At 41.7% G+C, this 72,089-nt stretch overlaps 1 protein-coding gene across 13 annotated transcripts; it reads left to right on the top strand.

Annotated features, from left to right (window-relative positions):
- Positions 1-23,090: 23,090 nt before the first annotated feature.
- Positions 23,091-44,562, top strand: LOC135288971 (heterogeneous nuclear ribonucleoprotein K). 13 transcript variants are annotated; one of them, XM_064402336.1, is made up of 15 exons: positions 23,091-23,248; positions 26,063-26,142; positions 26,990-27,099; positions 28,661-28,717; positions 30,145-30,188; positions 31,119-31,191; positions 31,771-31,884; positions 32,896-33,024; positions 33,523-33,830; positions 34,154-34,208; positions 40,520-40,570; positions 42,417-42,438; positions 42,528-42,595; positions 43,033-43,202; positions 43,969-44,562. In XM_064402336.1, exons 2-15 carry the CDS (start codon positions 26,094-26,096, stop codon positions 44,000-44,002), a joined length of 1,284 nt encoding a protein of 427 aa, XP_064258406.1. In that variant the 5' UTR covers positions 23,091-23,248; positions 26,063-26,093; the 3' UTR covers positions 44,003-44,562. The 13 variants fall into 13 exon arrangements, with proteins under 13 accessions (XP_064258406.1, XP_064258398.1, XP_064258394.1 ...); XM_064402328.1 differs by having other exon boundaries at positions 42,513-42,595; positions 44,030-44,562; XM_064402324.1 differs by having other exon boundaries at positions 42,513-42,595.
- Positions 44,563-72,089: the final 27,527 nt, after the last annotated feature.

Genomic DNA, 72,089 nt, shown 5'->3' with positions numbered 1-72,089 from the left:
CCAAGCACTGCCCGGCTTGGGAAATGGGAAGCGAAGCACGAAGGGGAGATGCGCTCAGACACAAGCTTCTCTCCAGACCCCGGAGCTGATGAAGGTTTGCTCAGACAGCTTGCAGCCAGCACCCGCAGCTCAGCAGGTGTGGATGTCTGCACAGCAGCAACAGTTGTTTTGTGGAAGGGGCTAACAGCGGGCCTGTTAGCTAAAGGAGCAAGAAGAAGCTGAGAAGAAAGAAGAAGCTGATAAGGACCTCTCTCCAAGGCTGTAACCAAGGAGACCAAGAGAATTGAGGGACTGAAGAAAGATAAGAACTTCACAGCTGCATGAAGTATATTTAGAAAGTTAGTTAAGTCACTGTAACTTTTCACCAATGGTGTTATGTTGATTTATTGTATCCAATAGTTAGGGTAGAAGAAGCATAAACAATTAAAAAGTGTATAAAAGGTCAGCCATGTTCGATAATAAACTGTTGCCATCTGAAACTGCTTGTGGTCCCTGCTTTGTGTCGTGACCGCCTCGACAACGACATTTGGTGACCCCGACGTGATACAAGACCCTTAACAAGATACTCGGGATCCTAGCAATTGGCAACCGTGACCCACTGGGACGTAGTGGGGGAGGCGGCGTTGGTGTAGCTGAGAGTGGCCGGTGAAAGCCACAGGGAGGTCCGGACCTGATTTTCTCCTATCAAGACACCTGGAATTAGGTGAGCCACCAACTAGCGATAATGGGAAATAATTTATCTAAAGAAGAAGAAACTGTTTTGGCTACATGGAAAGTTTTGTTAAGAAATAAGGGAATCTTTACTTCAGACTATGCCCTTCAAAGTTTATTGCTGTGGGCTAAATCACAGGGTTTTGGCACTGACCCTGGTACAGCATTTAGTGTTAAGGCATGGAAAAAAGTCGGGGACAGACTGTGGGAAGTTATCCGAGTGGGAGATAAAAGTGTTGTCGATTTAGCTGTTACCTGGGGATCGCTCTTTGAGGCGTTGAAACAATGGAAAACAGAGCAGAAACAAGCAGAGCGGGATGTGGACAAAGAATCGGGGTTGATAATAGAAACTGACGGGGGGGATGAGGCAGACGGGGCCTCTGATGGGGAACTTGCTGAAACCATCCTTGAAGAAGGTGCAGGTGCCATGGAAGTTACCAGGCAGGATGCCAAAGCTTCTGGGAAAGCTGCCAAAGCTTCTGGGAGAACTGCCAAAACTTCTGGGCAAACTGCTGTGGCATCTCCTTATCAGACTCCTAAACCTCTGTATCTCACACCTGCGCAGCAGCTCGCGATGGTGCCTGTATACGATACACCGCTACGCCAGCTAGCTGAACTGTCTTTAGCAGAGAGAGAAACCCAGCCATCTGCCCCCCCGCTTCCCTCTGCTCTAGTCCAGCCATCTGCCCCCCCGCTCCGCTTTCAACTGCATGAACAATCTGCAAGGTCGTATCCTCCATTACCTAGCAGTGACAGCGAATCAAGTGATGAGTCACCCGCAGTAACACCTGAGTTGGGGCAAGGAACTGTTGTCAGTTTACCTTTTAATAGCTCTAGCCCTACTGCCCCATGGACTTTGCCTCCATGTCAAGTAACTGTGCTTCCTCAACATCCTCAGGAGTTTTGGGAATTTGTTAGAAAAAAAGCAGTTGAAGAAAATAATTGGGACATAATAGAAAGATTAGGTACTCCAAAAGTACCTCAGGAGAACAGTGCTGATGCAACTGTTGCCTGTACTAACCCTATGGCTTTTCCAGTTTTTAAAGCAGCTCCTGGAACAAGGCAGGATAATAGTCATCATGTCTTTGCTTAGAGTTGTACAAGATCTCCAGTCGAAGGTAGCTCAATATAGTATTAATTCCTCTGAGGTAATGTAATTAATACGTGTAATCAATAGATACCTCTGTTGGTGTCCAATTGTTTATTTTGAGAGACCATGAAATACCATGTGGAATACTGTGTCAATGGAGTGATAATTGGGAAGATCAACTGCATATTTTGGAATGGATATTTTTGTCTTTCAGATCTCGGAAAACAGCTCCAGGACTTTATGAGCTGTTTGCAGATATTATCATCAAGGGCCACAGGCGTTGTCATGAAATTTTGGGACACGACCCTGTGACCATTGTGATACCTGTGCAACAGTGGTATTTTGAATGGTGTTTTCAAAATAATCATGAATTGCAGTCTGCCTTATCTTCTTTTACAGGCCAAATAAAATACCATTTACCTTCTCATCCAATTTTAAAACTGACCAAGGAGATTCCTTTTGAAGGAAAACAAATTTGTTCTCCTGTTCCAGTGAAAGGTATAATGGTTTTTACAGATGGATCCGGGAAAACCGGAAAAGCAGCTGTAGCTTGGAAAAAGGATGACCACTGGGAATATGAGACAATGATTCAGCAGGGATCTCCTCAATTGGTTGAACTCTGTGCTGTTCTTCTGGCTTTCACTTTATTTCCTGATTCTCTAAATATAGTCACTGATTCTATCTATGTTGCCAATTTGGTTAAGCAGTTAGATCAAGCAGTGTTGTATAATATCCAAGAGAAACCATTGTTTACCATGTTAGTGAAGTTATGGACAGTCATTGGTGCTCGAAAACATCCTTATTTTATCATGCATGTTTGCAGCCACACATCGTTACCAGGATTTTTTGTTGAAGGCAATGCCTATGTAGATTCTCTAGTAGCTGCTGCTACAATCAAAATCATACCTAATGTGTTGCAGCAGGCAATTTTGTCTCATCAATTTTTTCATCAAAGTGCTCGAGCTTTACAGCAGCAATTTAAATTGTCTCCTGGTGAAGCGAGATCAATTCTTTCTTCTTGTCCTGACTGTCACATGACTCATGTCACTCAATATTATGGTACCAACCCTAGGGGTCTTTCCGCTTTAGAGGAATGGCAGACCGATGTTACGAAAATGCCAGAATTTGGTCGCTTTAAATATGTTCATGTTACGGTTGATACCTTTTCTCATGCAATGATTGCTTCAGCATTCACAGGAGAAAAAACTCGTGATGCTATTCGTCATTTTTATCATGCCTTTTCTTTTCTAGGTGTTCCGTGTCACATAAAAACAGATAATGGCCCAGCATATGTTTCGCAAAAAATGCAAGCATTCTTTCGCGCTTGGGGCATTGAACATTCAACAGGTATTCCACATGTCCCCACGGGCCAAGCAATTATAGAAAGAGCTCACGGTCTTCTTAAACGTCAGGTTCAAAAACAAAAAGGGGGAATGCAACAGGAGTCACCTCAAGTGAGATTAGATAAAGCTGTTTATGTGTTAAACTTCTTGCGTCCCCTACCTGACTCACAGTTATCTCCAATTTTTTACCATTTTTCTTCTTTGAATGCTAGGCAACCAGATCTCCGTAGAAATGTTAAGGTATGGGTCAAGGATTTAATTACTGGCATGTGGTCTGGCCCAGTGGAATTAATAACCTGGGGAAGAGGTTATGCTTGTGTTTTGACAGATAATGGTCCTCGATGGGTTCCTGCTCGCTGTGTCAAACCTTATCTGGAGCGAGCAGGCAGGGACAAGACGGATGGCTCCGCAGCTGAAGCAGAACGTGCGGATGACACTGGCTAAGGCTATATCTAGATATATAAATCAAGATATGTATTTCATTGCTCTTCATGTGCTTTCATAGTAATTAAAGGGTGTGGTTTTGGTTTAGGCTGACCGAGACAATGCAGGTTTTTGGAACCTTTGTTCTAGTATTCCTGCAGCTCCTTTTGAGCACTTTGGGGTGGTTATAGTTCACGGCTTTATGGGATAAAGTAGTTAAGAAATTTTAAAGCACCTATAGATGGATGAAAGACAGGAATGATTGTATTAAGAATGGGAATGTTGATTTTGTTGATGGTTGTGATTGTTGTTTTGTGTTTCCCCTCTCTGCTTGGATTTTTGCAAAGGGCCCTGCAAAAATCCATAGCAGCTGTGTTTAAAAACAAAAAGGGGGAATTGTGGAAGGGGCTAACAGCGGGCCTGTTAGCTAAAGGAGCAAGAAGAAGCTGAGAAGAAAGAAGAAGCTGATAAGGACCTCTCTCCAAGGCTGTAACCAAGGAGACCAAGAGAATTGAGGGACTGAAGAAAGATAAGAACTTCACAGCTGCATGAAGTATATTTAGAAAGTTAGTTAAGTCACTGTAACTTTTCACCAATGGTGTTATGTTGATTTATTGTATCCAATAGTTAGGGTAGAAGAAGCATAAACAATTAAAAAGTGTATAAAAGGTCAGCCATGTTCGATAATAAACTGTTGCCATCTGAAACTGCTTGTGGTCCCTGCTTTGTGTCGTGACCGCCTCGACAACGACATTGTTTTAGAATCTTGTCAAGTACACAAGGCTCCCCTGGATGCCTTTGGTCCCTTGGGTGGGGGCATGAGTGCTCTCCTGATGGGGAGGTCTAATGCCACCCTTCAGGGCATCATTGTGCATCTGGGGCTCATTGATGCAGACTTCACAGGGCAGATTTGTGCAATGGTTTCCACACCCACGCCCCCGTCACGATCCCAAAAGCGACGCAACTTGCTCAACTTGTGCCTTTTAAGTCGTCTGTTCGCAGGGCAGCTGACTGGTCGCGTGGAGCTGGCGGCTTTGGATCCACTGGGCCGCATAAAGTTCACTGGACCGCTGTCCTGACCAAGGAACGTCCCGAGATGATGTGTACCCTGTCCATCCCTGGTGCAACGCCGTTGGAGATCCACCTATGCAGGCTTCTTGACAGCGGCGCTGATATCACAGTTCTCTCCCTTGCCACCTGGCCTCCGGACTGGCCCCTAAATCCAGTGGAGACACCTGTCATGGGACTGGGGGGAACAGCGCGGTGTTACGTGAGCCAGCAGTCTGTGCTGGTCACGAACCCAGAGGGACAGACGGCCTGGATTAGGCCTCATGTTACTTCTACTCCTGCTAACCTCTGGGGGAGGGATGTTCTGTCAGCGTGGGAGGTGCGCATCAGGACGGGTTTTTGACGGGGGCCACTGCGATGAAGGGCGCGGAGTGTCCTATGCCTCCTATATGGTGGTTGGTGGACAAACCTGTTTGGGAAAACCAGTGGCCCCTCCCTCAAGATAAATTGGTCGCCCTTCGAAATCTGGTGCAGGAGCAGTTGGACCAGGGTCATCTGGAGCCTTCTACCAGTCCCTGGAACACTCCTGTCTTCTGCATCAAGAAAAAATCTGGGAAATGGAGGTTGTTGCAAGACCTCCAAAAGGTAAATGCCATAATAGAAGGCATGGGAACATTGCAGGTGGGCATGCCATCACCTACCATGCTTCCTGCAGACTGGCTGGTCCTCATTGTAGATCTGAAGGATTGTTTCTTCACAATTCCTTTGCATCCCAATGACAGACCAAAATTTGCCTTCTCAGTGCCAGCAATTAACAACGCTGAGCCCGCACAGAGCTATCAAAGGAGGACCCTTCCCCAGGGCATGCGCAATTCTCCAGCCATATGCCAATGGTATGTGGCCTATGCCTTGTCTGGAGTTCGCAAGCAGTTTCCTGGTGCACATCTATATCATTATATGGACGACATTTTGGTGGCTGCGTCCACCCAGGATGAGCTACTGAGGATTCAGCCTCGGTTGCTCAATGCTTTGAATGCGCATGGACTGCAGGTGGCTGCAGAAAAGGTTCAGCAACAACCGCCTTGGAAGTATTTGGGGGTCAAAATTCTGGAACAATCTGTCACCAGGAGGTGCAATTTGTGCATTCCATGAAGACACTGAATGATGCTCAAAAATTGGTAGGTGTCATTGGTTGGTTATGTCCGTACCTGGGACTAACCAACGCACAACTGTCTCCTCTGTATGATTTGCTGAAAGGAGACTCTGATCTAAAGTCGCCTCGCACGTTGACCCCTGAGGCACTCAGGTGCTGGAGGTGGTTCAGCAGGCTGTTTCGGCTTGCCAAGTTTATCGCATTGATCCCTCCGTTGATGTCACTGTGTTCATCACCACTCCAGATTTGCATCCCACAGGCATCATTGGCCAATGGAGTGACAAATGGTCCGATTCCTTGCACATCTTGGAATGGGTTTTCCTGCCCCATCAGCTGCAAAAGATGGTAACCCCATTGTCTGAGCTCCTTGCTTGCTTGATAATCAAATGCCGGCAATGGTGTTTGCAATTGATGGGTGCGGATCCCACAAAGATCATACTCCCGGTACAGCGGGAGGACTTTGACTGGAGCTTTGCAAACAGCGTGTCCCTGCAGAGTGCTATGAAAAACTTTTAAGGGCAGATCACTTACCATCTGTCCAGCCATAGGCTACTGCATATGGCAAAATCCACACAAATCTGTTTGTGGCCCAAAAATAGTCAGGAATCCGTGCAAGGACCCACCGTCTTCACTGACGGTTCAGGGAGGACAGGAAAGTCCATTGTTACCTGGAGGGACAGGTCTGAGTGGCAGGTTCTGGAAGTTCATGAGGATGGGTCAGCCCAATTGGTTGAATTGAAGGCTGCTGTCATGGCATTTGAGAAATTTTCCCTGGAACCTTTCAGTTTGGTCACGGATTATGCCTATGTGGCCAACATTGCACAGCGGTTGGGTCATTCGGTTTTGAAGGACGTCAGTAACCCTTCCTTGTTTCATTTACTGAAGACCTTGTGGTGTGCCATTCAGGCTCGGGTTCATCCTTTCTATGTTCTGCATGTGACGAGTTACACCAATTTGCCAGGCTTTATAGTGGAAGGTAACGCGAGGGCTGACAAGTTGGCTAACCCACTGTGGGTAGCACCTCAGCCTGATACACTTGCGCAGGCCAAGGCATCGCATGGGTTTTTCCACCAGAACGCACATACTTTGCAGAAGCAGTTTCAGCTGATGCCAACTGAGGCTCATGACATTGTCAAGTCATGCGACGACTGCCTTGCACTGGCTCCGCCTTTACCGGCAGGGGTAAACCCCAGAGGCCTTAGGGCCTTGGAGCTTTGGCAGACCGATGTCACTCAGATTGCCGAGTTTGGCTGGCTCAAGTATGTGCATGTCATGGTAGACATGTTCTCCTCTGCAATGTGGGCTTCCGCTCACACTGGAGAAAAGGCCCATGATGTCCTTGCCCACTGGAGGCAGGCCTTTGCTGTTCTGGGCATACCTTCTGTTGTGAAAACCGACAATGGTCCTGCTTATGCATCGCAAAAGGTGCGGCAGTTCCTGCAGTTGTGGGGTGTGTCACACAAGTTTGGTATCCCTCATTCTCCGACTGGTCAAGCTATTGTAGAACGCGCTCATGGTACTCTGAAGCGGGTTCTTCAAAAACAAAAATGGGGAATGCAGGGTGAAACCCCACATGGTTGGCAAAAGCATTGTACACCATCAACCATCTTATGGTGCCGCAGAACTCAAATAACCCTGTCATTTTGAATCACCATCTCTTGTTGCAGGCTGCACACAAGGCACATCAGCCTCGAGCAAAGGTTCGTGTGTGGAATTTAGTCACCAAACAGTGGGAAGGTCCCTATGACCTTATCGCTTTGGGGCATGGGTATGCTTGTGTATCCACAGATACTGGGGTACGCTGGGTACCTTCAAAATGTGTTCGCCCTGACCTGCGACCGCAGAGACAGAATCTGGACAACGGGCAAAATGGAAACCGTGACCAACCTGAAAGGCATCAAGTGGGTGAATCATTGAGTGATGATTCGGATGCAGATGACGCGAGTGATCACTCCAATGATTCCTCCACAAATGGACACTGAATCTTATTCATGGTTCTTTTTTCAAATTGTTCATTTTTCTTTCCTTTTTTCTTTTTTTAAACTGAGAAGGGTGAGATGTTGTCCTGATTTTTTAAGATTTTCTAAGCCTTCTGATGTTTGCATTCTTGTAGCAAACTTTCTCACACACTTTCTGTAAATAACTTATTGTTTTGCATTCTTTTATGGAGGAGGAGAAATTTGTTTGTCCAGTGTGATTGGAGAGGTGGCACTTTCACCCTCCAATCCACTGTCACCTTTGGAAATCTATAAATGTTGGAGTCAGAAAATAAACTTCCCTTTTTTCCTGCCTTGCGAGCAGCAGTGTGTCTGCCTTGTGTTGTCTCGTGTCCTATAGTGACAAAGCTCCACCATACAACCAACTTCTAACAAAAGAAACACATTGCACTCTTTTTACTGATGGTTCTTTTTGCATTGTAGGGATGAAATGAAAGTGGAAGGCAGCCGTATGGAGCCCAACATGACAGATCACAGAAGCTACTGAAGGAGAAGGTGGATCAAGCCAACTCACTGAACTCAAAGCCGTTCAGTTGGCCCTGGACATTGCTGAGAGAGAGAAGTGGCCAAAGCTCTACCTCTACACTGATTCATGGATGGTAGCCGATGCTCTGTGGGGATGGCTAGAGAAGTGGAAATAGGCTAATTGGCAGCGTAGAGGAAAACCAATTTGGGCTGCTGAAGAGTGGAAAGACATCGCTGCCAGAGTAGAGAAACTACCTGTGAAGGTCCGCCATGTAGATGCCCATGTCCCCAAGAGTAGAGCCAATGAGGAGCACTGAAATAACAAGCAGGTAGATCAGGCTGCAAAGATAGAGGTGTCAAAAATAGACTTAGATTAGCAACATAAGAGGGAGTTGTTCCTAGCTAGATGGGCCCATGATGCCTCAAGTCATCAGGGTAGAGATGCCACCTATAAGTGGGCATGAGACCGAGGGGTGGATCTAAACATGGACACTATTTCTCAGGTTATCCATGACTGTGAGACATGTGCTGCCATCAAGCAAGCCAAGCGAGTGAAGCCCCTATGGTATGGTGGGCAATGATCCAAATAGAAGTATGGGGAGGCCTGGCAGATTGACTACATCACACTGCCTCAAACCTGCCAAGGCAAGCACTATGTGGTCACAATGGTAGAAGCCACCACTGGATGGTTGGAAACCTACCCTGTGCCTCATGCTACGGCCTGTAACACCATCCTAGGCCTCGAAAAGTAAGTCCTTTGGAGGCATGGTACCCCTGAGAGGATTGAGTCAGACAATGGGACTCATTTCAAAAACAGCCTTGTCAACACCTGGGCTAGGGAACATGGCATTGAGTGGGTGTACCATATCCCCTACAGTGCACCAGCTGCAGGCAAAATGGAGAGGTACAATGGACTGTTAAAAAACACCTTGAAAGCATTGAGTGGGGGATCTTTCAAAAACTGGGAGCAGCATCTAGCAAAGGCCACCTGGTTAGTTAACATCCGAGGCTCCACCAACCAAGCGGGTCCTGCCCAATCTGAGCCCCTGCATATAGTAGATGGAGGCAAAGTCACAGTGGTGCATGTCAGAGGTTTTTTAGGAATAACTGTTTGGATCAATTCTGCCTTGAGTACAGACAAACCCATTTGTAGGGTTGGCCTTGCTCAGGGACCAGGTTGCACATGATGGATAATGCAGAAAGATGGAACAACACGATAGAAAGATGGAACAACATGATGTGTACCTCAGGGAGATCTGATTGTTAGGTGAGAACCATGTGTAAATATCACTGTTTGCTGAATGTCACTGACATTGTATATAGCTGTATAATGTCTATATGTATGTATAATGTATGTGTTTGCAAAGTGAGAATATACATTAGTTTTGGTAGTAAGCTGACAATATGGGGATAAGGGATGCCCTGTCCTGGGGTGATTTTATGATGCATGTATCCCCATTTGTCTGTTTAGCCCAGAAATAAGTTTTGCACCTTTAAGACTGCTTCTGAGAGTGAAGGGGGGGGGGGGCGGGGGGAGAGAAGAAGTGTGGAGTTTGTTATCAGAAACTGCACTTGCTCCCCTGCTTTTTATTACGGCAGGGGGTTCTCAGGGTCTATCCGACCCCTGTGGCCACATTTCTCTTCACAGAGAAAAGCAAGGCACAACTTCCCAAGGATATTTCCTGGGAATCACAGCGAGGAACCTCAGAGAAAGAAAAAACAATTCTTATCTCATTTGCTGCTCCTCTTGTGCTCATGTAGAATGTGTTCTGGAGATTGTTACCTGAGGTGATTGCTTGATTGGATTCTGGTGATGGTGTTTTGATTCATTGACCAATTGGATCCACGTGTGGGTGTTGGGACTGTTGGCAGACAGTCATGAGTTTTGAGTTAGTTAGAAGTAGGTATGATAGTATAGTATAGTATCTCTTTTTAATATAGTATAATGTAATATAATATAGTTTTAATAAAGCGAGTGTTCAGCATTCCAAAGCCATGGAGTCAGATGCCAATCATTCCCAGAGCATGGGGTGGCCTGATTTTACAATAGACCCCGGCTGCCGTAGGTGTCCGGATAGCGAAGTCTAGCTAAGCACCACCTGTACAGGTCCCTCAGGCGGGCTCCCAGCCACAGGCAACCTTAGCAAGAAGCTCAGCTCTTAAGGGAGGTCAACTCTTAGTGATTATCAGTCCATTAGTGATTTCAACTCATTGCTTGCTAAGTGCCTCGGCAGAGGAAGGGAGAGAGAGAAGTGCTGTATGAGGTTCCACAGAGGTGTACTTATTGGCAGCTTCTGCGAAGGGTCACAGTGACAGCTCTTCTGCAGAACTGGGCAGAAGTGGGTGTCTATATAGGGTATAGGGGTTTTGGGAAACAGTCCAATAGTAAGGGTCAAGGTGAATATGACCTATCGTCTTACAGAGAGATAATGAGGGTCCGAAGGCAGAAGTGGGGCTTCTTTGGTCAGTCATCATGACTAGGCATTCCTTATCTTAGGCAACTGACCACCAGGGAGGCCTTGCAGGCCCTGTGGCTGGTACACCCCGCATCCTTCTGGACTGTGTTGTCTGCAGCATGGACAGCGAAAGAGAGCTTTCCTTTGCTTTTTAGTTAGTTTTTAGCTAGTTGAAGCAGAGACGTTCCCTGGACTGTGGTTTTTCTTTTTCTTGGAACTGTTTAAACCTGCTCTGGACTGAAAACCCAGAAGAGCACTGAGAGCTCACACCTGTGGCCCACCAGGCCAGGCCTGGGCCACGGCGTTTCCAGTGCCAGAGGGACTGATAACAGACTGGGTGAGCTGAGCTGCAACCCACAAGAAGGACTTTCTGAGTTTGTCATCTCTTCAGATTGGCAAGAGGTTTTATTGTTTAATAGTGTTCCTTTTGGTTTGTTTTTTGGTTTATTTTTTGTGCTGGTGAATGCTTTGCCTGTTAAATAGGTTTTTTTCACTTTTCTCCAAGGAAATATTTTCCCAAACCAGTTGGGGAAGGGGCCGCTTGAATCTGCTTTCTAGAGGAACGCCTTCAGAGGTTTTCTCCTAAATTTGCCCTAAACCAGGACACTGCCCTTAATCTTCAGTTTGCTGACATTATTTCTAGCACTGTTCCTTCTAGGATGATATTGAATAGAATTGGGTTAGAAATAAGAAGTAGTATTTACTTATTAAAGTCCTTTTTGCCCTTTCCTCACAAGTAAACACATTTAAGTTTGCTTGACATCCGTTAACTCAAACCCATTGTACTGTAAATCACTCTACCTACAAAGAAAAGCTTAAAGTCACTTCCCTTGTTACTGTGATTGACAGGCGTCTTGCCCAATCAAATATCTCCCAAGGCTGCAGGCATCTCACTGGTCACAACCTGAAGGGGCGTGGAGTTCAAACCAATGAGAGCATCCAGACCGGGTCTTTCAAATACACTATATAAGGGAGGGCTTGGGAAGTAAAATCTCTCGCCACATGAACACTGGGGCGAGTGGTCATTGTCTGCTGCACCGCTCCCCTACCCACCGTGACTTAACACGTGGTGACCCACGAAGTGATCAGGATTTAGCCGTAGCCTGGCACAGAGCAAAGGAGACAAATGGCATAAAAGCCGGAATGGTGTAAAAGCTGGAAATCAGTCCAGAACCCCAATAAAGACAGCATAAATACTGCGAAGCGGCGTGATAGCCAGAATGGCGGGAGAGCCAGCACGCTGTACAACTGGGACTTTGTTGGGTAGATAGCGGAATTGGGGTGAATCTACAGCAGGCAGTGGAAATCTGTGGCAAAAAATCCTCTCAGAAGACAGAGGAAAGTGCTATGTGGCTTCAAACTCTGTTTTGGTGGACTAGAATCATTATCTAGACCATGGGACCCTGGACTACAACACTAGAAAACTCCACCTTAAAGGTATGGATTTTCTTAATTTTAAAAAGAGAGATTAATTACAGTAAACGGGCTCTGCTTCTTTGTGCAACCCCGCGTCGGAGCCGGCACTACCCAGAGAGCCGGAGGGACCCGGTGGCTGCGAAAAGGGGCCCTGCACCAGTAGGACTCTGGCTGACTGCTGCGGAGCGACCGTGGGGAGTGGCACAGCTCCGGGGAGTGGGGGAATCCCAGAAAAAGGAGACAATCCGAGGGCTGCCCGTGCCGCGAATGCCAGCACTGTCCCTAGGAGGCGAAGGGGCCGATTGCGCAATCCAGTCACGTGGAGAGATGGAGGCCGCCGTAGCCCCGACAGCTCCGAGATGCCCCGTGTCCACTCCGGACTGCTGTAATCACAATACAGCCACCTTGGGCCACTAATATTGCCAATCCAGGCGCGCACACCATGTCGCCCTGTTCTGGGGGACCAGACCACATGGCGGCCGTTCGTACCCCCCCCCGCCCCGAAACACCGTGCCATGCGGCCGCTGAGACCGCCCCGCCCCCCCCCCCCCCCATTTGCTACGGGGCCGCCCGCACTTCCCATCACCATGGAAACGCCAAGACTGCCCCCTCCGGAGACCAAGTGGGCTGGGTCCAAAGCCACGCCTCCGTGGAACCTGGCCACGCCTACATTGGGGGATGTGCCTACTCCCCCGATCCTGCCTGCATCAGGGGGCAGGGCCCCGCACCCAAGCCAACCTCCATGGAACACAGCCGCGCCTCCAGTGGGAGTGGCCCCATTTCCGACCTTGCCCCCAAGGGTGGGTCTGGGAATGTCACCACCAGGAGCTCCTGCACACGTCAAACCCAGAAGCAGAGCGAGGGAAAAGCCCTTGCAAGGAGCCTGTCCGTCTAAAGGCAGAGGAAAAAAGCATGCAAAGGTTTGGTGCCGTGAGAGCAGAAACAATCAAGTCTGCCCGAAGAGATGGGGCCGGATACATGGGATGACTGCATCACAACAGCTGAAATCAAACCACCCTCTCACCCAGTCCAGCGAGAAGCCAGCTTTTCCCTGCAAATGGATGGTGAGGAGAAAAACAAACACTGCGTTTCCACCTCTCAGGAGCCTCACGACCACTTTGCCTCCTGATATATCAAGGTTATCATATTCCAAAGACTCTAATAAACTAATAACATATGCCAAGAGTAAAAATATCAAAGGGTTATCACAGAAAAGTTACAAAAACATACAACTGTTTGTAAAATCTGCCTTAGAGTTCATAGTACAATATTTATTATTGTTGTTTGCATTTGCTAAAACCAAAATTGATAAGCCTGAGATTGCTAGTTCTGCTAAAGTTATTGGGAAAATATTACATTTCTGTCTCAGGCAGGTACTACTGTGTCTTAAAGAAACCCTAGTATGTGTATTAACATGTCTTTTCTTAGTACTCCTAGTAAGTATTCTTGCATTGCTTCAAGACAAATGGGTAAGATTCAAAGAATATCCACTGAGGTACATATAGAACATCAATTTACCATAAGCAAATTTCAGTTGCAAAGTTTTTTAAGTGAAATTCTGCCACTTGTCATAATTTTAAAAGTTAAAAGTCATCTGTTAAAGTCAATAACAAAATTTCTAATTTCTAACAATGGGAAAAAAGTATATTGCTTGCACTCTTATTCATGTTAAAAATTCTTCTTGCACTAGGTATTAATAAAAGCTTGTTTTTAAACTATAAATACAGAAAACCTCTCCCAACCAAGTTCATGGCCCTAATCAAACCATGAACCTGGCTGGTACAGAAAAATATATTAGTAAACCTAGATTAAACTTTGCATAAGTTAAACCCTTTTTCCATTTGGATAAATGAGAAAACCTCATCCGGGAGAGGTTTTTTTCAAGTCTTCATAGTGAAAAAGAGACCCCCTCAGTAACCACCTAAGTAATAGTATTCAAATTCCATGTTTTGTTCCTATTTTTATTTATTATACAAAGAAAAAAGGGGAAAAAAGTTTGGAGTGAAGGTACATGCCCCTCTTTTGAGTCTTAAGTAGTATGATGTTCTCACATTTTACAATAAATCATATAACAGTACAATAACCCTACGATATCACAAATGATCACCTACCTCATGGACAGTTCATATAAGGACTTGATATGTTTACAAATTATTTCTCATGTTTACAAACTCTTTTCCTGTTTACAGATCGTTTTCTGAGAGTTGGGTTTTTCTGCAAGGGATAAATGGGTTACAGGTTGTTTTTTAATATTTGGGTTTTTCTGTAAGGGTGAAATGAGTTAAGGATTAAATAGATTTCTGCTTTTAGAGATAAATTGTAATTTGTAATCAATAAGCATAATGCCTGTGGCCTGAGTTCTCCCCTAATAGGTCCTGGAAGTGAATGATGCAGCTCCAGTGCTGTCCTCTGTCACCCTGTTTGCAAAGGGCCCTTGCAGATGGGTGACAGAGAGCAATTCACAAAATTTTATAGACCAGAAGTGTGAGATGTTACCGTGATTGACAGGGGTCTTGTCCAATCAAATATCTCCCAAGGCTGCAGGCATCTCACTGGCCACAACCTGAAGGGGCGTGGAGTTCAAACCAATGAGAGCATCCAGACCGGGTCTTTCAAATGCACTATATAAGGGAGGGCTTGGGAAGTAAAATCTCTCTTGTCACATAAACACTGGGATGAGTGGTCATTGTCTCCTGTGGTGTTCCCCCCCCCCCCCCCCCCCCCGTGACTTAACAGTTACTAAGATTTTATTCCAAACAGAAATGTTTGAAATTATTATAGCAAGTGAAGGGGAAAGTGAAATTGTAACTGCTTGGCAGTGATAATCTGTGACCAAGAAAAGATCTGCCACGTAGGGCAAGAAGGCCCTAATGCAGAAGGGGTTGAACTGTCTGGAAGCAGGAATGCCAGAGACAGGACTCCCTGTAAGGGAGTGTTCCCCTGGTGATGAGATAAACAGCTACAGCATTGTCTTGTAGCCATCCTGGAATGCAAGTCCTCAGAGGCCACCTTTTGGGCAGCAGAACTGGGCAGAGGGGTGGTTCCAAGGCAGGGCTGAGACACATACAACCGCTCATGGGATTGGTGCTGGTGCAGGGTATATAACGAATCAGCTTGTGATGCATCCCACACAAAAGATATTAAGAAATGGGGTTATATTTCTTTATAAATGTTATATTTAATGTTCTATTTGAAAGTGCTCCATACTCAACTTCTGTGAAGATTCTCCTTCTGATATGACCTAAACAAATATATTTTTTGAAGTGTGAAATCACAGTATTGGTCCTAGACTAGAAATCCTTTATCCTTTAATATTCCGAACTGGTACTTTAAGATGATATTATTACAACTAACTGTTGCTTTCTTAGGATGTTATCTTCATTCAACAAGAAACAAGTTACTGGGTTATAAACACATGTATCACTGTGGCCAAATTGGTATCTGGAAGGATTAGGCTAATCCTCAACCTGGTTGGGCCAGCCTAGTTTATTTGGAATCTTACCATATCTTTGGTCTAGTCACTGCCTTCTTTTACAATTTGAGAGTGAATATATTTAATAAGTCTTTAATAATATTCATAGATCCTGGGCTGTCCAGTTCTCTGAGTTGGAGGACCACAACTGCGGGAACAGTGATTTTCCATTTGTGCACACTGAAAATGTAAGGTACCAGCTGTATCAGTTGAGTGTTCATAAGTCCATAGGGCCAGATAGGATTCATCCCAGAGTACTGAAAGAGCTAGTGGATGTTTCTTGTCTTGGTTGACTCCCCAAGTGTGAGGACACGATGCTTGACTCCATTTTGTTCAGAAGGCTGATTTATTATGTTATATAATATATTAAAATACTACATTAAAACTATACTAAAAGTACAGAGTGAGAAGAAAGATCAGAAAGCTACAAAGACCAAGAATAGAATAGAATGCATAACAAAATCCTGTGACTGCTCACAGCCTTGGTACAAGTGGCTGTGATTGGTCACTAATTGAAAACAATCTACATAGACTAATAAAAAATGCACCTGTTGCATTCCACAGCAGCAGATAGTTATTGTTTACATTTCTTTCCTGAGGCTCTCAGCTCCTCAGGACGGGAAAAATCCTAGGAAAGGATTTTTCATAAAATATAACTACAGATGTTACAGCAGGACCCCTCTTGATCAGCAGGACACTGACCAAAGGTCTTTGGAGTCTGGGGAGGTCTCTGCTGACTAAAAGCTAGCCAGCATTATTCCAATATACAAAAAAGGCTTGAGGGAAGACCCAGGAAACTACAGACCTATTAAGCTAACCCCAGTACCTGGGAAAACTATGGAAAATATTATACTGGGTGCTATTGAAAGACATGTAAAGGACAATGCAGTCATCAGGAACAGTTAACATGGGTTCACAAAAGGAAAGGCCTGTCGATCTAATCTAATATCCTTCTACAATAAGGTCACCCGCCTAGTAGAATGAAGGGAAGGTGGTAGATGCAGTTTTTCTGATTTTTGGAAGGATTTGGATACTGACCCTTGCAGCATCTTTCTGGAGAAGTTGTCCAGCTGTGGTATGAGCAGGTACACACAGCAGTGAGTAAAGAACTGACTGAAGGGCAGGGCTCAAATGGCTGTAGTATTGGAGTTTACCAATATTACAGATGGGACTGCCCTGGTCTGTCTGGCCCCGGCTGCTGACCAAATAGCGGCACCTGTGGTCCTTCCTCCCCAGAGACGCTATTCAGTACCTGTGGTCACAGCTGGGCACGTGGAGACAAGCCTGGGCATGCCCCAAGCTTCAGAGTTTGCGGGCTGGAGCTTGCTGTTGAGGGGGTCACTCCTCAGGCCTTCTTGAGCTGGAGAAATCTTTAAGGCGATGTGAAGAAAGGAGTGGGTCCTGATGGAGAGTTTTTATTTTTGTGGCATGGACTCTGAATCTTGCAACAATTCCACTGAACTCTCCCAACAGAACTCTCCACCAGAACCGCGACCACGTGCTCTGCTTGCTCTTTTACCTGGGCAGAGGGGGAGGGAACACAAGGAGCACCAACCAGGTACAGGGGGAGGGGGGCCTCAGGTGAGAGGGACACCTGGATAGGCCAATGGCCCCCCAGGGGGTGGAGAGCATCCTTTGAACCTGCCAATTGCTCGATGCTCTCCTTGGAATTTCTGGTTTGATAGACAGTGCCCAGCAGGGGTCAAGGGTGGGGAAAAGGAGAGGTGATTGATGTTATGAATAGAAAGTTGTATTTTTTTTAGTTGCAGAGTTAAAAACAAGTCAGACCAGTCACACCTCTTTAGTTTCACTACTAAAGAGGAGCTCTTCAATTACCTGTTAATGGCCGGTGATTAACCATTGTTCCCCTGATGCTGGCCGCTTGCCAAGAAGACACCAGGACAAACCCTCCAAGTACAAAGAGAATAGCAGTGACATCAGAGCCAGTATGCAGATGAGAAATGCATTGCGCCCCGAATTTTTATAGTTTTACAGTTTTTACAGGAAAAACCCCTAAAATTACGAGCCAACAAGTGACCTAAGTGACGTCTAAGGATGGGAGCGTAGTCCTGTACCTGCTTGGATCCTTTTTTGCTTCTCACCCTAACCTGAAAAGATGCTGATTAAAGAGACACCCCGGGGTGTTAGACAAAAAGGCAGGAATCTGCTACTCTCCCGTGAGGACAGAATCCTGAGCTCTGCCTGCAGACCAGCGGACAAAGCTGCATCATCCTCCTTCCCTGTGCCACACCTGGGAGCAGCGGCGGTGTGGGCGCAACCAGTCGATTTCTCCGCACCTGAGCTGATTCTTCTTAATAAAGGCATTAAATCTTGCTTCAGCAAGAACCCCTTGTGTGAGGACACGAGGCTTGACTCCATTTTGCTCAGAAGGCTGATTTATTATGTTATGTATTATACTAAAATACTACATTACAACTATACTAAAAAGAACAGAGAGAAGATCAGAAGGCTACAAAGACAAGAATAGAATAGGAATGAATAACAAAAATCCTGTGACTGCTCACAGCCTTGGCACAGGTGGCTGTGATTGGTCACTGATTGAAAACAATCCACATGGACCAATGGAAGATGCACCTGTGGCATTCCACAGCAGCAGATAGTTATTGTTTACATTTCTTTCCTGAGGCTCTCAACTCCTCAGGACAGGAAAAATCCCAGCAGAGGCTTTTTCCCTAAAATATCATGGCAACAATTAAAAAGGAGAAAGATCTCCTGCCCATTTATTTCAATTGACACCCACCTGGGGAAGGAAATTTCAGGGAGAAACCAGGGGAAACTGAGGCAAGTCATGACATCATACCGCAACACTGTAGCAAATGGGGCTACATATGGCTACTGGCCACCAGCAGCGTTCCTCAGAGCTCAATTCTGTTCAATATATTTATCAATTATCTGGATGCAGGAGTTGAATGCACCATTAGCAAGTGTGCTGGTGACTCTTACCAGGAACCAGAGGTCTTGCAGGGGGATCTAGATGACTGGAGCATTGAGCAATCATCAGTGGCATGAAATTTAACAGGGACACATGCCAGCTTCTGCACCTAGGACAGAGAAACACCAGGCACAAGTATAGACTGGGAGACAAATGGCTGGAGAGCAGCCCTGCAAAAAGGGATCTGAGGGTGCTGATTGACAGCAGGCCCAATTGGAGTCAGCAGTGAGCCCTGGCAGCCAAGTGGGCAAACCATGTTCTGTGGTGCATTAAATGCAGTATAACCAGCTGGTCAAAAGAGGTGATTATTGTCTCTGTATCTAGCAGTGCTTTGGCTTCCCCTTGAGTACTGTGTGCAGTTCTGGGCTGTATAATTTAAAAAGGATGTAAAGGTACTTGAATGCATCCAGAGGAGGGCAACAAAGCTGGTGAAAGGGCTGAAAGGAATGTTTTATGAGGAGCTGCTGAGGGCTCTGGGTTTGTCTAGTTTGGAGAAAAGGAGGCTGAGGGGTGACCTCATGGCTCTCTACAGCTTCCTGAAGAGGAGAAGCAGAGAGGAAGCAGAGACAGGTGCTGAGCTCTTCTGTCTGGTATCCAGTGACAAGATGTGTGGGAATGGTTCAAACTGCACCTGGTTCAGACTTGACATTACAAAGCATTTATTTGCCAAGAGGGTCGTCAAGCACCAGAACAAGCTTCCCAGAGAGGTGGTCAATGCTCCATGTCTGTCAGTGTTTAAGAGGCATTTGGACAAAGCCCTTAAGAACATGCTTTAACTTTTTGACAGTCCTGAAGTGGTCAGGCAGTTGGACTAGAGGACTGTTGTAGGTTCCTTCCAACTGAACTATTCTACTCTATAGCTAATAACTGAAGAACAGTAAACCTTGCTGGATGTCAAGCCAAATGGAAGCAAAGTCTAAAGAAATCAAACCTCTCACTGGTCAAAAGCTTTTTCTGTTACAGTTCTAAATTATGCACAGACTCCAACAGCCTCTGTGGTGGGTTGGCCTTCACTGACAGCCAGGTGCCCACCAAGCCACTCTCTCACTTCCCTTCCTCTGCTGGATGGGAAGAAAATAAGATGGTGAAACTTCTGGGTTGAGATAAAGGCAGTTTAATGAAGAAAAGCAAAAGCTGCATGTCAAAATAAAGGAAACAAAAGGATTTATTCTCTACTTCCCATGAGCAGGTGATGTCCAGCCACTTCCTTGGAAATAGGGTTTTACTATGCATAGCAGTTACTTCAGAAGACAAACAACTTAAAATGCCCCTCTCTCTTCCTTTTTACTTTTAATGCTGGTCATTATATCATCTGGTATGGAAGATGCCTTTGATCTTTTTGGGTCAGTTGGCCTGGCTCTGTCCCATCCCAATCCCTTCCCCAGCCTATCAGCCTTTGGGGGCAGGGCAAGGTTGGAGAGACAGCCTTGATGGTGTGTGAGCACAGCTTAGCAGTAGCCAAAACATGCCTGAATAATGGATATCATTCCAGCTACAAACAGAAAGCACAGCACCGTGAGGAAAGTTAACTCCATCCCAGTCAGACCCAATATAGCCTCTCAGAAAATAACCCAAAGATGCCTTGCACAGTCATGGCTTGCTCAGGTTTTCTTTTGAGAAAGAAAAGGGAGGACAAGGTAAAAAACCAAGGAATTAATAATTTATTACCTGTATGAAATAAAGCCTTTAAAGGCTTATGCTTTACAAAGTTTTCTCCTCTTCTACTTCCCTCCATTTTTCCCATGGTCTAACATATATTGTTTGGATGATGAAAAGGCTTCCAAAGAAGATACAGTCCAATAAAAAAAAAAAAAAAACCAAACCCAAACCAACTCCTCTTCTAACTACCAATTTTACATTCTTTGAAAAAAAATAAAGGAAAGGAAAAAAGGAAAGAACAAAACCCAAGCAAACCATTTATGATACTCTATACACAGTAAGGTGTAGATTATCCTTTGAAAGTGACTAAAGAGCTTCCACCAAAATGTTTTCATTTATACTTTGTTAAGCTTGTTTTTTTTTAAATACAATCTAAAAGCAGAAATTTTAAAAATTCAAAATTAAGGCAAATGTAATTATACATGTACATCATCCTTGGAACACAACAACTATTTGACTACATTGTGAAAAGGTTAGACTAGTAAACATGAAGAGCTAATGAATAAGGATGGCTGTGGGTTCAAAATTATTAGTAATACTTAACATGCCAAAAAATAGGTCCCCTGTATGATACAATAATTCTTTTCTGATAGTAAGTGATGTTAGAAACAGTTGGACGGGTTAGGTTTGTTGCTTTTTTTGGTTTTTTTTAATAAGTACATAGCTTTTAATTCCATTTATATATACACTTTTTTCCTCACATGAATATTTAGGAAATTTTAATTTCTCTACACTTTAGGTTCCTGGCATTATTGTAAGTGACTGCATCTAAACAGTTATTGTTTAAATGTACTCAACCACTTTAAGACAAGGCTGGTCATGTCCTACAGCTACCTCTTAAAAATCAGGTAAATAATCATCCTTGAAAAAAGTGTAAGAATTACCTGATTTGTTTTTTATTGTTTCCTGACAGTCTCTTAACCCAGATCACCAGTCAAGAAGATAGAGAATTTTGCAGAATAAGAGTGATACATGAATATTTTAAATCAAGCCAAAAAAGTTCAAAAATTTATTTAAATATTCTCATAATAAGAAATTAATTCCTTCCTGCTAAGACATCTCCTCTCACTTTTCCACTAACATTTGAGAGAAAAAAGGCATACCACTTAACTTTAAAATTTAATTTTCAATAGTCTTTCAGGGAAAATTTTGCCTTAAATATTTCCCAATGCATAATCTACAAGTTTGCACATATTATTTATTCAAACAATTCTTCAATTGTTCTAGATGACTTGCATTTGTATCCTGTAGAATTAATACAGTGGCTTTAGACTGAAAAAGGATTCAACTCTATAGTCAGAGACCTATCAGTCATCCTTGACATTTCTCTAAACTATGCTTAAGCGTTGGATGTGAAATGGTATATTTTTCAACATATTCATTTCAGGCAGTGAAAATCCAATTAAACTTGTTAGAACATCATCAGCAAAATCTACTTTGAGATAAACTGAACCATCAGAAATTTTTGTGTTTATACCCCTGGACTCATTGCTGCTTGTGAGGTTTCTATTAAGACTTAAAATAAAACATCTAACTTTCAGAATTAGAAATTATTCTCTGTAGCTATATTTTATGAAAAATCCTTTCCTAGAATTTTTCCCCTCCTGAGGAGCTGAGTGCCTCAGGAAAGAAATGTAAACAATAACTATCTGCTGTTGTAGAATACAACAGGTGCATCTGTGATTGGTGCATGTTAGTTGTTTCTAATTAAGAGCCAATTGCAGATGCAGCTGCATCAGATTCTGAGAGTCACAAGATTTTGTTATGCTATTCTATTCTTGTACTTTCAAACCTTCTGATCCTTCTTTTCTCTCTGTTCTTTTAGTATAGTTTTTATGTAGTATTTTAATATAATATCTATCATAAGATAATAAATCAGCCTTCTGAAAAAATAGTCAAGCCTCGTGTCTCCACACATGGAGTGTTCACCTCAACAATTCTTTCATCTCATTAGCACTGTGAAGAGCACAAGTGAGAAGTCTCACTTACAATATAAACAAGTTGGGGTCTGCATTTGTATCATAGAGGTGATTTTTACACTTTAATCATGTTAAAACTTTGGAACTGACAACAGAATGCTAGCCTGATCTATCAATGTTATCTAGAGACCCAGTCCAGGATTTGGCTATAATAGCACCAAATTTTGGTGGTCATTGTGTCAAGAACATCAGTGGTTAATAAGCTCTAACTTCTTGATAGTTTTGGAAGTATCTATGCACATTTAAATTGTATAACTGCACTTGGAACCTATTTATCCCCTAAAGGGGGATGACCAAGGAACTCAACCTCCCTACAGAATTACACCAAAGAAAAATTACTATAAGAAGAGTAAAAAACCACAAAGTTTTTGTCTTCTGATATTATAACCTGCAGCTAATAAAAAAATACCCTGCCTTTAAGTTTGCCCCAAAACTCTACTACTTGGAAAAAACAGTACAGTTACTTACAGGAAATAAACCATTTGTTTACTCATTTCCATAAGTTTTTCATGTCGTCCGTGCAGTCCTTAGACAGCCTGTCACCAGCTTGGCGCTGCTACCCTGTGCCAAGCCCCCCGGAGGCGGTAAGGCCAGCTGTCACCCCACATCCCTGCGGACACCGACTAGCTGCAGTGGACAGCGAAGGATGCTAAGACGAGGTGGCCTACCCCACCAGTCACATTAAGGACGGCGCATGCCTCCCTACTCCTCAAACAGGCTGACCAGAACCCTTTCCCCACACCCTTCCCTCAGCCGAACCACCCTATAAACTTATCTGAGGCAGGGGTGGTGCCGAACGAGCGGGCGGGCAGAACCAGCAGGGCAGCCTGCTTCCCCTCACCTGAGTTGTAGGTGGGAAGAAAGACGAGAATACACTTGCTCTCTGTACACAACCCCAAAATACCGCGCGAATCAACAGCCAATAGGAGGCGTGGCGCCACGCGCGGCTTTAAAGCATCGCAAGAACACTGCCCCGCCTCCTCCAGTGCTACGGAACAAGCACAAGACGGAGTTTTCACGGACGCCATTTTTTTCAAAAAAAACCCTCTGAGGTCGCTCTCCTTTGCTGCCTTCTGTTGTCTCCACTGTTCTTGCCGCACTTCTCGTGGCCCCCGTCAAGCAGGTAAAACAAACAAACAACCTAGGCACACTGCAGCGGTGTAGGGTAGATAACACTCTTCTCGTGATCACTTAGGCCTGTCTCGCTGTAGTCTACACGGAGGGCGGGGCAAACTAGAGGCTATCCCTGCCCTGATGGGCAGCTGCCTTACCCAATGGGGCCGCAGTGGGTCCCCCACGGGGGGAGGAGAGGAGGTAGTTGGGCCAGTCATTTGGCGGTGTTGGTGGATATGTGTTGGTAGTAGGAGTTACTTTTCTTTCTCGTACGTGGTGGGTGCAGGTAAGCGCGGTTCGGAGGGGGTGTTGCTTGCGCTGGGGGTGGTAGGGGGGATGGGTTAAGCCGGGTTGAAAGAAACTTAATCTGTTGATCGCACCCCTCCCGACCCTGTTGTGTGACACAAAAATACGGGAGGCCTGTCGCCGCCGGGCTCCAGGATTTTCTTGGACTCTCGCAGGGACTGCGCGGGGTGGCGGAATTGAGTAGGTCTGAGGACTGCTGCGTGGAGAAGGAGGGGGCCGGGAGTGATGACTCCTTAGCTACTGTGGAGTGGTTTTGTGCAACCCAACGGGCTCTATCTGCCTTAAGGGAAAGGCGAAAAGGATGATTTGTGTCTCAGCCGTCGCACTTTGGTGGCCTTAGTGCGAGAACGGCGGCCCAACTGGTGTCGTTCCCGGAGTAGTGATGTAGTCGCACTAGCGGGTGCGTGCTAAGGTCGGGGGGGGCAGTCGCCGCCCCTTTTTGGCGCCTACCTAGGGTAGCTGTGGATGGGGTGAGTTTTTGGTAATTATGGTGGGCAGAGAAGACGAGGGCACTCTGCTGCGGCCTGTGCGGAAGCAGCCGTGTCAAAACGATTGGGGAGCGTTCTGCAGCAGAGCCTGCTTTCCTGCTTTTAGGGGCCATGCCAGAGTTCTCGTGGTAGGGCTGTTGCGCTCTGTCGGCCCTGCTTGAGCTGGGGTGAGGGCCTCTGAGTGCTTCCTTTGTGTCTCTCTGGTCGGAGTGGGGGAAATCTTGTGACCGCGTGGTGGTGGTTTTTCGGCTCACGGCTCCGCCTAGCAGTGGGTAGGCGCTATCACAGCGGCCGCCATTTCTGCTGGTCCCCGCCACCGCGGAGCTGGGTCTCGAGCTGTGGGGGTTATGTAACGGCGCCTTTCCCCCTCTCACCTAGGGCGTGAGTTGGGATTTCAAGCGCTCGGCGGCTGCCTGGTTTTAGAAGCTGTGCGAGCGGTAAAGGTGAACTTCAGCCTGAGCAGACTGGCGCGTGGGCTGTGGAAGGGGAGGCGTCCGGGCGAGAAGGGCCCTTAGTCCCGGAGGGAGCGGGGTAGAGACACACCGGCATCTCCCAGCCCTCTACTCATGTCCGTGACTGCTTTATTCTTTAGATGTTTTTAAAAATGTTGCGTTAGCCAATTTAATCCTGTAAACTCGATTTGCACAAAAGAGCACAGCAACTAGTCGAGAGCATCTTGTCCTGAACAGTATATTACACTTCTCCCCCCGGCAGCTCTAGAATTTTTGGGAGGGTCGTAAATAGCATAGGGTCTGGAAGGGTTAGCCATTTGAACCTGGTGAAATTTCTCTTCCTGCCCCCATCCCTGCGTTCTAGCAGCGTCTGTTTTGACACTCGGCTATTCTTTAGGCGGTGCTTTTTCTATTAGCTCAAATTAAGGGCCTGGAAATACTAGCATGTGCTGGGGAGGTAGTGTCTCAGCAGCGACTGTAAAAGATTGCATACCTACCGGCAGTGCTTGCTGTTAGCCTGCAAAAATAGGGTAACTTAGAAATTAATGGATGATAAAAAGGATGCTTTAAAAAATTAAACATACCTCACTTTTTCTTCGTAGATATGTGTATCAACCGTTTGTTCAGGCTGTGAAAGTTGAGCAATGAAATCCAAAGGAAGGAAAATAACGTTCTTTGTTTGGCTGTTATCTGTACAAATTAATTTTTTAATAAGGTGCAGAATTATTCTGCCTGGACTTTTAATTTGTTTTACAAGTATCCTTACATCATACATTTAGCAAAAACAGATCTTGTAAGAAGTACCTGTTTTACAAGGTCAAAAAAGTTTGTCTGCTTTTGAGATTCTTCATACATGTATGCAGAGGTTATATATTATAGTGTGCTATTTTTAACGTAATTTAAGTGTGGATTGTGTGTAATGTTTTGTTCATCTGTTATATTGAATGGAAGGCATGCTAGTAAGTTGATAGAAAACTTCTAATCACCAACATTAATTTTATAACTTTTGGTCTAAATTTAGAACTAAACAATTAGCATATTGAAACATAGCATCTCCTAAAAAGGAAATTCAAGATATGGTATATAACATCCTAAAAGTAGGACCCAGATAATTATTCACTTTAAATATTTGAAAGTCATTGTCAATAAATGTGATTGCTTAAAACTAGCAAATGCTTGAAAATGAGCAAGGTTGAAATAATTCAGAGTGTAATTGTGTATCTCTAAGCCTTTGTACTTGATTATTATTCCTCCTCTTAGTGATGTGTTTTGTCTTGTTGTTTTTCCATTTATAAAGAAAAGCTTTGCAGCAAAATCTCAGGTCAAAGCCCCATTTTCAGTTGTAGCAAGAATCAGACCTGTAAGTGAACAGAGCCTGATCTATGCTGTTTTCATAGGCTTCTGAAGCAGTAGGGTTTTGATCCTGCCCAGAACACTTGAGTTTTGCTCTGCAAGTATATATAAACCTGGTAAGCTCTGAAAGCAGGCATTTCTTCTTGCTTTTCCCATTAGTGTGATGTACAATTAACCTTTTCCCCCCACAAAATAATGTACTAGCTCTTTTTTATTTTGCAACAGGTTTTACCTTCACTCCTAAGAATAAAAGGTAATGGAGACTGAACAACAGGAGGAAACCTTTACCAACACAGAGACAAATGGTAAATTTTTTCAAGGGCTATTTCATTTTGGGGGAAAGGAAACTTTTTGAGTCTTGGTGTTTCTAACTGTTTTGGAATGCTTTAACTGTATGAAATGCTTCATTTAATCTTTTAATTTTTAAATGTCCCATGTGGTTTTATGTGATTTTTGTATCATGAATATGTAATTTTTCTTTGGAAGTATTTTAGTCATGGTATAATTAACTAAAAGTTATAAGGAAATATTTGAAAATATTTGATAGCTAAATGCTCAGTATTTGTATGGACAATGTGATCACGTAAAGATACTGTTAGGCATATCTACTGTAATTTATAGCAGTTGTTAGTTTGAAGGAATGTGTATATATATATGTGAAATATCTCTAAATATTAGCTAAATGAAAAACCTTTTGGACATAATTAGTGAAGGAGAGTTAGAGCATTAGTATTGATTCAGGCCAGTTTTTTAAAGCTATTTTAAATACTGCTTTCCTACTGTTTCACCAGTATTTAAGTATTGGACAAGCTAATTTTAATCTTTCATGCTTTAAAGTTTTCCCAGTTGTAAAAGAAATACTAAGTAGGTAATGCAGCACTGTTGTAAACAGTGCTATTTTTTCACAAAGTTTGAAAAATTCTCACTTCAGCTGTAGTTTATAGATTTGAATGAGTCTTCACTTATTAATTGATATGTAGACTGATGAAGTAAAAACCTGTTTCTGTCCTACAGGTGCTCAGGGTAGATGTCAGAAGTAAGCACTGTGCTAATGGGAGGGAATGCTTTACTAGGAATACAGTGCATAACTTGATTTACAGTTTTATCATGACTTAGAAAGTTAAATATATATTTTTGTTTTCCCCCCTATGGACCTGTCTACAGGCAAACGTCCTGCAGAAGATATGGAAGAAGAACAGGCCTTCAAAAGGTCTCGGAATACAGATGAAATGGTTGAATTGCGCATTTTGCTTCAAAGCAAAGTATGCTCTTAGTATTGCTATGTTCCTGCTTATACCATTGCTTAAGACAGTGGTGACAGTGTATATTTAGAAAGAACTTGTGCTTTATTTTAAATTTATTTAGGAATATTTGTGTGCATGAATGATAATAGAAGTGTATTGCAATCTTCAATAATTTTTTCACGGATGAGTAACAATCTATGGGACTTTTTTGATTTTAAAAAATGTACTAATTGAAAAAATAAAGACAGAAATTATAAGCTAGTTCTCATGTTTGAATAGAACATAATTGTTTCCAGGGGAATTACTAGTATTAGTCTTTAGAAAGCAAGCAGTTTAGAAAATGATCAGCTTATAATTGTAAATTAAATATGAGACAAAATGAGAATTTCCTCAAGATTTTAGTAGTTTCTCCAGATTTAATAAATCTATGGGCATCAGCAGTAGGAAATAAGAGAGTAATGTCTCATGGATTGCAATTGCTTCATTGACTAGTATAAATTGTCACAGTAAAACTGCTATTTATGAATCTCCTTTAGTATTTCCAGTTGATGCAAATGTTTGTGCTGTCTGAAGTAACTCAGTCTTTTGTCTTAGGGTAGGGGAATGTTACCTTAAGTCTACATGGCATTTCTAATGAATGGTCAAGTTATGTGGAGTGCTACAAAATATTTTTGGTGCTGTTAGCATCATGTATGAACTGCATAGTAAAAGCAATAATTTTGCATGTAGTTCTTGAAATAGCCTGGTAAAAATTAGTTTTACAATTACCCCTCTTGAATATCTTGAGTTTATTCCTGTTGATTTTAGCAACTGGAGATTAGCAATTGTTTATATTGGTTTTACATTCTTCAGACTGTACCTGCCTGAGTGATCAGTCGTCTTACATAGGCTTCAATCAAAAGTAGCATTTGCTCAAATGTTTGGAGTGGGAAAGTGAAATTTGCAAACATTAAAAAAGTGATCAAATAAACTAGCAAAGCTGTTGACTTATATAACATGCATGGAAACCTATAAGTTATTTTGTCAGTCATATTCTAACTATGAGATGGTTGGGGCCCTGAGCAACCTGATCTAGCGAGTTGCATCCCTGTCCATGGGGGGGGGGGGGGGTTGGAATTAGATCATCTTTAAGGTCCCTTCCAACCCAAATCATTCTCTGTTAAACTTGACAGATCCCAGGATAGACCTCTGTGGTACCCCACTTCTTACCAGCCTCTAAGTGCAATAAGATCCATTAACTATTACCAATCATCCAACCAGTTTTTTATTCATCTGCTTGTCCACCTATGATTCTATGAAAATACAGGCAGAATTGCTGTGAAACTTAAATTTGAAATTGAAAAAAATTACTGAGTATTTTTATCTCTGCATTGATCTTTTTTTTTACTTTTTCCTCATGGTAAAACCACATCAGTTTGTTTTGATTTAATTTGAACCTTTCAAAAGGAAACAAGCCTCACCCCACCCTTAAATGCATCCCACAAGGTAATGCAGAAATAGATACATTGTTCTTAGTCTTCAGTTCAAAAAAAGTCTGTGCTGTTTTAGCCTAATGTAAATTCTGAAAACTATTTTCCAGAATGCTGGAGCAGTGATTGGAAAAGGTGGCAAAAATATTAAGGCACTTCGTACAGATGTGAGTATACATGGGTTTGAATTAATTTAACACCAATTCTTCCAGGGCACTGCATTGAAAACTTGATTGCATACATTTCTAGAAATTGAGAAATTCAAACCTAGACAACAATAATCTAATAAGTCACTTATAATGATTGTTGGAGAAGATAACTTTAGTTTTTCAATTTGTGTTTTAATTGAAGCCCAGCTCAAGTTATGTGGGAGGAGAGGTTTATATTAAACCTCTTTGCTTTCAAACAGGGTTTCTCTAAATTACACAATTACATGAGTTAACATCTCTTATTAGAAATATTGTTAAAACTTAAAACCTGTAACTATACAATTTCCCATATATGTGAATCCATTATAGTGCTATTGAAAACTATCTCTGGTGGCTGGCTTAACCCAGCGATAAAAGAATTCTTGAACTTCCTTTAAAAAAATTCCAAAACATAATGGTCCATCTGCTTTTGCTTAACAGTGTGGACATAAAGCACAAAAACATTGATGTTAAGGTTGCATGATTTAGGTACAGGTACAGAACAGTAAAGAAACATTTTATTTTACTTGAAAGCATTTTTAAATGGTCATAACTTACTTAGCTATTAATATTTTATGTGGATTGACTCTTGTGATTTGGCACACATTCAGTGTAAATGTTTTGTATTTATAAAACTTGGCAATGCTTCTTAAATTCCATTTGTTTATGCTCCTGTACTTAGGATCAGCTACAATTTTTTCAAGCAAGACTGTTCAACGCAATATTTGCTAATATATCATCACAGAATCAGTTCCAAGTTCACAAACTGTTGCAACTAGAATTGAGGATTAAGCTGAAATGGTCAGGAATCATGCCAATAAACTTAGGCAAACTTAGTGGTTTTGTTTAAGTAAATAAACACATCACTTTGCTCCAGATAATTTAACTGGCCTGGAATACTAACTTTCCCAGCTTGCCCAAGGTTTCAGTAATGTGAATCTCAACAGTTTTTGTGTCTACCTTCATGAGCCAGCCTGCTACTGAAACATCATTGTTAAAAGTAAAATGTAGTTTAGTCAGATAACATAACTTATGAAGATCCATACTGTTAAGCCACATTTGATGTAGCAATCCATTATTGTGTTAGTCTTCAAAGCAACTTACACTTGCTTCATTAACTGAAAGTAATAAGTATAGTTTGTATTAAATTAAAATTTATTGCTTTTCCCCCTTTTCCCTCTCCTTGTTTTTTTGGCCATATATCTCCGTTGCCCATGTACTGGATCGACTTGCCCCTGCGTTGCCCACCATGACGTTGGCCCATCCGCCCCTGAACGCCCATGTGAAAACCCTGGTTGGCTATGCCCAAAAATGTGCTCGTTGCCAAACGGGTACCATACTTGACAACTACTGATTGAATGCCCATGCCCAATGCCAACATCCACGAACGCCAATGACCAATGCAGTACAATGCAAGTGTTTCAGTCCCAGACAGCAGTGGCCCTGAGCGGTATGTCCCAACAGTTTATGCCTCACTGCCTGATTAGAAAGAGAGAAATGTATTTTATTACCTGCCTTTGATATAAATAGTATCCCCTTATAGACCGTGTATTGTTTTTTTTAAAGTTTGCTGTCTTATTTTCCCCATTAAGTCTTTTTGTCACTGAATTTTTACGTGAGTTGGCCACCCAAACAATCCACTAATTTTATTTCAATGGAAAGAGCACAGCTTCAAGTGTTTACTGTATTATAAATCAAATTGTTTCAGGAGTCTCTTGCTCTGGTCTTTGTGGCCCACCTTTTTCCCCCCCAGCATTGTCCATTCATAATTATTTCTGCTGAAATACTAACTCTAGTTCACTTCTCATTTGTGTTACATTTTTGTTTGTTTGTGGGGTTGTTTTTTTGTTTTGTTTTGGGGTTTTCCCCCTTGTATTTATTTTGCATTTTTTGCAGAGCCCATTAGTAACCTAATTTCTAACTGGTATCTCAACCTTACTCCAGATATAATGTTGACTACTTACATATCCTCACCTTTTCTACAAAAAGGTGTGCTAGTTTTACCAATGTAATGGTAAGGGTATACTAAATTAGTGGTGGCGGGGAAAATGAATATTCACTTATACTTTATGTTTTGCGTCGATTTCTTGCCTGGTTAATCTGTCTGAGCCCTTCCAAAAGCTCTTGTGAGTTCTCGTGCTCTCTCTGCAAGACCTGCCTAGCCTTAAATTCTTATATTCATCGTGCGTATGTATTGGACAGAAACAAAGATGCATGTGTTGTAAATCCAGTGAACAGGTTTACTTTAAATTGAGACTATTAATTGTAAGGTCTTCTGTGTAGTCAGTCTTGTTAAAATTTTGTGTATGATTATGAATAATAAACTTATTTCTGCTACTTTCCACCTTCTCTGTTTTCTGACACTATGGCCTCTTAACAGTATCTTGAGTATAAGTGCAGATACAGAGACAATTGGAGAAATCTTGAAGAAGATTATCCCTACTTTGGAAGAGGTATGTATCTTAGGTTTGTTTCTTTTTCAGAGGTATAAATTTAGATTTTAAAACAAGATAATTCTAGATGATTGTGTCCTATTTAATATATTAAAATAGAAAGTAAAATCCATCCTTTTTTTGAAAGAAGACCTATAGTTCTCAGTGTATGTGTTGGCATTTTTTTTAATAGGGGACAGAGAAAATTTCTTAAAAGAATAATATTTGGAACAGCATCCTTCCCTTCAAACTACCTGTTTCCTGACTAGTTCCCAATTTAAAGTAGCTCTACTGTAATTTCCATTCTGCCTTTGCTTTGTAATCATGTGTGTTGCACTGTTGGATATATTAAAATTCTATACAACAGCAATAATAATAAAATAAAGAAAGAAAGCTAATTTGACATCACTTTGTGTTAAGGCAAATTACTTTAAAATGTGATTTTTTTTTTAATAGTAAATACAGTATTACAGTTCAGCAGTATTAAGTCATACCATGCTGTTTGGAGAAAAATCTTAACAAAGAAAATCAAAATTAGTATTTGGATTTTTAATTTTTTTTTCCCCTGACTAATATTTTATTCTTGTATGCATCTTACAGTACCAGCACTACAAAGGTAGTGACTTTGACTGTGAATTAAGACTTCTAATTCACCAAAGTCTAGCAGGAGGAATTATTGGTGTCAAGGGTGCTAAAATCAAAGAACTCAGAGAGGTACTGCTTCCTGTTCTTTTCAGTCTGCTTTTATTCTATAAACAAGTTAATTTTTGTGTTCATATGCTGTGAGTGTTACCTTAATCAGTGATCTATGAGATCCTTAAGAACATATTTCATACATGAAGTAGCCGTTGGTGATAGAGCCCAGAACTACTTATAAAGCTTTTAAGTGTATTAGCAGTAATCTTTATAAATAAAGGATACTTTTAAAAATTAAAATGCCATTCATCAGGAACTGCTAAATAGGCTATATCGATGGTGTTAGACATGGAAAACTATTTAGCGTGAATAGATCTCCATAAACTATTTAATGATAATTTAATAGATGTTTGAATATTGTTATAAAAAAGTATGGTGGGGTTTTCTTACGGTTTTGTTTGTTTAGTTTTTGGGTATTTTAACTTTCACTACCTTAAAGGCCAGTTTTTCCTTTGCGAAGGAATGAGGTTTTGTCTTAAAAAGCTAGTGGTCTCTATCAATCTGGAGTGTTCTTTTCTGTCCTTTCCTCACATTGCATCAAAGGCAATTCCAGGTCCATTTAGGCATAAGTTACTATTTGTGTGAAATGAGGGAAAGGCAAGATGACTAAACATAATCCTAGCAGCATTGCTGTCTTGCATCCAAAGCATGTTTTTATGACATATGAAGGCTTATATAACCTGTAAGCTTATAATGAATATGTGGTCCTTTTGCCTGTATTTGATTAAATAACTGTGTAGATGAGCCATAATTAAAAGACTTCAAAAATCTAAATTTTTCACTAGCATTTCATACCAACTGATGCCATTGCAGGTATTAAAAATATAATATTTTAAGATTAAATTTGTTGTAAGAACTTGGAAGCCAAGCATTCACTTAAAGTGACTAGAAGTTGAATGATTTGTTTGACTGTTTCTTTTAAAATGTTTTAGTGTGTGTCTTACCTATTTTGTTTTCAATAAGTTTATAAAATTGTTTAAAATACTTCTATTTGAAAATTTTGGGGATTGCTTTTCTTCTATTCAACAGAATACTCAAACCACCATTAAGCTCTTTCAAGAATGTTGTCCTCATTCCACTGATAGAGTGGTGCTTATTGGTGGAAAACCTGATAGAGTTGTGGAATGTATCAAGATTATCTTGGATCTTATCTCTGAGGTAATGTGTCTTAAACTTATTCTTTCATTGGTATTCATGAAAGTCAGGATGATTTGGCTGGAAAATTATATCTTTCCATTTTTATTTTTAATTCATTGCCTATTCTCCAGTAACAAAATAAGCATTGGACTGTTAGCACCCTTTGAAATTATTCCTGCTTGCTAGAATTGGAGTGTACCTTATTGGAGAGAGAAGACATTTTTGGTACGAAGGGACTTAGTCATGCTTTACATATCCATAAAATAAGAAAATTTAAATTAGGGAGGAAGTGAGACAAATGTATGTGCCACCCATTGATAACAGCAACTCCTCTATCATAGTTAAGCTCTCAGGAAGCATATCACTACCCCTGCCTTGCTTATGAGTATTGTGAAATAAAGAACATATTCAGCATGTATAAATTCATATTTATATATTTATTATATTAATTTAATGAAATACAGTTGTATCAGTGCTAACTGGTGGGAGGGGTGTTATTTTTGTTTTTGTGTGTCTTAGTCTCCAATTAAAGGACGGGCCCAGCCTTATGATCCAAATTTCTATGATGAAACATATGACTATGGTGGCTTCACAATGATGTTTGATGATAGAAGGGGACGTCCAGTAGGCTTTCCCATGCGTGGAAGAGGAGGCTTTGATCGAATGCCTCCTGGTCGTGGCGGACGACCTATGCCTCCATCAAGAAGAGATTATGATGATATGAGCCCTCGCAGAGGACCTCCGCCACCTCCACCAGGCCGTGGTGGCAGAGGTGGCAGCAGAGCTCGTAATCTTCCTCTTCCTCCTCCACCACCTCCTCGTGGCGGGTAAGCTGTTGCATAAATAAATTGTACAAGTTGAGTAACATTTACTGAATTGTGCTCATGTTTCCAGGATTTGTTTCACACTCCATGTTGGTAGTAATTATGCAGGATTGAGCGTGTATTGCACCAGAAAATTTTGAAAAGCATTTGAATTTAATTATTTCTGCAGTATTATCAGGACTATTAGTTCTGTAACTTTATGTCATTCAGAACTAGGCTAAAGTATTTAGAAATTCATAATTATGTGCAAATTGTTAAAACCTGAATTGGAATATATAAACTAGTTCATAACATGAGCCATGTGCTGCTGCTTTTTCTCATTTTAGAGATCTTATGTCTTATGACCGAAGAGGTAGACCTGGAGACCGTTACGATGGAATGGTAGGAGGTTAAAATTTATTTTGCTTAGTAAATACAGTTAGCACTTTGAGGAAACTTCATACATACATACGTTTAAGCGTGGAACATGTGTGCCTCTGATAAACTTTGATATCTCCAAAATGTTTTGGCCATACAAATGGTCTCCCCAAGAATACAACTGTTTGAGGTGTAAAGAGTATTTGGGATGTGATCTGCTGTGTGATTTTGGTTTGTGGGATTTTTTTTGGTTGGTTGTTTTTCCCTGCCTACCATCAATAACGGAATAGAAAGTTGGTAGAGCACAGTCCCTGCCGGTTTTATTACACAGACCTTCTTGTAGACTGTTTCTTTTAAGTCAGGATGACAGAAATAGAAATTGGGAGGCTGTTCAGATTAAGAAAGCATGTCAGAACAATGTTTTCCAACAAATGTTAACAAAATTTAAGAGAACATGAATAAGATCTTTAAAGGGATCTAGTTGATCTGGCAGATAATTGCTTTTTCAATTCAGTTCTTTATGTCTGAAAAAAATCTACTATGATTTCAAATGTTTTGGAGCCAGGACCACTGATAAGATGAATTTTAAATTAAATTAGATACATTTCAACCATGTTGGGTGATGGGGAGAATTAAAAAATGCATAAAGATATTCTTCCATGTTGTACTCTGAAATATGACTTCCTGGTAGTAATTTATTGTATCCTCTTTCCTGGGAAGAGAAATTCTAGGTATCTGAGAGGTAAACCTCTGGTTAACAGTCTCTCTTTTTTTTTTTTTTCCCTCTTCTGGCTCTGTTTGGCACATTCTTTAAGATGACAGGTTGGATGAGATTATTTTATTTTAAATAAATGGAAGAGAAAGTAGAGGAACTATGAAATGGGCTACCTAAATGAGATTTTCACGTTGGTGCCTCCTGGGAGGAAGAGGCAATTACTTCCAGTAACATATACTGGAAGAACATATTGAAATAATGTCACAATTGAGGCACCGGAAGCCTAGCAGAAATATTAAAATTAAAGACTTGCATTTAAAATTACTAAAACCAAACAGACCACCCCCACCGTCCCAAAAAAGAAGTAGATAAACCCACAATAAAACAAACAAACCCACAACATTAAAACCAGCAAGTTGTCTATGCTACTCAGAATCTTAAGAAACCAGGAGTCATGAACTAGACCTCTAAGATCACTTATTTGTATTTTCATGTTTTCAAAGCTCAGGTTTTGTGTTTTCTTATTTGCATCTGGTGAAACAAATGTCAGGGCATATAAACAGAGCAATCTGCCCTTCCTTGGGTATGTGGTTGAGAGCAGTCTTCAGCTTGGGGGCAATAGTGTGTTCTAGTTCTGTTCCATTCCATTTAGAATAGAGAAATCTATTTGAACTCTAGTTTGACTTTGATCAGGTTGACCTTGGCTTTCTTGACATGAGTTTCTACAAATAAATAGTAGTCAGAAATATAAGGTCTTGAACTACTATACATTTCACATAGAAACCATTCTGTAGTGAAACATTTAGAGTAAACCAACATCCTTGTGATTTGTGGAGTAATGCATGGGAAAGGCTGATTTCAGAGAACAGGACTGCCATTTTACATAAATACATTAAAAGGCAAGAATAGTCTTTTCAGACCAACATCATGGAGATGTTGAATCTACAGAAATCCTCATGTTCTGCCAGATCTCTTCTCTAAAAATGAGAAAGTTCAGACTTGTAAGATGGTGAACCAAGACTGGATGGTGAAACTTGACTTTTTTGAGATGTAACAATACTGACAGTCTTGTAAATTTGAAGATGGGAGGAAAAAATAATTGTGTGTGTGTGTATATATATATATATATAATTTATTCTGAAGCATTTTACTGAAAAACATGTGCATTGTTTCTCTTATTTACAGTGGTATATATTTTAGGCTGTAAGTACTAAATGCCTATGGACATGACAGCTATTTTGATAGCTGAGAAAACACAAATGCAATTCCGCTATTTCTTTTTTAACACCCCCATCCCCATGGGTGCTTTAGATATACAAATGCACAAAAACATACTGGGGAAAAAATAAGGTGGAGAAGTACATATAAAGCTGTTTAATCCTCTTCTTCCCCTTTTTTTTTTTTTGTTATAATGGCCGATGCCTAATGCTTTCAAAGTATTTTTAAATTGGAGTTAAACAAGAGCTAAACCAGTGTCTGTTGTAGTGTATGTTCAGACACCTCATCTGGTTTCCTGATTCAAATGATTCCTACTGCTAAATCATTATATGTGTGTGTGTATACATGTGTTTGTATTAGGACTTCAATAAAGTTACATACCCCAAAAAAATATTAAACATACTTCATGTTTTAAGATGATGTTAAAGAGCATGTCAAAAAAGAGAGAGTGAAGAAAATATGTTTGACACATCTACATAAATACTAAAATTAACAAAATTTCAATTTTCACTCTTCTAGGCCAAGGAATTTCCCCTAAGTTAGTATTGCATACTTATTTTTCAATTGCATGCAAAAGGCAATAAATTCTTATTCATACTAATCATTTTGTCTTATCCAGTCAGTGTTGTATTTGGTTTTGATTTCATTTGCATTGGTTACCAGTAGTAACTAGCACAAATGAGTCTGTAGAGAAGAAAATTGTATGCACCTAATATTTTAGGAACCATTTTTAAAGGAGCACTTATATTTTCATAGAATCACAGAATATCCTGAGTTAGAAGGGACTCACAATGATTATTGAGTCCAACTCCTGGCTCTGTACAGGAGACCCCAATAATCCCACGCTGTGCCTGAGAGCATTGTCCAAATGCTTCTTGAGCTCAGGCAGCCTTGGGGCTGTGACCAGTGCCTTGGCTTCTAGTGCCCAACCATCCTCTGGGTGAAGAACTTCTCCTGGCATCCTCCCCTGACATAGCTTCGTGCTGTCTTTTTGGGTCCTGTCACTGGTCACCAGAGAAGAGATCAGTGCTGCCCCTTCACTTCCCCTTTTGAGGAAGATGTAGACTGCAATGAGGTATCGCCTCAGTCTTCCCTTCTCCCGTGACCTCAGCTGCTCCTCATACGCCTTCCCCTCAAGACCCTTCACCATCTTCATAGTCTGCCTTTGGATGCTCTCTAATAGCTTAATATCTTTCTTCTAGTCTGGCACCCAAAACTGTACACAGGACTCAAGGTGAAGCCACCCCAGTGCAGAGCAGAGCAAGAGAATCACCTCCCCTGACCAGCTGGTGATGCTGGGCCTGATGCATCCCAGGACACGATTGGCCCTCCTGGCTGCCAGGGCACTGCTGCCTCATGTTAAACTTGCCATCGAGCAGGACCCCCAGGTCCCTTTATGTGGTGCTGCTTTCCAACATCTTTTTCCCCAGTCTGTACATCCAGGGTTGTCCCATCCCAGGTGCAGAATCCAGCACTTTCCCTTGTTGTACTTGATATGGTTGGTGATGGCCTCTCATTTGTTGAGGTCTCTCTGCAGGGCCTCCCTGCTTTTAAAGGAATCAATAGCTCTTCCCACTTTAGTGTTGTTGGCAAAGTTACTCAGTATACCTTCAAATCTTGTATCCAAGTCATTTATGAAGATGTTAAAGAGAGCTGGCCCTAAAATGGAGCCCTGCAGAACCCCACTAGTGACAGGTCACCAGTCTGATGTCACCCCATTCGCTATAACCCTTTGTGCCTGACCCATGAGCCAGTTGTTCACCCATTGCATGACGTGGTTATCCAGCTGTGTGATGGACATTTTGTCCAGAAGGATCTTGAGAGAGACAGTATTGAAAGGTTTATTGAAATCTAAAATGGTCACATCAACTGGCTTCCCTTGATCAAGTGGGTGGGTTACCTTGAAGGAGTGCAGGGGGATGCCCCCAATGAGAGAGGGGCAAACTAGCCTTTGTCCCCCAAAAAAGGAAGGAAGCCCAGAAGTTTCTCCCAATGATCAAGTGAAAAGCCACCTTATAGGGCCCCAGAGACTTCACTAAAACCTTGGGGTCACCTAATTGGATGAAAGCCAAAAGGTCCTGCCTGGGCCATAAGGTAGAAAAAGAGAGAACAAAGAGACCACGAGGCTTTTATGAAGGTGTTTCTACCAGGGGCAAACCACTGTACCTGGCTCGGATTTTTCTGTTTGTTATTTTGCTTTTTATTAAACCTTTCTGTTTCTAACACTGCAGCAGAAGCCATCCTGCTCATTATTTGCCTCCAAAGGTAATAGCTAAACTATCCTTCGGGTATTAGGTTCCCTTTTAAGGGCTCATAAAACCCTGGCCCGACAAAACAGAACCTAATATTACCTTGTCAAAAAAGAAATCAAGTTTGTCAAGCAGGACCTTCACCTCATGAAGCTGTGCTGGCTGTGACCAATGACTGCAATGTAGTCATTATCTATCATGTGTTTTTCAGTAACTCCCAGAATAATCCTCTCCATAAGTTTACCAGGTACTGAAGTGAGACTGATAGGCCTGTAGTTACCATGGTCAGCCTTCTTGCCCTTGAAAATTTGGACAACCTTTTCCAGCTTCCAGTCAGCTGGGACCTCTCCAGATTCCCAAGATTGTTCAAAAATCATTGAGGGAGGTCTCACAATGACATCAGCCAGCTCTTTGGGTACTCTTGGATGAATCCCATCAGGCACCAGATTTATAGGGATGCATCTGGAGCAGCAAATCCTGCTGAACTACAAGGGAGTCGATCATTCTTGCAGTCACGGTCCTCCAGCTCAGGGCACTGGGACCTCCTTGGTTTGTCATCCGAGTTGCAGACAGAAGCAAAGAATGCATTAAAGACGTTTGCCTTGTCTCTGTCTCTGAGGTGGCCATCTTCATCCTGCAACAGGCCAATGTTATTTATGGTCTCCTTTTTGCTACTGATATATTTTTTTAAAAATTTATTGTCTCCCACAGTTCCGGCAGCTTCAATTCCAGTTGAGCTTTGGCTGCCCAGATTTTCTCCCTACTGGGGCAAGCACCATCTCTGTATTCTTCCCATATCACCTGACCTTGCTTCCGCTGGGCATACACCTTCCTCTTTTGCCTTAGCTCCAGAAAAAGGTCCTTGCTCAGCCAAGCTGGCCTTCTGCTCGCCTGCTTGACTTCTGACATTTGGGAATTGCCTGTGCCCTTAGGAGGTGGTGCTTAAAAAGTGACCAGCACTAATGGACCCCAGCACCTTCCAAAGCATTTTCCCAGGGGACCTTGTTCCCTGAGCAGCTTGAAGTCTCCTCATGTCCAGGGTTGAAGTTTTGCTGGCACTTTTTTTCCTCTCACCAGAGATTTTAAACTTGATTGCTTTGTGGTCACTGTGGCCAAAATGGCCACCAATCGCCACTTCACTCGGGCTCCTCTCTGTTAATGAGCAACAAATCAAGGAAGGCCCCTTTCCTAGTTGGCTCCCCTAGTACCTGTACCATGATATCATCCAGGTGTTTTTAGGAATCTTCTGGCCCTGGTTGTACCAGCTGTGTGGTGTTCCAGCTAACAACATCCAGCAAGATGAAGTCCCTCAAAATGACAAGGGCAGTTGATTTGGAGGTGTCCCTTAGTTCCTTAAAGAATAATTCATCAGTGGTGTCATGCTATTTTTGGTGTGCCATCCATGTTATGTTGCATGTTTTAACTCAGTAAAGGCCTTTGCCATAATAGTAATTTGAAATGGATACTACAAATTGTATTTTTTTAGTTTTGTTGAATTTTTTTCCCAACGTTTGTTAAGGAAGACTAAAGGAAAGATATGCTATATATCACACTTAAAAAAAAAAAAAGTAATTGGATTTCCAATATAATTAGACAGTAGTAGATTATTAGTTTAGCTGTTGGCTGTATGAGGTATATGGAAAATAATTAATAACATGAGAATCTATGTCCTTCCTGTTTGACCCATTGGTGACACAGATATATCAATGACTGTTACTTGTTTTATTAAATGCCTTTCTTGTTTTATGCATGAGAAGTAGAAGGTTTTGGTATCTGAGAGTAACATCTTTTACTATATAGTGCAGTTCCAGTACTTAGAGGTAAAAAAAAACCCAAGTAACCAACTGTTCAAGCTTTGCTCTGCCCTTAACTGTCTGAATCCTTTGTGTAAGAGGAAAATGTGTTTATACCACAGAAACAAGGAAAAAAGGATGTGTGACCAGTAACAGTTCCCTAGCAGTGAAAGTAAAAGGGAGTAAATCTTGTAACTGGTCTGTTATTTACTTTTGAGCCTTTGTAGTAGTTTTAAGTAGTGCAGAAAAATGTTTCTCTATATTGCTCTGTGTGTTTGCCAAGTTATCTATAAGCCTCCATAATATGGACTTAATTTGGATTAATTTCCTCTTTTTCTTCTATTACATTGTCCCTGGAAGATGATGCAGTGTCATGTAGATGCCTGTGATGACATGCAGCCACCAGAGTTGGTGAGTGTGCTTATGCTTGTATTTGACTAGTTTAATAGTTGTTTTTGAGAAAAATAATTTGAATTGTTCAAGTGATAACTGGAATTTTTTGAGATTGCATGTAGTTAGTGGGAGCTTGCACCTTTGAAAAGTCCCTAAAGCTGTCATTGTAACTTAAGTTATTAGCAGTTTATGTCCTGAACAGTGAATCCTATACAGGCAGTTCATGTTCCACAATGGAAGCATGCAGCAGCACAGCCAAGAGAAGCTTTTCTGTTGTATTGTCTCTTTTGTACCCTATTTTACTGTTTCTGTTGTAACTTTCACTGTAACTTTTGCTTTGTCAGAACCCTGTAGATGCATCTATTTAGGACTATGTTTTATTTTAGCTTCATCATGTTGTGCTTTCCCCTGTTTCAAATGAGGAATGCTAAAAGTAATTCTTATAGTTCTGGATAAACTTGTGCATTACCTATCCATATATTTGGAAATATTCCATTTGATTTGTGTTTATCAAACTTCTTACTCTTAGAGGGTTTAGGGAGGAAAGTTCAAAGGGTATCAGCAAGTGTTTATGCTGTGTAGAAGATGGCAAAGTGCTACCAAATATTAAATGTTAGTTCCTAACTTACATAAGCGTTGCAGTTAGAATTACTCATCTGCTGTCAAATTAATTTGCTGTCTTGTAGTCTGGGGAGGGGAAGCAGCAGAAAGGATGAAGAAAATTATTGTTCATTTCAAGTTAGCCTGAAAAAGATATTCCCTGGGCAAAATATCAGCAGAAATAGGTAGAAGAGTATGTATGAAATATGCAGCTCTGATCAGTCTCTGAATTCAGTTCTACGCAGTGTCCTTAATTGTTTTGTATTTTGCACTCCACTACAAGCTCTTTATATTGTATTGTGGTCAGTATTGCTAAGCAATTTGATTGCACAACACAGGTTGCTTAGAAACAGATAAACAACTTTTTCTGAATAGCTTCTATTTTGATGTGGCTCTAAAAAAGCTGACAGGTGTTTGGTTTTTGTTTTGGAAAAAAATATTGCATTACAACTTCTGTAAACAAGTAGTTCACACAGATTCCTGTATTTCAGTGTTATCAGTTGAATTCTAGAGAAGTGTGCACAACTATTTCTGCTTCTACGGGAAGATTAAAATGAATGTGTGTGCATACAAAAGGCATTAGATCAAATTAAGTACTCGATATCAAGTACCAGTCCTAAAAATAAAAACAGTCAGGAGTGCTGCAATACAGTGATTTGGATTTGTTATATGATAGTTTTAGCAGAACAGTAGTAATAAGTGTCATGATTGTCCCTTCTAAGATGCAAAGGATTGTAGCATAGTCTGAATGGAGAGAGACAAGTTATAAAGTTATTAGAGTTGAATTGTTTTTTCCTCAAGATGGAGTAGGAGGGCTTACAGTTACCAGGTAAATGTCTTGTCCCAAACTGAAACTTTAATTTCTCCTGAGCTGTATAGGTAGTAATAAGGCTGAACTCTCATCTTTGGATTTGAATACTAGTTTAGTTCAAGGGTCAGGAGTAGATCAATATCAAGAGCTGTTTACCAACCGAATTGATAAGGTTACTTGGTAAATTGGTGTGGCTGGATCTTAATGACTTATTCTTAGAGATTTTAACAGAGCTAGCTAAAAGGTTCTTGTGAGATATTCCTCCCTGCCCTCTTGTTCCTGGTCTGCCCTCTTCCGCACTTTGTCTTTAATGACACTTAGATTAAGGTTGTGGGTTAGGATTTTTGCATAAAATAGGCTCAAAGTTAACAGTATAATACTTGAGATGAAAACATGTTAATGAATCACGGCTGGTTTTACTATTTAATGTTTTTCTTTCTCTTTTTCTTATAGTTTGAGGGTGGCTCTGGATATGGTAAGTTTTTATAGAGAACTTTGACATGCACTTCATTTTGTCAGTAAGAGGCTTGATGCATATGTTTAAATCAGACTATTCTTACACAGGGGGCCGTGGTTCATATGGAGATCTTGGTGGACCCATCATCACAACACAAGTAACAATTCCTAAAGATGTAAGTAAAGCTGACTTGCTTTACAATTGTGTTTAAATAAATAAATAAAAAGTCACAGTCTTTTTGTAGGCTATGTAAGTAAATCAGAAGTATTTGGTATGCTTGATAAGTACTTTTAATATAAAGTGAGTGTTTCTAAATCATTGGAAGTTTATTCTTAAGGATGTTTGTTTTGTCTTGACTTTAGATATTGCACTGAACTATTGTTAATTGTTAATATTCAATAATAGAGATGGTCTATATAACTTGTTTTTACAAACACTTGGTTCTTCCAACTTTATCCCACCTGTGTTTAATAATATACATTACAGCAACTGCTTTGAGGCTGTAAAAGAGTAAGTTTCCATTGAAACTCTTCTAAATGGATGGAAGCTACTTGAACAGTACTGTGCAGAGGAAGTTATATCAAGAAATGAATGCTTTATTTTCTCCCCTAGTTGGCAGGTTCTATTATTGGAAAGGGAGGCCAGAGAATCAAACAAATACGTCATGAGTCAGGAGCTTCAATCAAAATAGATGAACCACTAGAAGGCTCAGAAGATCGAATAATAACTATTACAGGAACACAGGACCAGATACAAAATGCTCAGTATTTACTGCAGAACAGGCAAGTTGAAGCTTAATGGTGTCCTTACTATAATTTTTAAACTGACTTTCCTACTACTACATTCTAAAGCTCTTCTCTGTAATATAGTTTTTAGAAGACAGGATTTAAGTAACTATTGAACCTAACTTCTCTAGTGGTAGATCTGCCTTGATTCTCTTTTCTCTGTTCTAACGAAAATGAAAATTCCCTCAAAACTAATCTTGATGGAAGACACCATGGCCAAGCAGTCCTTTAATTTCTCTGGTGAAAATTGCTGCAAAAAAAATTACTTGTAATTAATTATATAGAACCTGTAGAAAATATAGAAGATTTCAGTGGACGTTGGTCTAGTTCTGTGTGGAAGACTAGTGATTTTGTTGTTTTTAGATAACCGACAACAAATCACAGTCTGCCATATGGCACAGGCCATGCCTCTACAGGACAAGTTGAAATCAATTGGTGCTGTTATGCAGCATTTCACACCTTGCTGGCATTACTTTCTCTTCTTCTGAATATTAATAGTTTTGGACATAGTTTAGTTTTGCTTTAATAACCTTTTGGCTATCATAGCATTTTTTAATGTTTACTTGAATGTTTGGCTTTAGATTACTAATATTTAAATGTGCTTTTAAATAATTATATGCCTATAATTATTAGTCATTAACCTTTTAAATTTATTTACTTTAAATAGTATTGGAAATTTATAGTTTAGAATGCCATTGTAAATATTGATGCAAGATGTATGGTCAATCATTCTAATACATGCTTTTTTCTTTTTCTTTTATAGTGTGAAGCAGTATGCAGATGTTGAAGGATTCTAATGCAAGATTATTTTTTCTTTTTTATAGTGTGAAGCAGTATTCTGGAAAGTTTTTCTAAGACTAGTGAAGAACTGAAGGAGTCCTGCACCTTTTTTTTTTTTTTTTTAATATCTGCTTCTGTTTAAATAGCCAACATTCCTCTGCTTCATAGGTGTTCTGCATTTGAGGTGTAGTGGAATCTGCTTTTCGCCAGATGTAATGTTTTAGTTCATTACAAATATTTGGGGTAGGAAAAGGTTGCACAAGACTTAACACTGAAATTTTGAAACGGCAGCAGAGTGGATTTTATTTTTCTTCAGTGGTGGTAAATTGTAATGTGTTTTTATTTTTCCTGTAGCTGTTGTGAACACCCTGCTTTATGTACACTGTAATTTTTAAAATTTTTTTTTGAAGGGGGAAAGGACTGGTTGTTCACATGTCCCTGGCATCCTTTGAGGGCAGTGTGCAGAATGTAATGTTCTTTTTTAAGATGTATTTTACAATTTTTAAATAAATTTGGTGAACCTATTATTGCTGGACATTTTTTAATATATGTAAAGTAATATCTAAAATGAATACACCCCTCCCCCCGCCCAAGAAAATGCGTAAATGAAAGTTGCTGTTAAGCTTGCTCTTCTGCTTCTTTGGTATAGATGGAGTTACATGTTTTTGGCAAATTAAAGAAATAGTGTGAAAACTGGCTTGGCTTTGCTATTTGGGGAAAAAAAAAAAGTAAAAAAATATTAATGCTAATATTGTGTGAAATCTGACCTTTTTCATATTTTTGGCCCTCTGCAGTGTGTATATATATATATATATGTATGTATATATATATATATATGTGACAAAAAATATTTCAAAACTGTGATGCCACTGAGTTAAGTGGGTTAAGTGCACCTGGTTCTACACAGATTGCTTAATGCAAATATAGTTAAAAATAGCAGTTGATGAAATGAATGAATTGGTACTTTTCAGAGCTCATTTTTGTCAGATAGAAACTTTTATGAATTGACAAATTGGCAGTATCTAACTTGATTTTCATTGTATACAGACTCAATTTCTTTGGTTTCCCTGTTTCTTGAGTTCCACACGAAATATTTGTGAGAGACTAAAAAATAATAAAGTACTCCTGGATATTTCATGTAATACCTTGGCATTTGTATTTATAATTTACAAGTTTTATTTTCACTTCCTAAATAAAAGCAAAAAAAAAGAGATTAGAGAACTTTGTAAATCTCAATGTGATTGATACAGATTAAGTGGATTATTTCACTTTGGGGGGGCTGTGTCTTGAACTTTTTTTTTTTCTTATCTTTTTGAACCATATGGGGTAATTCCTGTCATAAGGAGGTACACTTAATAATGTCATAGGAAAGGGCAAGGAGCTAAGAGATTAGCTACTTAGCAGAGCTATAGTAAATCCCTAGAAAACACCCAAAACCTGCTTTTGACTAGGGTAAAGGAGTATGGCAGTTTTCTCAGTAAATAAACATACATGTAGAATTGGTATTTCCTTAGGAATTGCTGAACATAAATTAAATGGAGAAATTAGCAACCTAGTAAAAAGGGTCAAACAAAAATGCAAATTAAAAAAAAATGGGTGCGGGTTTTTTTTGTATGCACTTCTACGCTGTGTTTATGGTTTGTGTTTTTAAAATATTTTATCAGGGAAAAAGCTGCACAAGTCAATATACAGGAGAATGTGTTTTGTTTTTTCTTGTTAATGATCTGCATCATTTTAGAAGCTAGCCTATTCTTATAAACAAGCACCACTCTAGCTTTAGTTGGGTTTCCTTTAAGGTTTCCTAAAAACCAAGCAATTATGTTTTAAGATGAGCCTAAGGGATTCCTACTGTAAAAAGAACTGTGTTTGGGATTTGTCTTATGTCTCTGTCCTCACCCCTATTTTACCTACTGATTTAGGGCCAAAAAGCTGCTTTTTTCTTGAGGAGGACTGCTGGGGTTTTCTGTTAGGAAAGGGATGTAGAGGAATACTGATAGCACAATAGTCCTTACACTTCTACTTCAAAAATAGTTTAGTAATACTGATTGTAGAAACGGAAACAATTTTTTCTTTATGGAGGCTTTTTTTAAAGGCTGACTGTTATGTACAGAAACTGCTAGATTTGAAATGTAGCCCTTAAGGCATAGGTTCTATAGCAGCATTCAGGTGCATGTTTCTGTAGATTATGTCTGAAATTAAAATATCTATGTGCAGAAAATCACACTGAAAAGCCAGTGTCCATAAAGGAGACAGAGGAGTCCAGCAACTTTATTAGAATAAAGAGAGTCCACTGGAGCACACGTCCACGGGGTTTTCTCTCAAAGGTTTGGAGGGCTAAGCCTCCTTTTGCCCTAAACTCGTGACTGCATGTTGCTCTCTTCCTTTTCCCATTGGCTGAGGTACTAGGAAGGTACAGCCTTCCTGAACCGCTTACCACATATTCCCACCTTAAACATCATTTTACCCCAAAGTTCAGAAACTCAGGCTTATGCCAACACCCATTTGTCTATTTTAGGTGTCAAACTGTCTGGGCTCTGCAACAAACCTGCTGCCCAAAGTTAGAGACACTAAGACCCATTTCAAAGATGTTAACACCCATACCCTCACCCACTAAATTGTTTGTAAAGACATTAGCACACACCTTTCCTGTCAAACCCTCCTCTTCTTAATTGCCAATTTGTCTTTATAAATCTTAGTTATCATTAACTTACCTTTTTTTTAACTGCCCAGCATGATATAAAAAGTAACATTTTAAACACCCCCTCCCAACTTTTTCACATCTGGCCCCTGCACCAGGTGTGGCAAGTAAATACAAAGAAACAACTTAGCATAAAGTAGACAATGACAGTTCATATTAGCCCACTAATCACTAGGAGTCCTTGGAGATGATCCATGGCTACTGATAGCTAAGGTCTCCCATCCTTGTCCTCCTACTGAGAAGTCAAAATCGCTGGGGTTTTAGAGACCTTGACTCGAGTATGATGGGTCCACCCATGTTGAGCTGTCCTGACTGCTCTTCCTGTGGTCCTGGTTGGATGTTATAAACAGCAAAGTCCAAAGGCAGGATTTGAGCTAACTGGGCTCCCTGTCAAAGAGATTTCATGAGACACAGTATTCTGACCATATACTGGTTTAAATATACATCTTCACCTCCCTGCCACAATGAAAATTAATCAGGTAAGAATCCCAAACATTAATTCAAAGGGGAATAATTTAATATCTCCTTGGGGTTTGGCTCTTGTTCTTGCTAAGTTAATGTCTAAAGCCATACCCATGACATCTTAGTTTCTGTCACCAGCTTCAAAAGGTGTTTATTTCTCTATTCATCCTTTCTATTTGACCTGAATTCTCCAGGTACCAGGGGGTATGGAGGTCCCACTGAATTCTCAAAACAGTCATAATCCTTTGAAGGATCCCCTTGTAAAATGAGTTCCCCTGTCCAAGTCCACTGCCTCCACAATCCCATATCCTGGAATTATTTCAAAAATACCCAGTAGTTGCTGAAGTGACCAGAAACTCCTCTGGCCACCCTGCCAGCTGGCATACCACAAGATAGTTAAGCCCTCTCACCTGGGGCATCTCAGCAAAATACACCTGACATCCTTGGAAAGGAAGTATAGCTCAGAGTCATCCTTCTGCCTTACAAATCTCCTTTGTAGTCTGGCTATTAACTTTAGCCAGGTGTGCCTCAATAGCTCGTTTTGCTAAAACAAAAAGATCCAAGGCAGTACATCTTGAGGAAAGTCTCCACCAGTCCTGGAGAGCCCCAATGACTCTCCCCATAGAGTTACAATATTTGCAGGATGTCTTAGGCTACAAAATAAGATGTAACCAAAAGTATGTATTCTATCACCATCTCCATAAGCTGTGAAAAACCAGGTGGGGCAGTGTTCTTTATCTCTTCCATGACTCATCCCTGATAACTCCCTCCAGGGGCTATCTTCTGCTAATGGGCCATCAAGCCTTACTGCAAGACTCATAAAATTACATCATCCCATTGTGAAATGCTCTGCCCAGAGGGAGGAACCAAGCATTCCTACCTGGATATAATCTGAGTCTTGGAACACCATAAGCAGCCTTATCTACTGTATTCCCAGAGGACAAGAGCTACATAACCACCACTGGACCTTCAGAGGAAGACCAGACCCTTCCACAAGATCACTGCTTCAACAGAACCACATCTACCACTTCAAGAGGACTGCAGCCACCATTTAATCGGACTGCTACCACCCCCCTGACCAACAAGGTGTCAGGTTGTATTCTGACTTTATCAGGTTAAGCCAGTGTTTTTTGCATTTATTTTAATTTTTCCTAATAAACTGTAGTTCTTACTTGGAGTCTCTCACTGGTTTGCTTTCAAACGAGTACACAGGGGTCAAAGCTCCTGGCATTCACTATTAAGTGTTCTTTGTAAATCAATTCTCCCCTCTTTCTTCTGCCCCACGACATTTAATTATCTCCAACTCCTCTGTTGGAAAAGACAGCACCACTCTCCCCTCCCACCTCCCCTGGAAATGGCTGAGCCAGAGGGAGTGTCTTGGTTTAGGGTAAATTTGGGAGAAAACCTTTAAAGGGGGCTCTTCTAGAAAGCAAATCTACATGGCCCCTCCCCCAACCGGTTCGGGAAGGATTTTTCAGAGAGAAGCAGAAAGAATTTGTTTATTTAACAGGTACAGCACTTTTTTTAGCACATAAAATTAAAAATATTGGATGATAATACTTTTTTACTGTTTTGAAAAAGATGATAAATTTAGAAAGGTTTTTTTTGAAGTTGTTGTTTTTTTGGGGTTTTTTTTGGCACTGGGAATAGCTGCTGCATGTCACAAGGTGCAAATTTTTGGTGTTTTTTAGGTTTTAGTTTAGAGTAGGCTCGAGTGGTTTTAAGAAAAGAAAAGAAAAAGAGTCCAGGGAAAATTTGGATTGCCTAGTTAAACTAACAAGCAGAAGCAAGAGCAAAGCAGGAGCAAAGCAGGAGTGAGAGAGCAAAGTTAAAGCTAAAGCTGTACTATGTATTGTCTTTGTTTTTGTGTCTTGTTGACCATTGGGGGAGTGAGCAGACTGATAACAAAACAAAACAAAACAAAGCTTCGCTTTTCAGAGCCAGTTTTGAAGGTATAGAATATAATATTTAGCATAAACAGAACAACAATTGGGGATATAAGCATCATAACGTTATTTTAGGACATTCTACTCTTTATTTTTATATCGTCAACATATCAAACATTATGTATTTCATTCACATAAAAATTTTTGGTTTTTTAAAAAATTATAAGCAATACTCATCATGTCTTTGTCGCATTTCTATATTGGACTATTGAATTTAGGCTTTATATTATAGAGCTGCAGGATTTTTTATTTTCATTTTATTCACTTAAAACTTAATTTTTTACTTGTTCAGACTTTCAACACACTTTTTTAATTTTTTATTTGCTCAGACTTTTGATACCTACATTTTTTTAAATTTTATGTTTGTGTGGTTTAATGTATAGACAATGCCAGTAGCATTTAACAAATAGTGATATTTGTATATTATTTTTACTCTATAATCAGATTTTTTTGAGGTACATATTGTGTTGTTTCATTTTTATTCATTATTTATTATGTGCAACTTGGTTTTTGAGCAAAGATAACTTTACAAATGGGTTTGTTTGTACTCGAGGCAGAATTGATTTACATGGTTTTCTTTAATAAACTTTTGACATGTACTACTGGGATTTTATTTTTATTTATTATATTCAGGGATTTAGACTGGGCAGGATTCTTGCGGCAAACCACCCATGTGTGAGGACACGAGGCTTGACTCCATTTTGCTCAGAAGGCTGATTTATTATGTTATATATTATATTAAAATACTACATTAAAACTATATTAAAAGAACAGAGAGAGAAGATGATCAGAAGGCTACAAAGGACAAGAATAGAATAGAATAGAATAGAATAGAATAGAATAGAATAGAATAGAATAGAATGCATAACAAAATCCTGTGACTGCTCACAGCCTTGGCACAGGTGGCTGTGATTGGTCACTAATTGAAAACAATCCACATAGACCAATGGAAGATGCACCTGTTGCATTCCACAGCAGCAGATAGTTATTGTTTACATTTCTTTCCTGAGGCTCCCAGCTCCTCAGGACAGGAAAAATCCTAGGAAAGGATTTTTCATAAAATATCATGGCTACATTTCACCCTTTTAAATTTATTTAATTAAATAGAAAAAGAAATGTTTGTAATCTCTTCTACTGGGCCCTTGCAGAAGACAGAACAAACATTTCTTGAGGTTCATCTGTTGCCAATCAAAACCTCAATCTACTGCTGATGTGGAATGGTTAGGGAAATTCTTCACCTGTAGAACATTCAGGGAAATTCTTCACCTGTAAAACATCAAATTCTATCATATCACTAAAACAATCTTAAAAAATAAGAAAATGTAAAAAACTCATGCAAAGTTCATTGTTTCAAGTCCAAACAGCTGAGTTTCAGGACAGAGTCCATGGACTGAAGATGTTCCTCTTTGACATCTCTGGAAGTCCCTTTTGGTCCTGAAACAGGCTTGCAGAATTCTGAAACAAAGAACTGCTAAAGAAAACAAGAATCATCAAAAATCCATTGACAGTAATCAAACAATTCAGAGAGAAAATTCTGGAATGCCCTGGCCACAGCCCTTCATTGAACCACTTGGGCTGAGGCTAATTCTTGGCTTTTCAATGCTTTTGAGCTGCTAGCTCTTTCCACTTTTCTTTATTAATTTTTTTTTTCCAAAAGAAGAAGAGCAGCAGCAGCAGGGGGGCTCCAGGATGCTTTGGTGGCCCTGGTCCTGGTAGACGGACCAGAGAACCCAGACCTGGCCCACAGAACGGTGGCCCAGGTCCAGGCAGGGAGCTGAAAGCTCCCAAACCCAACACTGGACGGGGCGGTGGCCCCGGCCCAGGGAAAGGAGCCAAATGGCCCAGAACCAGCCTGTGAGGCGGGCTCTGTGTGCTCACAACCTGGCAGGACCATGCTGCCGGTGTCTTCAGAGCAGAAATGACCAAACGCTTCCTCCCCCCAGAAGCACCACCGGTGCACACCGGCAGCTGGGGAAGAGAAGCTTTCTCAGGAATTTTTGTCCCAGATCTGAGGGGTTCTTGTCCCCAGAGCAAGTGAGCAATGCTTGCTTTGCACTGTTTCTTTTGCTCTTGCAAGGCAAAAACCATTGCTCCTGCTTTCTGCCCCTTGGCACCACCCCCATCCCCTCTGGGCTGGGGACCACAGGCAGATTTTCCAGGAGCCAACTCCCCCATGCCGCTGGGGCACTCGGGGGGAAGCAGGCACCCCAATCCCCAGGGAGAAGCCCCCGACCACAAGCGAAATGACCCACGAAACACACTAAGTTTGAACACAGCCAGCCGAGCTGCTCCTGCAGTCAGCTGGTGACCCATGCCCTCTCCACAGAAGGACAGGCTCTTCGCAAAGTCTGATGCGAAGGACGGAGCTCCGGAAACCGGCGGGACAGCTGGGGTGGGCGGTGCGGGCATCACGGGCGCTGGTGTCGGCTCTTGAGATGGTCCCGTGGGCTCAGCACCGTTCTCGGCATGCTCTTGCACTGCAATTGGGTCGGCTGGGAGAAGCAGGACCGGCACGGGCGGTGGGTCGCATCCCCACCGGGCTGGGCGCAGCAGCCGAGTCTCCTCCGGGGTCCGGACACTGCAGCGCAGGCGCAGCCATCAAGGCCAGGGGAGCCAGCCCGGGTGGCGGCGGGGCCGCGGGCGGAGCCACAGGCTCCGGTGCCTCCCGCGGGGCTGGCTGAGGCGGAGCCGTGTCCCCCGGGAGTGGGGGGAGCGGAGAATGCCGCGGCGGAGCAGGCGGGGCCGGCCCGGAAAGCGGCGGGGCCGGCTCCCCATCTCCCCCAAGAGAAAGAGCGGGGGGGAAAGGCAGCTCTGTCTCTGCATGCAGCAAGGGAGCAGAGGAAATCTTTTGCTCAGCCGTGGGCGATGCGGGGGGGGGGGGGGGGGGGGCTGGCAAGCCGCGGTTCGTCTTTTTCAAGAGGCTCCTCTCATGCTGTACCTGGTGGAAACGGGGTGCGACTGCGCCACCGAGCCAGGATGCCCCCCGCAGCCTCCCTTTTTTTCAAAATACAGAAGAAGAAGGCTCAGGACACTGCATACATTGCCGGGCGTTCAACACCCTGGTCCTCTGTCCACTCAACAGCAGCCTTCATGAACTCCCAAACATCTAAATCGAGGGAGTGTACCACATTTGTAAAAAATCTATGAAATTTTGCCCATCTGAAAAACTGATAATACAGTTCCTTCCAAAAAATCAAATCGTGTCCCCATTTGCACCAGAGTTTAATAACTTTCTCCTCTGAGGCAGTAAACGGAACCTGAGCTTCCGAAGGTACATTTTTCCAACTTTCCTCCCACCTTCTATGAATGGCAGGATCTTCAGGAAGGGAAAAAATAACAGTACCTTTAGACAGTGTCCTTGTGGATCCAGCTGTGCAGCTCTGCTGCTCTGTGGTCTCTGGACACAATGTCCAGGAAAGTCTGGCAGGTTCTTCTGTTTACCTTGGCTGTGAACTCTGCCCATCTTCAGGGTCTTGTTTCTTCAGCTCCAGGCTGGACTCCGTGGTCACTCCTGGGGTGACCATCAATTTCACATGTCCAGGGGTCACCAATTCTTGCGGCGAACCACCCATGTGTGAGGACACGAGGTTTGACTCCATTTTGCTCAGAAGGCTGATTTATTATGTTATATATTAAAATACTACATTAAAACTATATTAAAAGAACAGAGAGAGAAGATGATCAGAAGGCTACAAAGGACAAGAATAGAATAGAATAGAATAGAATAGAATAGAATAGAATAGAATAGAATAGAATAGAATAGAATAGAATGCATAACAAAATCCTGTGACTGCTCACAGCCTTGGCACAGGTGGCTGTGATTGGTCATTAATTGAAAACAATCCACATGGACCAATGGAAGATGCACCTGTTGCATTCCACAGCAGCAGATAATAATTGTTTACATTTCTCTCCTGAGGCTCTCAGCTCGTCAGGACAGGAAAAATCCTAGCAGAGGATTTTTCATAAAATATCATGGCTACACAGGATTTGTTTGGTTGGTGGAATTTTGGGTGTTAATTAATCAGGTGGCTTTTGTTAAATGTTGTTTTTAATTTTTGAAAGATCCCCCACCCAAGGTTTTTAACTGAGTTTTTAGTAGTTTATTGTATTTTTTTATTTTGTTTGATATGGGCATTTATATGGCAGACTTTTACAGGTAGATTTTTTATTCTGGTAGTGATGTTTTTTTTTATTTTTAGCAGTTTAAATTTGTTTTTTTTTACACTGCTAGTTAGCTTTTTTTACTTTTCTAGTTATTTTTACAGAGCGTTGGTTACTATTTATGAATTAGTGTACAGGTAGAGCTTTGCCTACTTTTTTTTGTAATGTCTAGGGTTAGTTGAATGGTTTTGAGTTTTGTAAGTTGTCTTGATTTATTTTTTCTTTTAGTGGTTTTTGCGACTTGTGTGAGGTTTTATATGGCTAATTTTTACTTCTGATTCATTCTTATGATGTTATAGGAACTGTCAGTGAAAAGAGCGTAGTGTGTTTTCCTTGGTGGCAGTTGGTTATATGGAGGAGCTTTTTCAGTTTGTGTTATTGGTTTTTGTTTTTTATCTGTGACTAACATTTTTATTTTCGGGTTAATTTGTAAGTATTTTTAAAATTTTAGGGAGATTTAGTTGATTTATATGGGCGTGTTGTGTGATAAGAGCAATTTATTTATGTAGCACTGGTGGCATGGTGGGTGGAAAGAATTTTGGTTTTGAATATTCATCCCAGCACCGGCAGTCGAGGTGTTAAGAGGAGTTGTGTTTTTGTACTAATTACTTCTGCAGTGGTTTGGATTTTTTTATAGGTAGCTAAGATTTCTTTCTCTGTTGGGGTGTAGTTAGCTTTAGACTTTTTGTAGCTTTGATTTTAAAATTTTAGTGGTCAACTTTGTGTCTTTCTAGGTACTTTTTGCTAAAGGTTTTAGGACAAACCATGATTCCCAGCTGCAGAGTAGAGCATGTTTTTTATTTTTGGTTTTGTTTTGACTGGGCTAAGGGCTACTGTATGAGTGATCTCCTGCTTAATTTGGGTAAAGGTTTGTTGTTGTTTAGGGCTTTAGTGGAAATTGTTCTTCTTGCGGGTGACCAGGTAAAGAGGGCTTACAATTTGACTGTACTTAGAAATATGTATTTTTTTAAAACTTGTGGCACCTAGGAAAGCTTGTGTCTTCTTTTTATTGGTTAGTGGAGACATAGTTGTGATTTTGTTGATGACATCTGTAGGAATTTGATGTTGTCTATTTTGCTACTTTATTTTTAGGAACTGAATTTTATGAGCTGGTTCTTTTACTTTGCTTTTTTTGATGGCAAAACCAGCTCCCAGGAGGATTTGGATGATTTTTTTTTTTTTCAAATATTTCTGCAGCTGTGTTCTTCTACACAATGATGTCATCAATATATTGTAGGTGTTTTGGAGCTTTAATTCTTTTTAATGCAGTTTGGATTAGATCATGGTAGATGGTAGGATTGTGTTTCTATTTTTGGGGTAGTAGGTTTTAGGTATACTGCACTCCCCTCCACGTGAAAGCAAACTGAGGCTTGCATTTTGTTGTTAGAGGAATGGAGAAAAATGTATTGGCAATATTCATAGTGGCATACTATTTTGTTGTTTTGGACTTAAGTTTGTACTGGAGCTTTAACATGTCTGGCATGGCAGTGCTCAGCAGTGGCGTTACTTTATTTAACGCACGGTAGTTTACTGTTAATTTCTATTTTTTTTTTAGATTTACGCACAGGCCAAATGGGGTTGTTGAAGGGTGAGTGGGTTTTGTTGACTACTCTTTGGCTCTCTAGTTTTTGGATTATTTTATGGATGGGAATTACAGCATTTTGAGTTGTTTTATACTGTCAGTGATGTACTGTGGAAGTGGCAATTGGTATTTGTTGCTTTTTTTTCAGAAGTCTTACTGTAGGTGGATTTTTTGATAGTCTAGGTAAGGTGTTTAATTGCTGGACATCTGTCATTACAGTCGCTATCTCAAATGCTCACCTGAGTCTTTCTGGGTCTTTGAAATACCCACTTTGGAGGTAATTTATGCTTAAAATATATGGGGCCTTTGGGTCAGCCACAATAGTGTTTCTTACACTTATTTTCAGTTAGGTTCACATCAGCGTCTACTAAAGTAAAATCCTGTGATCTTCCTGTCACACTAGCAATAGAAACAGATTCTGTCCCCACATGTCTTGATGGGATTAATGTGCACTGCGCACTAGTATTGACTAAAGCATTATATTCTTATGGTTCAGGTTTGCCAGGCCAATGAATCCACACAGTCCAGTAAACACGGTTTTTTTAGCCTCTACCTGGCTAGAGGCAGGGCCCCTCTAAGCTTGGTTATCTTTTTTTTTGTTTTTGGACATATGTCTTGGAGATTCTTTTAAGGGGATCAGACATGTCATCATTATCATCATACTTGGTAGTTCGGCTACAGGCAACTGGAGTTATTTTCTTTTTGGTGGAACTTCCGCTCTGAGCCTTGCCTTCTTTCAATTTACACACTCATTGTGCTAGAGCAGCAGTAGATTTTTTATTCTATCTTTTCATGTTTTCTCTGCAGTCACGCAGGAAGAACTACAGCTCAGCTCGTGGGGTGTATTTTTGCTATCTGGGGAACATTTTTGTTGGGTACTAGAATTTCTGATCTGTACTGACGAGATTTGGAGAAGGCCTTTTTAAATCTTTTTTCTGAGTTTCTTATGATTTTCTTCTATTTTGTCTTTTAACTTCTACAGACGTGTTTTTACCACTGTGATTTTGGTATGTGTTGGGTCATGTACAGCATCTGCATATGCTCAGAGCTTCTTTGTTATATTAAGCATGGTCTTATTTTTGTTATCCCGCTTTATTATGGCTAAAGCAGAAGCATATTTGTGTGGCTTAAGTCATATAAGTTTTTGCCACATTACAGACGTACATGGTATTAAGTCTGGATTCGTAGTTGTTATGTCATCTGAGAAGATAATCTCTGTCACTGTTATTTCTTTCAGGCATTGGATTGTTTGTTTTATGGTCTGCTACTGGGTTTGTTGCATATAGAGATTATCTGCACACAGGTATTTTTGTGCTACACTTTCCAAGACCCGTGCCCAGAGGCTGTGAAGGTTAGCCCTCTTCATCATTCCTTGGTCTATGACAGGATCATGTGACAGGGATTCTAAATGCTTTGCTTCAGTGCCATCCAGAATTGTAGCCTTGCCTGCAGCATCCTAAAGACGAACTAACCAACTAATTATGGATTCATCAGGTTGTAGAGTGTAATCTTTCTTTAGGCCACAAAGGTTTTTCAGGGAAAAGGACTCAATATTGTCTTCTGATCTTGTGCCAGTTGCTTTGACTCCTGATTTTATGTCAGGAAGCGTTGAGGGTTCTTCTCTTGTATTATCATCATCATCATCATTCACTGGTCGATTAGTCTTGTTTGTGCACTTTCTGCTTTTAGTGCTAGTAGCAACAGCCATTGGTTGAGGCTTATTGTTTGGTTTAGCTGCTGGCTTAGGCTTACTATCTGGTTTAGTTGTTGGCTTCGAGCCTAGGGTGTTGGCTGTAGTCTGAGTGACTGGGATAGCTGTTATCTCCTTGCCCCCTTTTGCCGAGCTGCTGTCCGAGTTTTTTCTCTACTCCCCTGAGCTGGGGAGGAGTCCGCACCGGCTGAACTGTAGGCACAGCATCTGACAGCCAGTGGGGCACTGCCCAGATGCGCCGGGGGCGTCCGGGGAGCGCCTCAGCAGGAGGCAGCAGTGAGCAGCAGGAAGGCGAAGTAAGAAAAGAGGGACTCTTCTCGGGGGCAAAGTCCAGAGGTTTAATGTCTCCAGGGAAGTCCAGCCGAGAAAAGACCACGAGGTGGGGATACAGCCGATTATACAGGGGGCGGAGCATACAACACATCAACCAATGAGGGAGAACTTGGGAGGGAACAAACTCGTGAGAAACATGCTGGCTAGCCAATAGGGAATGTGACAGGGAGGGACTCTTGTTCCCGATCCAATCACCCACCAAAGAGGGGAGAACTTTCTGGAAAGAGGGAAGGGGACAGTGGGTGATGGACAGGAACTCAGGGAGGGATTGACAGAGGGTAACCAGGGGAACAGGGGAGGAGACAACAATTTGACACTCTCAAAAGGAGGGGTTGCCAGGGGAGGAAGGGGGGGGAACCCCAGGACTGAACCATTATAACTTTAGGGGGAAACAGAACAAACCAAATGAACCATGCACCACAACACCCTTTCTTTTGTCTGCTGCTTTAGAGTATTTAGCAGTGTGCGATAAGCATATGCCAGGGCTCAGCTTATTGCAATGATCTTTTTGTCTTTAGGGTCATCATGGTATTTCTCTTCCAGCTATTTCCTTACTTTAGCTGGGTTCTGAATTTGTTCATGTGGAAAATCCCAGACTATAGGGCCAGAGAATTCCTTCAGGATTTGGCCCATATCCTCCCATTTCCCACACCACTCAGGATTTTTCATGCTTGGGTCTATTCCTGGGTCAGGGGTCTTATTAGCCTGTCTAGAAATCTCAGCCCTCATTCTAGAGAAGCTGCAGACTGTATAGAGGAAGCTTACCAGATTAAATACCAGACGATGGTTTCTTTAACATTCAGGGGAAACTGAACATTCTCCAATAGGGATGTAACAGATTCAGAGGAGAAGAAGGAAAGCAAAGGCTGAAAAGCCTCGTCCCCTACTCCTCCTCTAACAAATTGGGTGCATAACTATAGCCATGAACCATTCTTTATAAACTTCTTAAAAGTCATTACTACCAAGCCCAGCAGGATAGCTATTTTGGTCACTGCTCCTCTGCTATAAAAACTACATATTAGGGACTATACCGGAGCTATTTCTGGATAAGAAAATAAATCTAAGGACCATAGAGGTATTAAGATCTCAAAAAAACCTAGGGACCAGAAATGCATGCAAGCCTTCACCCCAAGAGACATTATGAATTAAAAAAACATGGCTATTAACTGCTTTATACCAACACAGAGTAATGGCAACAAAAATGCAGTCAGACCAAGGTTTTTTTCACTCTCTCTCTCTCGCCTCACGTTGGACACCAAATTTTGTCCTGGTTTAGGGTAAATTTGGGAGAAAACTTTTAAAGATGGCCCCTCCAGAAAGCAAACCTACACGGTCCCTCCCCCCAACCGGTTCGGGAAGGATTCCTTCGAGAGAAGTGGAAAGAACCTGTTTATTTAACAGGCACAGAACCCCCCCCAAGAAAATGAACAACATTGGATGATGTTATATATATTATGGTAATTCGTGCTGGTAGAGAATATATGTGTATGAAATATGTCCAAAATATAAAATTCTACAAAGCACACTAGCTGGGGACAAAGGGGTTCCTTCACAGGATGGCGAAATCACAGCTGGCAGCAGAAGAGGAGGGATGCAATTAACATATGAAAAGGACCTAGCCCGATGGTCATTCTCTCTGGAACGATCAGGAAGACACCCAACGATGATGGCCCATGAAGATGTCCAATCTAGATAATCAGAGCCATCAGGAACATACATCTGAATACCAGATTCTGGTAACGGAATGATGAACATACATTGTTTCCCAGACACGGTTTTGTTCAACGCAGTACAGAGAAAGAAAGCAACATGAATATAGAGAACCCTGAGAGAAGACAAGAGACTCTGCCTTGGGCTAGAAAGAGTATAAAAACAGACTGCCATGCCATATTCGTGAACTGTGGGCGATTCGATGCGATAGAGGTCGAGTCGGTGTTCACCCAGCTCCAGTCCCGGGGTCGGTGCTGTTCCTTGATTGTTGGCTGTCGGGACTGTATATCGATCGTGAAATAAATTCTATTTTTCTTTTTATTAAATTGGCTGGATCAATTTTTACCTATAACAGATGACAACACTCTTTTACCGCTCTGAAAAAGATGACAAATTCAGAAAGTTTTTCCTGGTAGTGGTTGTTCTGTTATCAGCTTTTTTCAGTGCTGGAAATAGCTGCTGCAGGTCACGAGGTGCAAATTTTTGGTGTTTTTTAGGTTTTAGTTTGGAGTAGGCTTGAGTGGTTCTAAGAAAAGGAAAGAAAAAGAGTCCAGGGAAAATTTGGACTGCTTAGTTAAACTAACTAACAAACAGAAGCAAAAGCAAGAGCAAAGCTGGAGTGAGAGAGCAAAGTAAAAGCAAAAGCTGCACTATGTACTGCCTTCGTTTTTGTGTCTTGTCGACCATTGGGGGAGTGAGCAGACTGATAACAAAACAAAACAAAGTTTCACTCTTCAGAGCCACTTTTGAAGGTATAGAACATAATATTTAGCATAAACAGAACAATGTCTGGGGATACAAGCATCATAATGTCACCTTAGGACAGGGAGGAAAGGGACAATCCCAGAGATTTCTGGCAAAAGTGCTGCTTTCTGAACCTCAGCATTGGCCAGTTCATTACCTATTGTCTTTTCTGAGTGCCCTGCCTGATGTCCCCTAACACAGATTATTTCTACTTTTTTTAGTAAAATCACCACCTCTAACAGGCAAGTAATTGAGTTCTCAAGAGCCAACATTTTTCCCCTGCCAGTTAATAGATCTCTTTCCTCCTAGTTTTCTGAAATAAATGGGCAGGAGATCTTTCTCCTTTTTAATGCCTTTATTAAGAAGAATCAGCTCAGGTGGGGAGAAATCGACAGGTTGCGCCCACGCTGCCGTTGCTCCCAGGCGTGGCACGAAGAAGGAGGATGATGCAGCTTTGTCCACTGGTCTGCAGACAGAGCTGGGGACTCTGTCCTCACGGGAGAGTCGTGGAGTCCTTAGCTTGTTTGTTTAAAAACCCGGGGGGTCTCTTTAATCAGTATCTTTTCAGGTTAGGGTGAGAAGCAAAAGGGTCCAAGCAGGTACGGGACTATGCTCCCATCCTTAGACATCACTTAAGTCACTTGTTGGCTCGTGATTTTAGGGGTTTTTCTTGTAAAAACTGTAAAACTGTAAAAAACCCAGGGTGCAATGCATTTCTCATTTGCATGTTGTCTCTGGTGTCACTGCCCATTCTCTTTACCCTGGAGGGTTTCTCTTGGTATCTTCTTGGCAAACGGCCAGCATCAGAGGAGCAATAGTTAATCACCAGCCATTAACAGGTAATTAAGAACTTTTTCTTTGGCAGCACACCCAAAGAAGTCTGACCGGTTTGACTTGTTTTTTTTTTAACTCTGAAACTTAAAAAAAATACAACTTTCTATTCATAACATTTTCCAAATGCACGTGCCACCCGCATGCATACTTTGAATGTGTAAATATGTTTACCACCTTTCCTTGATAGAATTTTCAGCCTTTTATTAAGGCATACAATTCTATGGTCTGTGCTGATCATGTGCATGGCAGCTTCCCCTCTTCTTGAAATTCCCTTCCTGTTACTATAGCATATCCTGTAACTCATTTTCCTCCTACTGAGTCGTTAAAACCGAAGATCACGGACAAAGACTCTTTAATCAAAGTTAGAAAGTGGTATGTTTATTACACTGGTGGGCAGCGCGGGGGTCAGCCCTGAAAGGCATGACCGCTGGTGTAATAAACATGCCACTTTCTGACTTTGATTAGTTAGTCTTTGTCCGTGATCTTCAGTTTTAATGACTCCATTGGTGAGCCAAGCCAGAAGGAGTCTCTGCTTGGCTGTGAGACCAGCCCGGGTTGTGGAACCCCTCAGGACGCCCCTGGGATATTCCTGGAAGAGTGGGCTCTGCTGCCCACACTGTTCATCCAGCAGCAGACAAGGACCCCTGATTACTAAAAGTCTGGACAAAATGGTATGTTTAAAAATTGAAACAGTTTTAAATAGTGACCTGTAAAGCATACGCATGGTCAGGAAAGGCTGTTTGGTAAGTCATGGGAGACATCCCACACATAACTTGTGCCTCTGTAGTCTGCTTGCAAGCTGAAGTTGCGGTTGAAATCTGGTTTATCTAGTCAGCAGAAAGAGTTCTTGAACTGTTGTACTGAGCTCAGACTTTTGTTGCTGGCAGAAGGGGATTTTGCCATTTGTTCTGCCATAGAGGGCTCAGTTTGCTAGCAATTTGGGCTTAGCAGCTGTAAGGGCAAATCCTGGTCTAAGGTTGTTATAACTGTGTTGTGTGTGTGGAAAGAAATACCCCTTTCTCAGTGAGTTTGTGTGTGTGGAAAGAGATACCCCTTTCCCAGTGAGTTTGCATGTGTGAACTTTCTAGTTGCAGGGAACAGTATTCCCTGTGACACTTAGTATTTGACGATAACCAGTCTTTTGTAATGCTTTGTGTTCGGGTATTAACCAATCCTTTGCCTGTGGGACCTGGGAGGCAAGGGTCGAACGTTGTAACACGGTACCTTTTGTGGTCCCTCTCCTTGTGGACTTTGCAAAGTTTCAAGTTTGAATTCATTTGGTGTAGTGTGAGATTTTGCTGGTTATTGTGTAAATAATATAATTGTTACAAACTGGTAATTTTTGTTTTGTGTCAGCTGTGTAGTTAAGCTGTACATTAAGTTTGAGGCTGAGTTGAAAGGGTTAAGCAACCCTTTTAAAAGGGTTTTATCTTGAACTGGTGTTTGTTGGCTGTTAGAGCTGTAATAAAGAGAGCTTGTTATAAATTGATTCCCGGGATTTGAAGTACAGGGGAGTTGTGTGATCTTCCCCCCCCCGCCCCCCCCGCCCCCACACTGTAGTAATTTGATTCTCAGGGCTGTATGGTTGTGTTTGTGGAGATTTTAAGGTTTTGTTTGCAATGAGTGCAGCATTTTATGTGGAAAAGACTACAGTGTGGTGATTTATGTATGTTTAAAACAAATTAAAAGAATTCCAGGAATTTCTGCCCCCCAATTTGTGTTTGCGGGCATATCAGAGTTTTTGCTGGAACAAGGACAGCCTTTTAATTTGTTTTAATTGTGGCTAGACAGATCAAAGGAGTCCCTTTACCTGAGGAGTTTGGATTTGATCTTTGGGAATTTGTGCAAGATGATATTATTGTTATTCTGCAAGGCAGCAAAGTGAGTGTGCCCTGTATCAGTAGAAACAACACTTTAATCGAGCTGATTTGGAACCAGAGATTTTAAAGTTAGTGTGTTCGAAGTCACACTTAGTACTTGAAGATTGGATTGTGCAGGAAAAAAATAGGAAAAGCCTGTAAAATTTTGTGAAACAAAGTTTAGGTAGAGTGAGTAAAAATAAGTAACTGAGGTGTCCTATAAATAAAATTAGAAATCAGAGGAGACCAAATTTGGTAGAGGTTGCTTGTCCAAAATGCTGCCCTTGTGAACCCTGAGTTTGTTTTTGCTGTATTTGGTGTGAAAAGTTGTGGTATAAACAGACATTTAGGAAAAGCAGGCCGAGACAGGCACTTTGTCATTTTAAAGAAACAAAGTCTACTCAGAGAGCTATAAAGATTTTAGTAGCAACTGGTCGTGAGGAGCAAGGAAATAACAAGTTGTTTGAGAAAAATGGAAACTAAGAAAATAGAATTTTTAGTTGACATGAAGGCAACCTACTCGGTGTTAAATAAAGCCTTGATGTCTATAACAGATGATTATGTTATGGTAGGGGGAGAAACTGGCCAATCTGAAAAAGCACATTTTTGCAAACCATCAAAATATAAAGTTGGAAAACAAGTGGGGATTTATAGATTTGTGTAGCAGTTAAAAGCAAAAGATGGGAAGATTATTTTGGAGGTAAAGGATCAACAATATGTAGACATACTAAGCTTAATGTTAATGAAATTAACAAGAAAATAATGGATCAGGTACCTCCTGAGGTATGGGCTTCTAACATACCAGGGAGAGCAAAGAATGCACCCCCAGTGCAAGTTAAAGTTAAAGAAGAAAAACAACCAGTTAGACAATATCCCTTAAAGAAGGAAGACAGAGAAGAGATTAGCCCAGTAATTGAATTTTTTTTTTTTTTTTTTTTTACAGCTAGGGCTATTAAAAGTGTCAGTCTGAGTTCAATATTCCTATTTTACCCATTAAAAACCTGATGGATCATACCGAATAGTACAAGATTTAAGGGCTGTTAATAAGATAACTGAGGATTTATACCCAGTGATTGCCAACCCCTGTACTTTGTTAACCTGTTTAACAACTGAATTAACCTAGTTTACTGTTTTAGATTTGAAGGACACTTTTTTTGCCTCTCTCTCCATGAAGCCAGCCAGAAAATTTTTGCCTTCAAATGGGAGAAACCCAAGAGTGGAATCCCAAGACTCAGCTCACATGGACGGTATTATCCGATCACGGCAGCTCCCTACTGGGCTGTGCCCAGTGGGGGTGCCAGAGCCAGGATAGCTCAGCGGGAGCTCAGGCCACCTAGGCAAGCTATAGTGATTTTCAGCTCTTAGTGATTGTCAGCTCAGTGATTTCAGCTCGTTAGCTTGCTAGGTGCCGCAGCAGCAGACGCAGGGAGAGAGAGGAGAAGGCCATGTGGGGTTCCGCAGGATTCTTTATTCTTCGGGTGTTCTGCGAAGGTTCCCAGTGACAGCTCTTCTGCCAAACCAGGCAGAATCAGGGGTTTTTATACCCTACAGGGGTTTTGAAAACTGTCCAATAGTAAGGGTCAGGGGAAAGTGACCTATGGGCTTACAGAGAGATAAGCAGGGTCCGAAGGAGGAAGAGAGGGGCTGCTAGGGTCCAGTCATGCTGAATTGGCATTTCCTAGCTTTAGGCCTCTGACCGCCAAGGCCTTGCAGGCCCTAGGCCTGCTACATTATCCCAAGGTTTAACAACAGCCCCAGGATATTCGGAGAACAACTTGTAAGAGACCTAGAGTTCTGGGAAGCTCCATCAGAGGAATAACAGCTGCTGCAGCATGTAGATGACCTCCAGATAAACTACCTGAGCCCAAGAGGCATGTGTGGACTGGATGGTAAGCCTCCTTAACTTTTTGGGTTTACAAGATCATAGAGTATCTCAGAAAAAGGCTCGAGCAGTAAAGCAAACAGTCATCTACCTTAGTTATGAGGTCAGTGCTGGAAAAAAGACTCTAAGGCAAGACTGCAAGGAAGCAATATACCAAACCCCAAACCCCCAGACAATAAAGGACTGTAAGTTTATAATTATGAACAGTTAGTTAAACCCCTGTATACTCTGATCACGGAGGGAAACCGAGATCTCCAGTGGACAAAAGAAGCTACGTATGCCTTTGACCAGCTAAAGAAGGCCCTCATGTCAGCTCCAGCTTTAGGACTTCTGGATGTGAATAAACAATTTTTTCTGTTTTCTCATGAGAAGCAAGGGATTGCTCTGGGAATACTAGCACAAGACTTAGGCCTGTATCAGAGGGCGGTTGCCTACTTTTCCAAGCAATTGGATGTGGCAGCTAAAAGATGGCCAGGGTGTCTCAGAGCTGATGCAGCAGTGGTGCTGAACATCCAGGAAGCATGCCAATTCACCCTGGGCCAGAAGATGACTGTGCTAGTGTCCCACACTGTGTCAGCAGTACTGGAAGTAAAGGGGGGACATTGGCTCTCTCCACAGAGGTTCCTGAAATACCAAGCCATAATGGTAGAACAAGATGATGTAGAAATTGTGGTAACTAATATTGTGAACTCAGCTTCCTTTCCCAATGGCAGTATGGGAGAACCCGTGATCCATGATTGCCTGGAGACCATCGAAACTACTTACTCCAGTTACCCAGATCTGAAGGACACCCCTCTTGAGGACACTGAGACCTGGTTTACTGATGGAAGCAGCTATGTGATCAGTGAAAAAAGACATGCTGGGTATGCAGTTACCACCTGCAGAGAGGTAATCGCGTCTGGACCACTACCAAGAAACACCTCTGCGCAAAAGGCCGAAATGATTGCCTGGACCCATGCCTTAGAATTAAAATAAATAAGCATTTATATGGATTCAAGGTATGCATTTGGGGTTGTGCATACACACAGAGTGATCAAGGCATACCAGAAAGTGAGCTCTGAATTGGAAGAAGGGAACGAGCTGGTGGACAAAGAGACAAAAGGAGCAGCTAAAGGTGAGGGAATTGTTAAAACAGTTAAGGCAGCCTTAATTCCAGATGGGCAGATTTCTATTGAAGTTAAATCAAGGTACAGTAAAAAAGAGGCTTATTGAGAAAGAAAACAGAAGTTATAACCAAGAGGGGTGGGCTATTACAGATGAAGAGAAAAGAAGGCTTGTGATCCCCTCTTATATGCTATAGTCATTAGTGGAAAGGGAACATAAGAAAGCACACTGGGGAACAGATGCTTTGTATAATTATTTGAAAGATAGAACCATAACCAGAAACTTGCAAAGTACAGTGATTCAGGTGACTCACCAATGTAGCCTTTGCCTCCAAACTAATCCCAAAAATATTCCTAAACCAAAGTTTGGGCAAATTTGGAGAGGATATAGACTTGGGCAACAATGGCAAACTGATTTTTCAGAACTGCCCAGGAGAGGGGGTATTGATACCTGTTGATATTAACAGATACCTTTTCAGGGTAGACAGAAGCTTTCCCTACTCGAACTGCCAAAGCGCAGGAGGTAACCAAAGCATTGTTACAAGAAATAATACCATGTTTTGGAGTCCCAGCCACAATGTCTTCAGATATGGGGCCACATTATATTTCAAAACTTGTGCAGCAAATTAGCCACCATTTAAGCACAGACTGGGAACTTCATATCATCCTGTCAAGCGGCCAAGTAGAGAAAATGAATCACCTGATTAAAACTGGGACAAAAGGCAAATTTACCTAGGCTCTTCCATTAGCATTATTAAGAATTCAGACCAAGCCAAGAGTAAAAGAAAAATTAAGTCCCTTTGAATTCAAGAAAGGACAACACCCACTCAAATAGGGAAGAAACCCTACACAGATATATGGTGGCCCTAAACAAACAACTTAGAAAAATTGATAAACATGTGGCTGGGGCTCAAAGCAGAGAATTAGATGTACCAGTACATGATGTACAGCCTGGGGATTATGTATATATTGTCTTTTACAGAAAAGACTCTGAAACTGCAGTGGGAGGAACCATTCCAAGTGCTCCTCACCACCTTTACTGCAATCAAGATTAAGGAACAAGGAGCCTGGATCCATCACTCCCGAGTGAAGAAGGCTCTTGAGGGACTTTGGAAAGTTATACTGGGTGACAACAAACTGAAATTAAAATTTTCTTGGGAAAATAAAGAGTGTGGGTGAAATTATAAGCATAGTGTAATAATCCCCCAAAGAATAGAAAAGTTTGTAGTTGTAATGAATAATCAAGTAGGTGTAGCTTGGAGAGTTGTGGCATTTATGATTATTGCTATAGCCACAGCTAATGCAGCACCACTTGCATATAATGTGACTGGTATATATAAGTGCCAAGGGAAAGCCTATGATTTTGACTCCTGTAGGTCTCTGGTGAAATAATTGGGCAGGAGATCTTTCTCCTTCTTTAATGCCTTTATTAAAAATCAGCTTGGGTGGGGAGAACCGACGGGTCGTGCACACGCCGCCGCTGCTCCCAGGAGTGGCACGGAGGAGGAGGAGGAGTGAAGCTGTGTCCACTGGTGTGCAGGCACAGTTGGGGCTTCTGTCCTCACGAGAGCACCAGGAGATTCCAATTTTTCAGTTTGACATGCTAGGTCCTCTTTCCAGCCGACATCTTTTTAGGTTAGGGTGAAAGGTAAAAAAGATCTTAGCAGACACTGGATTCAGTTGCTCATCTCTAGACATCACCTAGCTCTTTTAATTCCATGGTAGCTTGTTGTTTTAGGGGTTTTTCCTGCTAGACTTGGTGAGGTGTTTCCACATTTGCATGCACCAGCCCCAATGTCACTTTCTCCTCACAGTCCCAGGTGTCATTTTTCAGGAAGCAGCAGGGGTGATACCTGACAAAGAGGGATTTCTAACTATCAACAACATGTAATTAAAGAAAAACTATTTATAACAGGTGATCACAACATGAAACTATTAACAACAATTAGTTAAAACTTCAACTTAGCAGCAATTGATTTAACTTGTTAACTCTGCAACTTTAAAAAAAATTAACAACTTTTTCTACTCATAACAGTCCCCCCTCTTTTTCTTTGATTGGGCTTAAACTTAAGCCCACATCAACTTGCAATTTTTGACTCATGAGTATAGAATTTCCTTAATTATTTTGTATTGATTTTTTTCTTTTGACCAGATCTACCAGGTCTGCTTCAGTAGCATCACGTACAAAGCACAACTAGGCTTCTCCTACAGGGCACTCTCCTAGGAGTTGCTGCCTAAAAGTGGCAGTATTCCGGGCCATCCAATACATTTTCTCATCCTCTTGACAAAGGATCAATTGGGAGAGGTTAACACAATTAGGGTTTAAATTGGTGTGGACTCTCAACAAAGAACTCACTTCTTCTTCCTCATAGTGGGGTTGGTAGCACTCACTGCACGGCTCTCTTGGGCTCCCCAGAGCACCACCAGCAATGAAAGCCATTATTACTACCCTTCCCAAGAGTCCGGTATGGGTCATCTTGCACAACTTGCCCACCCGGCCTTACCTCTTGGGGTCTTTACTAAGAAGAAGCCTCCAAGCTCGTTAGAGTCCCTTCTATCCACTTCTTTGATTAAACCTCTCTTAGTCTCTCCTTACTAATTTGGTCTCACCTAGGGGAGTACTCTGTAGAAGATTAACCTGGAGTTCCTGGTACTAAGTTGGGAGGACTTAACCAGAATCACTTATTAACAGTCTTTAACCTTTTTACAAACCCTTTTTGAATGTAGAACTGTCTTAAAACATTTTAGGATATGTTATGATTCTGAAACCAAACTCTTTTCCTATTCAGTTCATCAGTCTTTTTGGCTCTTCCTTTTGAGTGTCAACTTTAAGTCTTTTGGCCCTTTTATAATGGTATACTCAGATGAATTAACTTGTGATGTGGTTGAATCCTGCCCTGAGTTAGGGGGTGAGAGTAGTGTGGAATCTGGTCCAATGCCAGAGGGAGAAATTGATGTTGAATCCGGTCCAATGCTCGGGGGTGAGACTGGTCCTTTAATTCTCGTGATGTGGGTTCAACCCTTTTCTCTGGTTCGCACAGCCGAATTAGTGATGAGGAGTACCTGAAAGGGGCCTTCAAATTTGGGCATTAATGGTCCACTATTCCAGGATTTTATCAAAACTCAATCTCCTGGGTTAATGTTATTGTGCTTTCGTGTCAAGAGGGGAGGTTTGTGAGATCCTTCCAGGGTTCTTCCAATGACTTCTAAATATTTTCTGGTAGCTTCTTCTCCTTCCAAATAGTCTCCTGTGCTATAGGGTGTTAACAAGAATGGCAGTCCAAACATCATTTCATAGGGTGAAATCCCTATATCAGACTGGGGTCTTGTTCTGATGAGCAAAAGCGCTAGGGGCAAACACTTTAGCCAATTCATTTTTGTTTCTTCAATTAATTTAGTCAATACATTTTTGAGAGTTTTTTTCATCCGCTCCACCCTCCCAGAAATCTGGGGTTGCCACGGAGTATGTAATCTCCATTTTATTCCTAAAGCTTTGACTATATTTTGCAATGTTTGGGCCACAAAATGTGGACCTTGGTCTGAGTCTACGGTGTTCACCATTCCGTATCTGGGGATAATGTTCTCCAAGATTACTCTTGCCACGACCTGGGCTGTTTCCCTTTTTAGTCGGAAAGGCTTCCACCCACTGGGTGAGATGATCCACTATAACTAGTAGATGTTTGTATCCCTGCACTGGGGGCATCTCAGTGAAATCTATCTGTATGCCCTGGAAAGGTCGTAGAGCTAAGTCCCTCCCTCCGGGTGCTACCTTTCTCATATCCTTCTGGTTTACTTTTTGGCAAATTAAACACCCTTTTGTAATTGCTTTTGCTAGGTCATATACACCTATGCACAAGTTATTTCTTAGGAAATTATCACATAGTCCTTGGGCTCCCCAGTGAGTTAATTTATGTAGTTCTGTTAGCACTGTCCGAGCAAGTGCTTTGTTTAAAAACATCTGTCCATCTCATGTTAACCACTCCCCTCGTTGCCCTTGGTGTAACTTTAAATCTTTTATAGCCTTTAGTTCTTTTCCACTAAATATGGGCTCCCCTCTTCTTTCTCCCTCCTCAGGTGTGGTTTCTGCTTTGAAAACTTTCACTGGATCCCCTGGTTCTAAAGCTGCTTCCTTTGCTATCTGATCAGCCAGTCGGTTTCCTCTAACTTCAAGGTTGTCTCCTTTTTGGTGCCCTTTTATATGGACCACCACTATTTCTGTTGGTTTCTGTAGAGATTCTAATACGGACCTGACCAGGTTCTCATGGGCTAAGCTTTTTCCTATTGAGCTTAGATATCCACGCTTCTCCCATATTTTCCCAAATGTGTGAACTATCCCAAATGCATATTTGGAATCTGTATAAATGGTTCCCCGGTCTCCCTCCAGTAAGTCTAATCCTCTTTTCAGGGCATATATTTCACAACTTTGGGCTGACCAGTTTGGGGGTAGTTTCCCTTTTTCATCAATTTGTAAAATTTCTCCATCTATGATGGCATAACCTGAAGCTCTTTTTCCATCTACTACCCTCGAAGAGCCATCTATGAACAAGATTCTTCCAGTTGCTAGAGTCTGATTTCTAAATCCTCTCTTACTTTTGTTTGGAGGTTAATCAATTAAAGGCAATCATGTTCTAAATTCTCTATAGGCTCTCCCATAAGGAATTGTGCTGGATTGAGGGCGTTTGATGTGATGAATTCTAAATCATCTGTATTCATTAGTATTATTTCATATTTTAATATTCTTGCATCGGTTAGCCACTGCTGAGCCCTCTGGCTCAACACTTTTTTAAGATCGTGAGGAGTATGCACTTTAATTTTTCCTTGTAAGGTCAGTTTTTGGGTCTCTTCTATCAGGATAGCAGTAGCTGCTACTGCTTGTATACAAACTGGCCAGCCTCTAGCCACTGGATCTAACAATTTGGAGATGTAAGCCATGGGTTTTCTGCAGCCTCCCCATATTATGTTTCTTTTTCTTGGGCCAGGTCTCATAAGCCTTCAAAAGAAATATAATACACCCAAGGATAGCTCAGCTATTAGTTTGGGGGCATAAAATAAGCAGGATGACTTCTGCTGCAGTGTTAGAAACAAAAAAGTTTTAATAAAAGGCAAAATAACAAACAGAAAAACTCGAGCCAGGTGCAGAGGTCTGCTCCTGGTAAAACCAACTCACAAAAGCACTTTAGCTCTTTTGTTCTCTTCTTTTCTACCTGATGGGCCAGGCGGGACTTTTTGGCTTCTGTCCAATTAGATGTCCTCAGGTTTTTGGTGAAGTCCCTGAGGTCCTATGAGGTGGCTTTTCACCTAATCGTTGAGAGAAACTTCTGAGCTTCTTTCCTTTTTTGGGGGACAAAGACTAGTTTTGCCACTCTGTCATTAGGGGGCACACTCCTACATCCCCACTCTTGAGTTAGTACACCGTAGGCTATACCCCCTTCAGCACTCACAAAAAGATCAAAGCCCTTCCTGAGTTCTGGTAAGCTTAGGACCGGGGCAGAAGACAACTTGTCTTTTAGGCTCTGCAGTTGTTCATCCTCTGTTGTCCAAATTAAGGGATCTGGAGCTACTAACTTATCATATAAGAATTTTACACTGCGCGTATTGATCCAGCCATAACTTGCAATATCCGAACAGGCCCAGGAGCTTTCTCACATCCCTTTTTGTTTTTGGAGCTGGGAGAGATAAAATACCTGAAATTCTGTCAGGGCTTAATTTCTTATATCCCTCTCCTATTATGTGCCCAAGGTATGTTACTTCTGATTGTACAAACTGTAGCTTCACTTGGGAAACCTTTAGTCCTTTCTCCCCCAGAAAATTCAAAAGCTTAATGCTAGTTGTTCTGACTTGATCTTTTCCCTTCTCTGACACCATCACGTCATCAACATACTGCAGGATCTGTACTTCCTCTTCATGAACAAACTGTTCTAACAAACCTTCTAGGGCTTGTCCAAAGAGGTTGGGGGATTCAATGAACCTGTTATGAGAATTCCAGATTTTCCCCTGTTTATCCTCAAAACTCCTGCCCCTGTAGATTGTCTGTCATGGTTTTTTACACCCCTTTATCCAGAGAATTCGCTGTCAGTTATGATTTTTCCTTTCTGCCATTGTTCTGTGACTTTCCCGCTCCAGGTTATGTTTACATTTGTTGCCCCAGACCCCTCCTAATTAGCCAGACAGTCTCCTCCCGGGATTCCACCCCCCCCCCCCCCCAAAAGCCGCTGTTTTTCTCTGTTTCCTGCTCTTTTGCTGCCATCCCCCTTTGAGCCACACCGCTCCTGCGTCCCTCCCGGCGCAGCGCAGCGGTCAGCAGCCTCGGCGTGCCCTTCCGCCGCGAGAGAGAAGAACACCCATGCGGTGCAACATCAGCTGTCCTGCTCCGGCGGCGGGAAAGCCGCAGCCACTGCCCGCGCGACTCCTGCTGCGGTAAAGATCGCCAGCGCGGCCACTCCTGCCCGCGCTGCCACAGCCGCCGCCTGCACTGCCTCTGCTGCTGCCCACACACTGTTGCGTCACCTGCCTTGCTTCGGCGCTGCTCCCACCGCAGGAAAGAATAACTCCTGTGCCGCGCTGCTGATCTCACACGGCGCCGCCTCGGCACCGCTTCTGCGTGGGAAAGAAATAAAGCATCTCAGAGAAACAAGCAAAGACCCCTTCCTGATCCTTCGGTGTGGGTCAACATTTATCTGCTGCTTCTGGCAGTCCGGGATCCCAGCCAGTGGCCGAACCACGATCCTGCCTGCCAGTGGCAGGGGTAGGGCGCAGCCACTCCTGGTGCGCATGCCGATCGACTCCCGCGATCGGGACGCAACGTCATATGTGACTTCTCCTATTGGGCACCTGTTGTATTGGACCAATATATAAAGGAAAATTTGACTAAATATCACCTGTACCTATAGGGATGAACTTAACTTTAGTTGGCCAATTGTTGAAACATAACGAACTAAAGAAAATTCTTCGAGGAATTAAAGATGAAGGAAAGAGAACTTTGATTACAATACACCATGACACAGAGACTACATGGAGAGTGTTTAAAAGATTAGAGGAAGGCCCATCCCATCACTGGTGGGAAGTGCTTTTTGGGT

This window comes from Passer domesticus, chromosome W (genome assembly GCF_036417665.1).
Source record: "Passer domesticus isolate bPasDom1 chromosome W, bPasDom1.hap1, whole genome shotgun sequence".
Classification (NCBI taxonomy): domain Eukaryota; kingdom Metazoa; phylum Chordata; class Aves; order Passeriformes; family Passeridae; genus Passer; species Passer domesticus.
The sequence above is the reverse complement of the archived record's forward strand: the minus strand, read 5'-3'. Positions and strand labels throughout refer to the sequence as shown.

Excerpts from the sequence above, each read along its gene's own strand:
- LOC135288971 (XM_064402324.1), top strand. The coding sequence starts at position 26,094 with ATGGAGACTGAACAACAGGAGGAAACCTTTACCAACACAGAGACAAAT. Across the intron at positions 33,025-33,522 it reads TCTTGGATCTTATCTCTGAG|TCTCCAATTAAAGGACGGGC; the intron begins GTAATGTGTCTT and ends TGTGTGTCTTAG. Across the intron at positions 40,571-42,416 it reads ACATGCAGCCACCAGAGTTG|TTTGAGGGTGGCTCTGGATA; the intron begins GTGAGTGTGCTT and ends TTTTTCTTATAG.